Source organism: Curcuma longa, chromosome 1 (assembly GCF_044706935.1).
Source record: "Curcuma longa cultivar G26 ecotype Majalengka, Jawa Barat chromosome 1, ITB_CL_G26_1.1, whole genome shotgun sequence".
In the NCBI taxonomy this organism is placed as follows: Eukaryota; Viridiplantae; Streptophyta; class Magnoliopsida; order Zingiberales; family Zingiberaceae; genus Curcuma; species Curcuma longa.
This window is the reverse complement of record NC_133861.1, coordinates 22,665,517-22,737,605: the sequence shown is the minus strand read 5'-3', so window position 1 is coordinate 22,737,605 and position 72,089 is coordinate 22,665,517. Positions and strand designations below refer to the sequence as shown.

Here is a 72,089-nt window from a genome sequence, read left to right as displayed (position 1 = left end):
TAATATAACAAATATTTTAAATACTACTCATTTAAGTTAATAACTAATATAAATTTATAATATATAAAATTTACAAAAGAAATTTAATTTAATTAAATAATATTAATTTATAATATTTAAGAATATTTGAAATATAGATTAAATATTATAATATATTTATTTAAAATAAATAATTACTTGCACCATTTTGGTGCAAGTGAACAGTGCAGCACCATCCTGGTGCTGCACTGTTCACTTGCACCAAAATGGTGCCAAATTTGGGGTATCCATTGGAGTTATTTGGTGTTTTTTTTACCCCAAAATGGTGGAATAGGGCATCCATTGGAGATGCTCTAAGTTCATGCTAGTTGAATTTCACAAATAAGTCTTTTGTTATGCTTTTTGGATCCACTTAATTTGTTCTTATATCTTTTTTTCAATGTGGACGATGGTATCCTTTTCATTTGCTTGGACTCCTCCTCCTTTCTCAAATACCTTTCAAGTTGAGGTTACGCTGAATTGCTAGCTGGCGAAACTCCAATGTCATACGAAAAGATGTGCGTTAGGGTTGGCCAACATTATCAGCATGACCACTCAGACGTTCAAATCAGAATTGAATCAAAGAAAGGAACTCACATAGATGTGTGAGAGAGATAGAGAGTAATGGAGAAAAGTTATCTCCATGCTTGGCTATTATATAGTCGACGAAAAGGATCTCCATGTGATTGTCCTTGGAGAGGCGGTTAGGGAATAGAAGAGTGATAGTCGTTGAGCCGCGACTCCGAGAATGCCCACATAAGTAATGTGTGTCCGACAACTCTCCTTTAGAGGGGCAGTTACAGGAAAATTGTTGAGAAGAATCTCCCTGTGAGATGTCATATATCTATTAATTATCCATTTGTGGAGAAATTAAGGGATATCCGTTGAAGATATTCACCAACAAGTATCCCTTTTACAAAGCGGTAAGGGCACTGAAAGGCAACGACCATTGAGGAGAATCTCAACATGGATGATGCCTATCCGCCAAATCGTCAAGAGTTGAAGCCAAGTACTGATTTGGCCAAGCATCTAATTTTGAGATGCGTCTCCAGAGTCCGAATGAGTTGTCATTTAATGGACGTTGAGTACGTGAGGGACAAATTCCATGTGACTTTTTCAAATCCGAGTGGGATGTCACTAAATGCAGGTTAAATGTTCTGGGATGTTGGTCTTATTTAGTACTCAAAGATGCTAACCACCTTTAGTGCTAGGGATGCTGGCCCCATTTAGTACTTGGGGATGCTGCTCTAAACACAAATGTTTATGGCTCGGGGATATCGGTCCCGAGCAATCTTTTCGAGTCCAATTGAGATATTATGAAATAGGCGAAGGTTAAATGCTCGGGAAAAAATATTGACAATCCAAGAGTACTCGAAAATGGGCCCAACTGATTAAGTGCTGGACAATCTTTGCCGGAGAGATTAATATTTTACTGAATTATAATACAATTCATCTTATCTGTAGAGATGGCTTGAACTGATAATTTCAAGCTGCCAGCAGGGACTGGTGTTTTCCTGATCACTAATGCTAAGTCAATCACATGATCGACTCGCCGAGTGTCGAGTCGGCCGAGACGCCGAGTGTCAAGTTGACCGAGAGCAAAGTGCCGAGTCGGCCGAGTCGCCGAGAGGATGATGTCGAGGCTTGCGTTCAACGTAGTTTTCTTAAAACAGATTCGTCCCCTCCGGCAGTGCTTAGAGGTCACGACGGACGTCTGTTTCCCAAGATACAACGACAGAACCATGCTAACCACCAAGCACAGGCAGATCGCGGTGAACTGAGACCTGAATGCTAACACGAGTGAGAGAGATGGGGAGGTGGTGGTGGCTTCTTGTTTTATATATATATAATTTTATATCTCCTTAGAGGATGATGTCGAGGCTTGCGTTCAACGTAGTTTTCTACATTCAACGCGCACAGGTTGCGCTCGCACACAAGTTACCTTATGAATAGTGCAATCCGAGCTCTAGATTTGCACCCTAAGCATTTGTTCACAACATCAATTCTTGTGACACAATATAAATCAACCACTATGCCTTAAAACTTTCAATGTGAGACTAAATTCTCATTTACAAAGGAGCTTCCTCCTTCCACCATTTTTTTTTTCATTCAAATATACAACATTAAGAAGTGAAACCAACTGATCGTGTACCATCACATGTCCCCCTTTCAAGTCAGACTAAAGAACAAAGTCGAATGAAGTCCGATTAAATATATGACGTCGATCGATTGCTGTCGAGTATTATTTAGCGGAAAGGACCACCCATAGAGACCGACCGACCCTCCTCGAGTTACATCAAATCCTCATTCAGATTTTCCTCCTTTTTAAACTTTTTTTTAAGCAAGATGGGTCGAGGATGACTTTGTCTTGTATCACTCGAATTGACTTGTTCGATATTTGAAACAGATGTTAAGATCCGATCTTTATCTTCTAGGATCAAGATATCCTTCTTTTGTCATCAATCAACTCAACTGCTCTTAATTTTCAAGGGAGAGAATTCTCATGGATTGATTGTCTTCGTCTCATATAAGTTTGTTAATTACAGAAGATTCGTTTTTAGGATATAGTTGAATTGGTTACAATGAAACAGAATTATTGAAGTGGATAAGAATCTAATCTCGGTAAAGTCGAGGTAATGCTCTTTTCTATTGTAATCAACTGCAACTTTTTGATTTACCATGTAGGACCACTGAGATCACAGATTCCATTTTTTTACTGAAGTTAATTACATAAGATTAACACTGAAAAAAAAATACCATAATTTTTCATACAATCATAAAATTATCACAAGCCCCGTTTGTGTTTATAATTCCCGATCGTGCCAGATATAGAAAGCAAGTTTCGATATCCATCAACTGAAAGTTTAGATATAAATTCTGTTGGATCTTGCAGTTAGTAAGGATCCTTGACACTGAATCCTTCCTAGATTTTGCATTTCTGGATTTCACCAAGAAATCTAAAGGAAAAACCGAGTCTGGTGCCTGAAAAATATTCCAACCAACTACCAAACTTCTTGAAAACTAAGAAGCCAACCGCTTGTTCAGGCACAACACGACATGAATTATTCCCTCGCTAAGCACAAGCTCGATCGCGTGAGTCAGGTCGGGTCTAATTTTTTTTTTTTTTTTAATATTTAAAATTTTGAAATATATTTTTTATATAAATAAAAAAATTAAAAACATTTATCGTCGATAACTAATAGAATAGTTAATTTTTGTAAGCTTAATTTGAGGTCTATAATTATTGTTAGGCTCTCACCTTTTATTGGGCTAGCTCAAGCAGAGTATGACCTAGTCTAGCCCATTTGAGTCCAAATATGGCATCTTTGTACAGCTTTTGGAAGGTTGAGCAAACTTTTATTTATTTTTTTAGATTTTTTTTCCTCAAATTAGAATGACTTTTGTTAATATCTAATCTAATACAACCTAAAATCAATTCAATTGATTGCTCGATCTCCACCGAAAACTAATGTTGTAATATTCACATGACATCCGTTCATTCTCCTTTCTATTGGTATGCCTTATGCACAATAATAGACGCATGTAAAGCTATATATATTATGTTCATCCGTTGAATGAATCCTTGCTCCCTAAGTCGATTAAAATCTTACTCATTCAAAATTGTGACCAACAATACTGTTCTGGCCAATCGGACGGTCAACCCATCAATTAACGAACGATCTGAGGTGTGAGCTCTTCGGAGGTGGTCTTCGGAGACAACATAAGTAACTTGAAACTCTCCAACGGAGGATCAATTTGGTGCTAGAGGATCCCGACGAGTCACTCTGACCCTCAAGTTAGGATTGTTCTTGAAGAAGAAAACAAGAAACAAAAAAAGTAAATAAGAAAAAAGTCCCTATTTGGCGTATATTTTTTAGGGTTTATATAGTCATCCAAAAAACATCTCTACGTCGATCAGGGCGACATCATTATGGGAGTGTACAAGAAGACTAGATTTGACAACCGTTGATTGGTTTCATTTTTTTTTGACGTTATATGCTGATAAGAGGGTATTTGGGGATCAGATCTGACAACCTTGTAACCATTTTTTTATTCTTAGACTGTCCCGTATTTCAAAAATATTTGCAACTTCTATTTACAAGCCTACAAAGGACAAGAACTCATACTTAGAATATGGGACGGGCTTAGAGGTGCGTGAAATCGGGACATGAGTCAGAGCTAGGATGGGTCGGCCTTGAGATCGAGATGACATCTGATGTCGAGATGACATTTAAAACTGAGATAAAGTTTGAGACTGAAATGATGTTTGAAATCGAAATGACATCTAAGGCTGAGATGACGTTTGAAGTTGAAATGACGTTTGAGACGGAGATGATGTCGGAGACCGAGATGGAGTCTGAGATCGAGATGATGTTTGAAACCGAGATGACGTCTGAGCACATTAAAATTTCACTAAGGTGGAGTTATCTTTCTCTTGACCTGTTTTAACTTGTGCTGTCAGATTAGCATGACCCGTAATCTTCGTACGACTCTTGACCTTCAAGATGTGACTTATAAGGGAGATTGCCGCATCATACATACGCATCAAATACTATTTCCACGACTCAATTGACTAAATTTGTCACCCATGACCCTCTTGGGTGTCTATCAACAGAGTCTCCTGTGGGAGTCTCTGGTCTAATTGAATATGAAAAGCTTATAGTCCTGCTCATGTCGATCGATCCTAGCAACATCAAAAAGAATGGTGCATTGTGGGTGGCAATGACACTTTGGGCATGGGTTGACTAAGTGGCGGTGCTCATAACCTGGTTGGTGTTGACCAGGAAGTAATGGAGGGACAAGAGAGAAGAACCACATGGTTCAAATGAATGATGGCCACTCTTGTTCATGGAAAAACCCTTCCATAATAGAGCTGTTTTCAAGATTGTTTTGACATAAAAGGTAAACGTTGACTTTTCTCTACGTAAAAGTCTCCACTTTGACTTTTCTCTAGTATTGTAAAACAAAGAAGTCTCCACTTTGACTTTATACTTTTCTTCTACCTCTTCTCCCATTCCTTTCTCTAGTATCTTCCTCCTCTTCTCTTCCTTTTTCTCCCTTCTTCTCATACAAATATAAATTCTAAACTTACAAAACAAAGATCTATACTTTGCTATCCCTTATCTACATAAGAGTAATGCCTATAATTGGCTATTCATTATTCATAGGCAACCATTGCCAAAAAGGAAGGTGGAGACACAAACTTGGGGCTTCCCTGCAGCGCTACCAGCTTTCTTGACGGGAACCGGTCGTGAGGTAGCCGGCGATCCGATACCCGGTTACCAGCGCTGTCAGCGCCAGGAAGCCGAAGGCCGCGAACCCCATGGCCACCGCTATGTCCGCCTGCACGCAGAACCCGCCCTCGCACGCTCCCCCGCCCCTCAGCCGTCTCGCATCCGCCGCCGCCGCTGCCCCCGCCGCCATTGCCATGTATGCGAAGGCCTGATCCATATGCACGCGCAAGAGCTAGATTATTTATGTACTGATTTGTTACGAAGTAAAAGCGGTGATCTTGCTGAGACTACGAGGCTGGCCTGGTCGTGAGCGAAGTCAAAGAGGAGCTGCATGGGCTCCGGGAAGAGGGTGGCGCCGCCCGTCAGGATCTGGTAAACGGAGGCGCACGTCTCAAAGAGAGAGTAGGCGGCCACGATCGCGTTCGCGGCGAGCACGAAGCTGCGTCAGTGTTCCCCAACATCAACAGAAAAGAGACACAGTCGCATTCGGAAACGGAGAGGGAAGGAGAAATAAGTACCGGAAAGAGTGGAAGCGGAGCCAGGAAGGGGAGGAGATGGTGGCGGTGACGATGACGGCGGCCAGGGCGAAGCCGAAGGTGACGAGGCGGAGCAGCAGAGTGAACACGTGGAGGCGTCGGCGATGATGAAGTGCCGGTGAAGGAGGGGTGGAAGGGTGGGCGGCGGCGGTGGAGGCGCCTCCACCTGCGCCGTTGTGGAGCGGGGAAGCCATGGCAAGTCGAAAACTGGTGTCAACTGGGATCGGAGGAAATGGTGGAATTAATTAACGGCGGGATCGAGCGAGGTGGAGGGAGCGGCGTTGGCTGGGAACTGGAATCACAAGAAAGAAGGAGAAAGCGTGGCACGCAATGTGATCGATTGATGCTTACAGCCACTCGCCGTCGCCCTGCTCCTTTATCACGTTCCGATTGAGCCTATCAGTTTCTCTCCCGATGTTTGCATTAAATTTTGTCAACGACATCCAACAAACAGCGGGGTCACCGGCGCAAACTCCATGACACCAGTTGAAATGTCGAATGGCCAGCGCGAGGACAGCCGCTTTCCAGGGCCAGTTTACACGGAGAATTCGCCGCCAGAGCAGGACAAAAAATAAGAGCTCCCTTTCTTTTATCCTGATCGAAAGAAAATAGATGAACGCTTTACTTTACAGCGCGAGGTTCGGCAGCAGACTATTATTGTATTGCATGCGCCGATCGTCCATGAGTCCCCGCTGCCGAAGCGCGTTCGCGGCGATGACGGCAGACACGTGGCGGGTGATATGGCGGCAACGGATGCATGGTCGGCGACCGCGAACCTGCGGGGGTGATGCCGACGAGTCGACGACTAACGTACTGGGGTGTGGCGAGCAAAGAAGGAAGAACAGATTGTGTCGCATCCAGCGGAGGAGCCAGAGAAGTTGAACGCTTTCCATTTGATATCGTTCTCGGAGGGCTTCAACCTTTCTCCTCTGTTCGAAGGGGCGAGCAAAGGAGGGATGATGATCACGACGAAGGAGCCGGCGAGCAGCGTGGTGTCGAAGCTGGCGAGCGTAGCGGCAAGCACGTGGCACGGCAGGGTGTGGATGGAGGGAGAGAACAAGGGGAGGACGGGGAGGCTGGAGATCGGCACACAATTCTTTGCGCTGGCGGAATCTGTGCTTGTGGTTGTGCGCCGACGAGCTCCTGCCGGCGCTCGAAGACATCATGTGGTCGGCCAATATATTGACAGTTACTTCTTCTTTCTTCAATTTTACAGTTGATTTATGATAATAAATTTGTAATTTATTCTGATGATTCTTGTGAAAGGATCTTCTATCATCAAGATCAATACCAATTTCTAATTAATGACATTCCTAAATTATTTTTCTCTTAAACAGAATAAAATAGCTAATCCCCTTTAATTAGAGTTTGATACAAACCTACAAGAAAACACTATTCATGATGAAAAATCAAGGATTCAGATATCTTGTTAATATCCCGTTTATGCTTATCGACATAAACATTAAGCGTAGATAAAATCTCTACATCTAGTAAATTGTACACTGCGGTTACTTACATTGCATTTTAGATTAGTCGCGGTGGAGAACACGAGTTGGCTGTGCCATTTGACATGGTGGTGTCCCGTGTTGAGAATCCTTTTTTTTCATTCTAGCACCTAACATGATGAGACTGTATCATTTGATAAAAATATTAATTTATTTAATTTAACTGAATTAGAAGTTTTAAAATCGAAAATCGAATTAAATTATCTGAAATAATTAATTGATATGTTGTTAAAAAAGATTAAATTTGTGAATTAATCGAACTTTTGCTCACTCCTAATCATAGCAATCAAAATCGTGTGCTTACAACTTTCTATAGGTTTGGTAGAGAACAGAGTTGGTTGTGCCATTTGACCGGGTCATGTCCCATGTTGAGGTTTTTTTTTTTATTCCAGGCTTTCCAGCACCTAACAGATCAAGTTGTGTCACTTGATAAAAATAAGCTCTCGAGGCAAAGTTAAGTTAGTTTCTGCAGAGTAAATATTATTACAATGAACAAGGATCGAATCTCGACGAAGTTGAAAAAATACTTTCTCCATAATAGCCAATTATAGTTTTTCAATTTACTTCTTCATAGATGATTGTGGAATCGACTGTGTGAAACCGTTGGACGATAAATTTTAATTTTTTTACTACAATTGAACTTGAAAACCAAAGAATAACAGTAATTGTCTGACTTTCATTGTTGGACTTGCCATGCGGTTTGATGTTTAAATTCCTTCTTTGATTTGTTTCTTGTGAATAAAATGATGGGACCTGCCCCTCAGACTCAACTGGATACTGAACCCGACGCAGGGATGGGAATGCCCGATAATGGCTCAAAGCTCATGACGATGTCATTAATCTACTTTTTCATATCCATGGCTGGGACACCATTAATAGACAGAGAGCATGTTGTGTAAATACTTTTGGTTAAAACCCACTTCAATAAATGAAAGAACTTCCACCAATTACTTTTTCTTTAGTAAAAGAAAAAAAAAGAAGGTAGAGAAAAAATTAAAGACGTCACACATTTAATACTATGTTTGGATAGGGTAAGAGAAAGTTTATTAAAGAAAAAGGAAGAAAGGGAAAGAGAAGAAAAGAAAGGGAAAGGAAAATATTTATATTTTCTTTATTTGGAAGGAAATGAAAGTTCATTAATGTAACATGTGTTACTTTGTTTGAGAGAAAAGGAAAATAATTGAAAGTTAAATATATAAAATTATAAAAAATATCCTTACTTCTTAAAATAAATTTACATGTGAAAAATATATATATAATCATTAAATCGATGTAAGATTTTTTTTTGTCAAAATCATCTTATGAGATCAACTAAAATTAATATTTATGATTTAAATAAAAAAATTAAAAAAATAATGAATAGATATACAATAAGCATGCGAAATATAGAATCGATATACTTTAGTACGACAAAGGATAAATTAATATTTATATATATATTTTTATAAAAATTTACTAATGTAAGAAAAAAGTGAAAAGATCATACTCGGTTAGATAAATTTAAAAATTTTAGATTAAATAAATTATTTGAGAATTAATATTTTAAAACAGGGATAAATTAGAACAAACAATATTTAGAGTTGTTTTCCCTTTTCTTACACCCTAAATTGGAGTGTAAGAAAATCTTCCTTTTTCATGGGAAGAAAGGTTAAAATTTACCCTTCCCTCCTCTTCCCTCACTCCTTTCCAAGGTTTAAAATTACCTTCCCCGTATTTACCTTTCCTTCCCATTCCCTCACCTTCTTTCAAACAAAGCGTAAGTATCCTATAAGCCGTCAATTCTAACAGTTATAGATGTTGAAGCGTTGCTCAGCTGAATCTTGGACCGGGAAGTAAGTTTGCATCATTTCATTGAATGTGGGTAACATCCAACAAGTGCACTTTCGCCACGTTATTCTAGTAGAGCTTAAAAAGATGTTGTGGGACTTGCATTCTCTTGTGCTAAGAGGATCTGCCATGGGTCATCTTCGGAGGGACCCCATGGGTTCTATGAACCCACTCCAAAAAGACTTGGACGCAATAAGAGTGGAATGAGTTGAAGAACATCCTGTTTCATGTAGGTGGGTTGGGAAGTGGAGTCTTGATCATCTACAGATCAGCAACACGATTAGTAAGTGACATGGGTTTTCTAAATGAGGCGAATGATATTATAACATGCTGCTTCAATCCCTTATCGGAGGATGCATGAGTGGAATTATTCAAGAGAACGACAATCCCATCGAAGCAGGACGATGAGTTCATGATTTCATTCCATTTGCCAATAAGCAACCCTTTCATCAACTTCCATTTGCCAAAAGATTGTTGGATCGTTAAACCACGATGTTCACGCAACATTTCCGGGTCCCTTACCTACTGTACGAGAAGAATTTTATATGCTTATGAATTTGCATCTTGTCAACGTATGAGTACACTAATATCGTCATCTACTTCAGCAAAAAGTGAAATCCGTCACTCCAACGGCTCCACACGGTCGGTCCCACGACCATATATGAGGAGGTAAATCGAGAAATTACAGTTGACCACGATGGATGAGGATATTATCTCAGCTTCGTCAAGATTCAATCCTTTCTCACTTCAATATTTATGTTCCGTCATCTACTTGCTAATATTGAGAATGGTTATCATGTCCTCTTACATGTGTTGACCGCTGAATACCTCTTACCAACTGAATCAGTAGGTTGGATTGAGAGCCATTATATTCCTAATTCCAAGGATGGTCTCTACTTGCGTTGAAGGTCACCGAAGATTCAACTGCGTTTTCAAGGTGCTTCGCTATTTATGTTTGGAAATTAATCCTAAACAGATACCATTTCGACTGCCGATCATGCCAATTGAGATGAGCAATAAGTTGATAAGTTTGATTCTATAAAAAGATGAGAAAATGACACAAAAAGATATTGAGGAAATAACACTTCAAGCATATTAAAAAAAATGCATGAAAGCAACAATTGCAATATTAAAGTTCCTCAATAAGAGGTTGGTAAGACTTGTACATTTGCATATATTAGTTGTAGAAACTAATAAGATCCAAAGTCTACCCAGTGAAGTTAGCAAGTAGGTTAACTTGACATACCTCCACCTTTCAAAGCTTATTATGGAATTACTTCCGAAGACCTACCTAATTTGCGAATTTTAAGTTTGCTTCGCTACGAAAAACTTCACAAGATACTTGAACGAATATATAAGCTTGAGAAGTTGGAGATTTTGAAGCTAGTTTACTGCACAAAGCTTCAGCAGTTACCCAAATTTATAACAAAACTCCAAAACTTACTATAGCTTGACGTGGAAGGTTGTTGTTGGTGTTGGTAACTTGGAATTTTGTTCCGTTCAATTCTTGCCAGACAAAAATTTTTCGGAGACGGATTCTTTTCAAGCAACCCTCATATTTGATCAACCATGTGCTTGATCAATGCATAAGATCATTGGGCTCTTATGTTGGTATTCAGGATCTATACAAAAGAAAATAATAACAACTATGCAGCGGAATAAAATAGTTGTACTTTTCTTCTTTGTAGGTTGTATAGATGATTGTACATACCCGAAGACCTCTTAATCTTCTGTTGTATTCCTCTCCTCTTCTTGGACGTTGTGTGGGCAACGATCTTCCAAGATGAAACTCCACCCAATCTTCCTTTTCCTTTCTTCTATCCGATGGCAAGAATTCAAGGAAGAAGCTATCTCCTTCTTCCTCTTCTTCTTTCTCTTCTTCTCTTCCTATCCTCTCCTTTCTTCTTTAGGCACCGGCCCTAGCAAAGGATAGAACCCTTTCAAGGTGCGCCACCTAAAGCTAGGAGAAGGAAGAGACTGAAGGGAGAGCCGGCCAAAGAGGAAAACCAAAGAAACTCCTCTTCTTCTCCTTCTTCCTCTTCCTCTTCCTCTTCTCCTTCTTCTTCCTCTCCACTTGGGCACTGACCCTAGCAAGGAAGGAAGGGAGAAGATGGATGCTTGCTATGGGCGCCGACCCTAGCAAAGAAGGAAGGGAGAAGATGAATGCTTGCTATGGGAGTCGGCCCTAGCAAGAAAGGAAAGGAGAAGATGGATGGGGAAGGAGCCGGCCCTCATAGGTTTAGAAGCCAATAGAAAATTGTATTCTTTCCCTCTCCCAATCCTTCCCTTTTATAGCTTTGCCATCCAAGAAAATTTAGAAAGAATCTAACAAAATTTTCTTAATCAGATTTTGTTAGAAAAATCTAATAAAATCTTTTGATAAGATTTTGTTAGTTTCTTAATAAATTTCCTTAACTAAATTTTGTTATTATCTTAACAAAATCTTTTAATTAAATTTTATTAATTTCTTAATAAAATCTCTTAATTAAATTTTGTTATTTCATAACAAAATTTCTATAACAAAATTTTGTTAAGGAAGAAATAGAATTTTTAACAGAATTTTATAACGAAAATTCTTAACAGAATTTCTTAACATAAATCCTTAATAGAATTTTTCACAGAGAAATTCTATTCAGAAATTCTTAACAGACTTTCCTAACCGAAATTTTTACAGAATTCTCTCAGGTGAATACGAGGTTTTATCCAGAGACTACAACAGGGACCTAGAGGAGGAATTGGTTTTGACCTTCTGATGGGCTTGGGCTTCCTGTGTTCTCCCTTAACACTCAACTCAAGTCCATCAATAATAACACATACCACTAAAGAGTTATTATTGAACTACCGCACCAATTCCATATTATAATATGGACTCCTTCTTATCATGAGTGCATTAATCTCCCTGTGTTTAAGATATCGTATGTCTGTCAATTAATTGAATTACTAATAATTCAATTAATTAACTTCTGAATACAAGAGTAGTACCACTCAACTTTATTATCATGCAAAACTAAGTCCACCTGCAAGGTTTACATGATAATCCTTATGAGCTCCTCAAGGAGACATCATCAGCCTAAATATTGGGACACAGTTTCCTTCTATAATCAATAACATACCATATACATAATATTATCTCCCAACTCATCGGGCCTTTTGATTTAACGAATAAATCTCACCCTTTGATGAATTAAAGAAATACATACTAAGTATATGTGCTTGTTATTATATAGGGATTAAGAGCATGCACATCCATAATAACAGAGGTCTAGTTCGATTATATAGTTAGTATAAATCGAATGACCTCAGACGGTCCTGCTCAATACACACAAAGTATACTAGTATAATTTTATAGTTAAGATAAACTAATACCAATTACATTACAACCACTCCAATGGTTTGCCCCTATCCATTTTGGTTGTGAGCTACTGTTTATAATTTATAATGAACTGATAATATGATCTTCTGTGTGTGACACCATACACCATGTTATCTACAATATAAATTAAGTGGACAACTGTATTAACAGATAAAATGCAGACATTTGACCAATGTGATTCTTATTTCAATATTATTGTAAAATAGATATTTACAAAAAGCTAGGCTTTTAGTATACATCTCAACAGTTGGCTCAGCAAGGTACTAAAGGATTTGAGTAGTTTTAAATCACTAAGAATCCTCGACGTCGTAGGATGTTTATCCTTGTCTCTAATTCCCCGTGCGATCAAGCAATTAATTGACCTTTGTGGTTTGTTAGGAATATTTGCTAGTGTCGATGGAGGTTTTGGGCTTGCACAATTGTAAGTTTTAACAAATCTTCAACAAATAACATTACGAAACCCAGAACGAGTAGAGGAGACTCAAACAGAAGTGTTGATGGGTTAACAAAGGCTTCTGAGTTTGTCATTGCATTGGAGTGGTGATAAAGCAAATGAGAGTTCTGAATCAGCTACACCACTATAGGTATTAGTGTTAAGAAATAAGATGGTTCCAGTGCGTTGCGCGTGTTTACACGTTTCACAAACGTGCACAGCTAACACTACAAGAATTTAGGTATTTAGCGACGAAATATTTTCGTCGCTAACCTAATAATTTCGTCGCTAACATATCTTAGCGACGATAATATATCGTCGCTATTTTTGTCGCTATAAGCTTGTCGCAAATTAAGGTTAGCGACGAATTTTTAAAAATTCATTGCTAACATTAGCGACAAAATAATAATCGTCGCTAATCCCGAAAAATTCGTCGCTAACGTTAGCGACGAATTGACTAAATCCGTCGCTAACGTTAGCGACGATTTTTTGCAAATTCGTCGCTAATATTGGAGACGATTTTTATTACGTCGTTAAACCACGAACATTCGTCGCTAAAAATAGCGACGAAATTTTGTTAATTCGTCGCTAACCTGAAAATACGACCAAAATTTACACGCGGAAGTTAGCGACGGGCTGATTCAAAATCGTCGCTAATCTTTTGTTTAGCGACGAATTGACTAAATTCGTCGCTAACCATCGCACCCTCCTAACCCCCCCCCCTCCCTTTCCCAGGCTCCAGCGTTCCACACAGAAAAAATACACATCACCCTGCGTTCCACACAGAAAAAATTCACATCACGCTCCACACAGAAACATTTATTCACAGAATTCACATTTATTCCAGAAACACATTAAGATCTCCAAATCTCCAAAAGATTTACATTTAGTTCACAATACAAAGTTCATAGTTCAAAAACAATATAGTTCACAATACAAAGTTCATAATTCAGTGCTATCCTGTATACTGCAGCTGCAACCACCCACAACCGGTGCATCCTGTATACTACAGCTGCAACCACCAACACGTGAAGCAGCTAATGTAATTCATATAACTGAAGAAAATGCAATACAAGACGGAAAGAAACCAGCTCAATAAACCAAAGCTTTCCTTTACCTGACATTCTCTACAGTTCCAGTTAATTGCTTTAGGATTTTAGAGATCTGCCTCCCACGTCTATCAAGTTCCTAACATAAGAATAAACACAAGATATCCATTATATCATATATTTCAGGTAACATTTCTACCTTTAAACTTGCCATAGATATAGGATTTGGAATAATGTTGTGACTAGATTCACTACTTACATCACGACAAATATTTTGTTTTATTCAGTTCTTGTTCAGTGCTTGCATAAAGTGTCATATAAACTAGAGAAATTTATGGGAGATAAGCATCTAACCCTCATACATAGAGAAATTTTACTTCATAAACTATTTATTATGTTCTTAATCTAGTAGTTCCTTTGCTTGTGCTTGTGAAACTATGATTCAATGTACTATCATGGATGGAAATGAACACATCTTAGAATGGGAGGTAGTTCAGACACTGTTCTGTAAATAAGAACAATGAGAGCAAGGAACAAAATCTGAAGGAATTGTAAATCGATATGAAGTCCAACTGCAAGTCAGCGAAAGAAATATCAAGTTGCCACAAATTTATGTTCGTTGGATAACTAAAATTAGAATGGGAGGTAGTTCAGACACTGTTCTGTAATCTAAATAGGAACGGGGGAAATAGAACAAGAATGAAAATAATCGAGCATGAAAACAAATGTGCAAACCTTACGACCAGATTCAAACTCCGGCTCAGTTGTGCGGTACTCGTGCATAATCCAGTAAGTCCGTACGCCCTTTGGAGCTCGTCCTTTATGGAAAACCAGCGTCTTTTTCATGCCGATAAGCAAACCCTTCCCCCCAGAAGACCGTATCTTTCGGTCCCTTCCAGTGGCCTTCCAGTTGCCGTGCTTGGTCGCGCGATTGGACCTGTGGCCGCTCGTATACTTCCGATCCTTTGGCGCAAAGAAGAACCATTCGGGATCCTCCGACTTGATCAGGGATTTCGCTACGCCACCCAACAACATCGAACAAAATAACCAAGTAAAAAAAAAATCACACTTTTATCAAATAAATACATTACCAGAGACCAAAACTACAGGAGTACCAGGAAGCTCCCACGGCTCGCACTTGCAGACATCAATCTCTGCGATGACTTCCACTACGGACTTGATCTGGCCGGTGATCTTGTTCTTGAGGTAGTGGTTGACGAGCTCCTCGTCCGTGGGGTGGAACCGAAACCCCAGGGGCACAGACTGCAGCGCAATCGCGGCCATTGCTGGATCTCCTCTCCTGCTACTACCAGCTAAAGTGTACCGATCTTCCAAACCAAATAAAGAACTTTTACAACTCAAATCTAATGAACAAGAAGAGGAAACCGAGGGATCGAAAGAACACTAAACAAATTGCACCTTCAACCTCTGCGATTGCTCTAGGGTTTGAGCCTTGGGAAGACGAAGCGGGACAAGGAAGAGAAGGCGGACGACGGAGCTTTATCTTCAGGCTCTAGGGTTTGAGCCTTGGGAAGACTTTGCTTGTGCTTTAGTCGGAGGCGGCGGACGGCGGAGGCGTCGGAGCTAAGTCGGAGAAAGGAGTGCGTGCAGAGGAAGGAAAGTGTCGCGGGATGGGATAGGAAAGTGTCGCGGGATGGGATTAGGGCTTTAGGCGAAGGTTAGCGGCGAACGTAGTTTTTCGTCGCTAATATTAAAGATTAGCGACGAAAACACCATTTTCGTCGCAAAAAAGACTAACGACATTTTTATCCATTTGCGACGAATTTACAACTTTCGTCGCTAATATTTAGCAACGAAATAACATTTTCATCGCAAAAAAAAGGCTAACGACATTTTTTATCCCTTTGCCGATAAATGTTAGCGACGAAAATTCATTTTCGCCGCAAACAAATCATTTAGCGACGAATTTACAACTTTCGTCGCTAATATTTAGCAACGAAATAACATTTTCGTCGCAAAATATTTGTTTTAGCGACGAAAATTTTTTTTCGTCGCAAATAGTTACATTAGCAACGAAAATAAAATTCGTCGCTAATATTTCGTCGCTATTTTTATAGTTTCTTGTAGTGTAAAGAAAATATAATAATTAAATCTAATTATTATAACACTCGTAACACATGCATGCAGGATACAACAGGTACAAGACATAACTGAAATTTAAAATTTTTAAAGAATAATAATTTATTCTAGACATACCTGACAAATGACGTTGAGCAGGATTGATATTGGCATTAATCGAGAGGCTCTGTCAAAGTTTCGTCTCTACTGGTGATCCATGCTAAGCTCTTGTCTGGACGGCTTCTCAAGCAACGAATCACGTCATTGTCTTCGGTACTAGCCAATGATCAATTTGAGAGAAAAAATCCTAATAACAGAAACACACAACAACACTTGTCACGATAAATTTTCAGGGCTTTCTAAGTATCACCAACAATCATATTCACGATGTAGTTTTTGATGGTCAACTTTTGACCGTCGATATATGATAAACGGTTGGAAACCCTTTCCGACATTGATGGAACATTCTCTGGAAGCTTCACAAGCTTCGAGTAATAACAAATCCTGGTAACAACACCCCAACCCTAAATCTGGAAGCAACTCCAATAGCAACAAACGACCTCTCCAATGGTCGGAAATAATTTCCTGCCACGAAGAGTGCTCTGGCAGCAACCCCGACACTCCGGCAATGGCATCCGACTATTGGAAAAGATTTCCAACTGGATTATTAACGTCAGCAAACCGAGAGGGAGACGTGAAAGGAGCAGCTTGCCGGTGAAGATCCAGCCGGGGCACCAAACTTCGGGAATGCTTCGCTAGCCTCTCCCGGGAGAAGCCGCTCAATTGAGAAAACGTGATCGGTGCAGGAATATGCCACGCGATTGGGAGGGAGGAGCGACACTCGGCTTCTTCGTTCTCACGGTTGGCCACGCGATTGGGAGGGAGGAGCGACACTCAGCTTCTTCATTCTCATGGTCGGCCATGCGATTAGGGAAGACGAAGCGCGCGATTGGGAGGGAGAAGCGACACTCGGCTTCTTCGTTCTCACATTCGTCCATGCGATTAAAAAATAAGAAGTTCGATCGAGAGGGAGGAGTGACAACGCAAGCTCCTCTGTTCTGCGGTCAAAAGGCTGCTCATGAAGGAGGAAGCGAGGGTTGATCTGTCGCGATTCATGATGGCGGCTAGGGTTTTTCCAGCTAGCTCTCAAGTCCGGAAGTGCCTTGGCTTTCCTTTCCTTCGGTCAGCGACAACAGCTCACAGGTCCGGCGGCACCTCCTTGAAATCACAATTTTAGTTTTAGATGCAATCGTGAGTGGGTAGAGCTAGAGACGGGGGATTGTTCTTTGTTCTCCTCTCCCACACAGCCACCGAAGGAAACAACGGCGTTCTAGAAGAGTCATGACACTTGGGAAGGAAGAAGATTGACACTCAGGAATTGCCACCACCATTGGGGAGGAGAAAGGTCGCGCGCCTTTGTGGCCCCAAAGATCCGCGCCTTGCTGGAGAGAACCGAGAGAAAAACAAACCAAACCGAACCGGGTTTAGGGTTTATTGTAGCGACCAGTCTAGTTACTATAGTAAACTAGACTGGGTACTATATCAAATCGGGTTTAATGGGGTTTAAGGTTTGAATGATTGTAATTGATCCTAACCATTAAGGTATTATGCCAATCGTTCATTCTCTTGCGATATCATAACTTATACAACATCTTATTGGATTTTGGGTCTAATCTAAAACCCAACCAGAACCCATATACCGATTAACTTGAGTTCAGTTCAAATCAAACTAAGTTGGTTCAATTTGGTTCAAAACTAAATCGTTTGGTTCAATAACCAAACTACCTCTGATTTGAACCAAACTGATTTTGTTCATTTCGTCTTCATAAAACGAAGCCCATCATTACTTTCGTTCTACCAAAATAGTTTAGATTAGAAACCAAATCAATGAAAAGATAAACATTGTTGAAAATAATATTTTAAAAGTTAACTTTTTATTTGTGTGTTTTAAAAATAAAAAATTTTCAGATTTAGTAGTTTAAAATTCAAAATTAGATTTCATATAAAGAAATCATAAAAATTCGAAAATAGGTTATAAAAATTTGAAATTTTTTGTGTCAGTCGATAATTGAAGTTTGAGATTGTACAAAAATTTTCAACTGTAAATTCATTCTGCAAGTCTAAAAATAAATGAAAAATGAACAGAACAGAAATTTTAAAGAATAAAATTTAAAAATTCTAAATTACTTAAAAAATTCTGATAAAATTTTTTAATAATCGTATCTGAGTCCTAAAAAATTAGATAAAGAAGAATAACTTCATTTTCTATTTTTTTTTAAATTAAAATTTATATTTCAAATGAAAATTCATAAAAATTAAAAAACATTATAAAAAATTTGAAAAATTTCCAGCGATTAGATAGCCAAATTATGCATCAACAAAGAATGAAAATATTTTTTTTTCAGTAAAATATGAATGAACATAATTCTCAATAATACTAAGCAGAAATATGTCAGCCAATTAAATGCATAAAAAAAATGATTAGTTCAAGATAGATTTAGGAACCCAAAAGAGGTTCCTATCTATAGGGTTAACTAAAAATTTTGACGGAATATAATTCTTAGGCACTTTTCTAAATTGACCCTTGTGGTTTTTAAAGTACCAATTCAAGTTTTCAGGAAAACTATTTTTCTTGTATCGCAGACAAGTAATATCACGTTCTAGTTTTTCTATTAAATTTCTCAAATCAGTGTTTTCAACTTTTAGTTTACAATTTTCTTTTTCTAGTCTACCATTAGATTTGAGCAAGGCTTTAACACCAGCGTACAACTGATCATGGGGAAGAAAACAAACCTCACTTACCGGATCGCTTTCGAAAAGCGAGGTTCCCCCTTCGTCGTCGCTTTCTTCTGACGTCGCTCCCCCTTCATCAGTGCTCCCTTCTTGATGACTTGCCATCAGCGCAAGTCCTGCGTACTCTTGAACTTCCGATTCGTCCGACGAGGTTTCGTCCCAGGTGGCCTTCAATGCTTTCTTCTTCTTTGACTGGTTCTTGAACTTGGGACACTGGTCTTTTAGATGTCCCTCCTCTTTGCAGTTGTAGCATCGAACAGTTCTTTTCTTTGGAGACCGTCTCTTCTTCTGCGTCCTCGAAAACTTATTAGCTTTAAAAAAACTTTTAAATGAGCTTACCATTTGCGTTGTCTCGTCGTCCGTCGAGGATTCTAATTCCTTCTCCGTTGTCCTTGTGTTTAGGGCTAGATTGTCTGTCTTTCTAGATCCTGTCCATCGAGATTCGTGTAATTCGAAAGTAGAAAATAATTCATCTAACGTACTTACCTCTAAATCTTTGGAAATATAGAATGCGTCGACGATCGAGCTCCACACCGAGGTTCTTGGGAAGGCGTTGAGGGCGTATCGAATTGAGTCACGATTACTTACCGATTCGCCAAGTTGAGAGAGTCCGGAGATTAGTTCCTTGATTTTGGCATGAAGTTCTGCTACTGTTTCTCCTTCCATCATTCGTAGATTTATCAATTTATTTCGTAAGAGATCTTTCCTTGCTGACTTGGCTTCTGAGGTACCCTCGTGAAGTTCTAAGAACTTCTCCCAAAGCTCTTTTGCAGAGGAGTAGTTGCCGATCCGACTCACTTCTTGAGGAGGTAGAACCGTCAATAAGTGAAATTCAGCCTTACCATTAGCTACTGACTCGGATTGTTCCTTTTTGTTCCACAGGCTTTCTTCTTTGTCTTCTCCGTTTGCATCTTTTGGAGCTACAAAACCGTATTTAATTGATAATAGAATTTCAAAATCTGTACGGAAAAATACCTCCATTTTCTTTTTCCAAACGGTGAAGTCCCCTTCGAATTTAGGTGGATAAATATGTGCACCGGCCATCGTCTTATTGCTTTCTCGGGCGGTTAGTCCTTCAAAAGTTAACTTGGCTCTGATACCACTTGTAGGATCGAGTTGACCGGCTAGAAGGGGGGGTTGAATAGACGGTTAGAAAATTGAAGCGGAATGCACTCGTCTCTTAAAAAAAACTTGGTTGCAACAGATCGTTGCTTCCAAGACAATGAAGCTCAACTAATGAATACTCCTTATGGCGGAGAAGCCTTACAACTGGGAACTCAAAGACTTAGAGAGAAAGAGAGATTACAATTCAAATCAATGTTGATACTCTAAAACTCTAAGTCTATTTATAGGTTAAGAGAACAAATCTTAATCGTAGATCGTAGATAGGTTTTGCTCTTAACCATTGATCTGTAGATGGGATCTTCATCGTTGATCTTTGATAAGCTTGATTTGTAGCCGTTGATTAAATAAGGATAAACTTTATCTTTAATAAAAGATAAAGAGAATTATCCTTAGTAATAATTAAGTATTTATCTTTGTATAATAAAAGATAAAAACTTAATTATCTTTTCTCCTTTTTTTTTTCAAAAGTCACGTCCAAGTCTAAGTCTTTTCTCTGGTCAAAGTCAACGGTCAAAGTCAACGGTCAAAGTCAACAGGTTGACTTTTGTTGACTTTTTTGTAGAATCATCGGTTGGGTGATTTCTGGCCAACCGGAGTTAGGCTCACCCGAACCCGACTCCGGCCTTTCGCCCTTCGAGCGTGCTTCCTCCCGGCTTCTCGTCCTTCGGACATCGCACATGTCCTTCTCGCTCCACCGGCGTACTCTTCCATAGCTTCTGCGTCCCTCGGATTGCACCGAGCCCGTCGGCTCACTTCCCCGCACAATCCTTCTCGTCCGCTACGTCTTACGCTCGACTTCCTCCGTACCTAAGCTCCTGCGCTCTTAGCAGAGGGATTAGCAAAACACAGGACCTAACTTAACCTGGTCGATCACATCAAAACTAACCAGGGCACCAACACTTCAAATGAGTTTTCCATTTTAAGTATCGTGTTGATGGTTTTCTTGAAAGGTATAAAGCTCATCTTATGGTCAAAGGATTCAATCAACAATTTGGTATTGATTTTAATGATACATTCAGTCTGATCATTAAAATTACAACTATTAGATCATTGCTATCTATTGCTATCAGTTCCAATTAGTCAATTTGATAATTAGATATTTCTAACGCTTTTCTTTATGGTCATCTTGAGAAAACTGTATTTATGGAACAACCGTCTGATTCATTCATTAGCAATTTCCAACACATGTTTGTTAGCTTAAGAAATATGCATATAGCCTTTGACAAGTCCCTCGTGCATGATTTTATCGTCTATCAACTTGGTTATATGCTCAAGGATTCTCTAGCTCAAAGATTGATTCTTCTTTATTTTATAAGTGCAATGCTAGATTTATGATATTTCTTCTTATTTATGTGGATGATATCTACTGACTAGCAGTGATAAAGAGGGCATCACTTCTATACTTCATCTTTTTAACCAAGAATTTTCGATTTTAGATCTTGGTAATGCTCTTGATTTTCTTAGTATTGAACTTTTCTCAAATTCTAAAAGTTATCTTCTCTCATAAAGCAAATACATCACTGAGATTATACAATGATTGTTGTAGGTAACTTTTCTACATCGTCATCTTCTCCACCTAAGACTGATCCTTAAATGTACAAAAGTATTGTTGGAGCACTATAATATGTCATTATACCTGATATCACCTTTGCTCTCAATTGAACTTGTCATATTTATGCATACTCCCTTTGAATAACATTGGAAAAGTGATAAAAAGATTCTTTGTTATCTCAAAGATATTATTCTCCACGGTCTTTTTTTTATTTCGTCATTCCTCAAAAGAGTTAAATACCCACAGTGATGCAAATTGCGTTGGCTCTCTTGAAGATAGACGTTCTACTAGTAGATATGCAATATTCCTTGATCGTAACCTCATTTCATGGTATTCTAAAAAGCAACCTACTATATCTCGCTCAAGCATTAAAATTGAATATAAAGCTCTAGCCAATGCAATATCTGAAATCATGACTTCAATCTATTCTTTCTGAACTACATCTTTTTCCCAGTATTACTCCAAAAATATGATGTGATAATATTGGAGTGAGATACCTTATCTCAAATTCAATTTTTCATGCTCGTATCAAGTACGCAGAAATTGATTTTCATTTTATCCATGAACATATGGCAACTCGTCAACTTTCATTTTCTTACATCTCTACATAAGATCAAATTGTTGATATATTAACCAAGCCATTATCCCGACAATGCTTTACCAAATTGGGATTCAAACTCAACGTCTAGTTACTCCCATTGAATTTGTTGAGGGTAATAATGACAAAGAGAATAATAATAAATAATAATCTTGAATTGATTTCAATTAATCGCGAGATTTACTATATCTGACATCATCGACGTGAATCATAGCAAGGGATAATATGTTCAAGTTGTCGTATTTGTTGCTAAGATTATAATTATTATTATTGTTTATTATATTTAATCTTTACATTTATTGTTTGGATAACTTGTATAAATGTATATTATATTTAATCTCAACATAATATTCAGCTCGGATAAATTCATTTTCTAATCTATTGTATATCCAAGTTTTATTCATATACATTGTAACATTTTACAACAATTAGTTTAAACTAATTCTTAAGTACTTAGACTTAACACTATTAATAATATTTAAATTTAAATTAAACATTCAGTTTGAGTTTGAACTTTAATATTGCAGTCAACCAAGGTAAAAAGTAGGAGGTCGTGACCGATCAAGCTACCGAGTAGCCAAGTTATATAAAATTTAATTAAATCATTATAACTTACACAATGTATTTTTATTTTTGACAAAGTTAATATTATCCTATTTGTGTTAAATTTATAAGTCCAACAAATAATAGTTAATATTAACTTTTTTAAATTTATAAATCCAATAAATTTGTAAGTCTAACAAATAAAAGTTAATATTGATTAATAAGTAATATGATATTTTAAAAAATAAGAGTGAGAAAAGAAAAAAATTATCCTTCAAGCACTCTACTAAACTATGCACCAACTCTAAATTAATAATATTTACTATAATGTTGGTTTCATTAAAGTATTTCATGATGAAAGGGTTGATCAGGTTGTATGGACAAGCAGAGCCCATGGCCAATGAGTTATTCTATTCATAGGTTCTATTTTAGTATCGTACACTAACAATCATATATCAATCATATAATTTAAATTCAACAACAAACTCTATAACATTATTACAATCATATAGCGTCAATAAGTATATAAATTCACAAACAACAAAGTGATATATAATATAAATGACAAAAACAAATAGCACCTATAATTTTTTTGTAAAAATAGAGGAAAAAAAAGTTCTAGCTTCTCGGAGTCTCTCGAACGATGTCTCTCGGACAACTATGGAGAGAGGAGTTGCATATTAAAACAAACACAAGTATACTATGACTTAGAAACCCTAAACCTTAAGATCCTACCCAATGTGCACAGACGATACGAAGAAAAAAGGTCGGACAAGCTCGCCCAGGCTAGGTCTGACCTCGGTGAGCTCGGCTAGGCTTGAAAGACGTTAGTGAACTTGACCAGATTGAGTCTGACGCCGACGAGCTCGGCCAGGCCCAACACTAACGAGCTTGGTCAGGTCGAGCTTGATGTCGACGAGCTCGGCCTGAGTGGGTCTGATGCCTTCAAAACCCTAGAACGTGCACAGTCGGCACGAAGACTATTTAGGTCGGCTGAGTTCGAGTAGGCCTGAACAGATGTTGACGAGCTTGACCAGGTTGAGCCTGACACTGATGAGCTCGGTTAGGTAGGGCCCGACATCGACGAGCTCGGCCGGTCTGAACCCGACGAGCTTGGCCAAGCTGGGCCCGATGCCGGCAAGCTCACCTAGGCTTTGCCCGACACCGTCAAGCTCACCCAGGTCGGGTCCGACGTCGACGAGCATGCCCGGGTCGAGCCCGATACTAGCAAACCCTAAATGGACGGGGGAGGTGATCGAGGAGGAGCTTATTGGCCGAGAATCGTGGAACGGGAACATCGAATACTCGGGAAGGCAAGGGACTCGAGAACATTAGGTTGGGCTCAGCTTGGGCGAGCTCACTGGGAGAGGAGATTCGAGATCGGGAGAGGGAGAAATAGATTGTCCAGGGGGAAAAGATTCGAACGGAAACCCGACGGATATAAACATCCGTAGCTAAATCTGAATTTTCTTGTAGTTAATTATCTCACTCGCCATTCCCATCTTGATTTCCTTTGCATGTTGAACTCTCGCACGATCTTCTGCAGCACTGGTCTGTTCCAACTTTGAACATCTCTCATGGCCCTCACCTGTTGCCTGTGTTGATTTTAGTGTCTGCGATCAACAACAATGAAGCGATGGCAGGGCCAACTTTAGGCATAGGTCATATGCCTAGGGCCCCAATTTTATTAGGGCCCAATGTTTTAATATATCAATTATTTTATATATATATATATATATATATATATATATATATATATATATATATATATATATATATATATATATATATATATATATATATATATATACATTTTGAGAGAATAAAAAATATTAAAATATCTTTATTGAATTTTGTAGAGATTTGACATGGTCATTGGATTTTGTAAAAATTTTGATCATGATTCTAATATATTTAATATTTTTCAATTCTCAAAACTCTAATTTATTAGTTTCTTTATATTCCTCTTCTTCCTTTTTTATTAACCTAATAACTTATTTTGCCTAACTTTAAACAATTTACTCATTTGATAGCTTGTTTTCTCTCCTCAAGACATTTTCGAAGTCATCACAAGGGGTGCAAGGAGAGGAACGATCAGAATTAAGATCCTTTGTTACAGATTTTTCGGTGATCTTAAGACCTAAAGGTATTACCTTCCTCATTTCCTTATCAAATCTTCTTTTTTTATGTTTTGTTAATTTTTTATTTTCTTATCAATGATTTTTATTGTAAACTTGTAATCTTGACCGTTCACATTAGAAAAAATTAATAATTTTAGATTTATTATGTCAATTATAATTTATTTTCATATTTCATCTTTATTTTGAATATTTCATTTTTATTCTCAAAATTTTAGATTTTTTTTATTCTTAATATTTTATCTTTAATTACTAAATTACTCTCATATTTTAATCACGATAAAATTTTATCAATATAATAATTCTAGTTTTAAATTTCGTAGTCATTTATCGAACTTTGAAATTTCGCAAGTAATTTATAATATTAATATCATCATATTAAAATTATAAAACATAAATTTAATTTTATTATTATTTAATTTTAAAATATTTTTATTTCTATAAAATAGTAGAAAATTTAATTAATAATTTTACATCTCAAAAAGTTAGAAAATTTAATTTTATATAAAAAATTTATTTTTAAAATTAATATTATAATTTATTTAAAAAAAATTTAAATCCACCATTCCTTCTCAAGTCTGAATTAAAAGGATAAAAGAAATTTTTTAAAATAATAATAATCATTTAAAAAAATTCGCTTAAGGCGCTTAGCCATTCCTGAGCGATCGAAGATAACTTTTCACGTTACCTGCATGCCACAGGAAGCAGCTCGAGCATTGGCGATAAACTAGAAGAGACATCGAAAAATTTGAAGAATTAATTACATGCGGTAGGTGATCATGAACATAATTAATAAACTAAAAAAGTAGTTATTGAAATTGATGGTTCATCTAGAAGCGATCGATTCGTCTGCAAAATTAAAGGCATCTCGTATTAAGGAACCTTAGAAGCCTCGGTGGCAACATCAATGGTGGTTACCAGATTCCTCGTGGGTTCCTGTTCAACGTAGTGACTTGTGCAAACTACGCGACAGAGATCTATCGATGGCTTGCTTTCAACATTATAGCCATGCGTTCCTTTCAGTGGCTACTCTGATTATGACGAACTGGGCGTTTGCAAAGCACCGACGGCTTAAGAAGGTAAAGCTTCTTATTAACATACGAGAAAGTTTGAGTGCTGCTGTAGCTGTTTGTCTGATAAGTTCTTCGTCGACTTTATTCAGGAACAACATTATTCAGTATATATGTTTTTAACTTTCCATGTTAGTACGCACTTAATCTATTAATGTGCCAAGCCAGCGCTAATTAACTTCATATTTAATGAAGCCAAATGGACGGCGTGACGACGTACGCTTGTCGCGCTGAGCCAAAGGCAGCCATAACCCATGCGGATGATCCGACGGTCCACGATGGCCCATAAATTCCGAAAATGGAAAAATAAAAAGGAAATCCAGAAGGAAAAATATGCCGTTTGAGGTTCAAACTTTACGGGAGCCAACGGCGACGACACCAACGCCGAGATCTAACGGCTCCGTAGCCATTGACTCATTCGCCCTTCGGTTATTGTAATTATTATTATTTATTTAACTCTTCCTTCTCTCTCTCTCTCTCTCTTTCTCTCGTCACGCAATCGTTCTGCCCTTTTGGTTCAACGGGCGAAGTCTTCGTTCGAAATCCTTCGCGGCTCCGGAAAGACCCCGCGTGCTTCCTCCGTTCGTCCTCCGAATCAATCGCCTCGAGTGCCCCTCTGGGTTCCTCTGCCTCCCCCTTCCGCTTCTGTTCTTCGGGGAGTGCCTCAATTCCTATATCCTTCCCGATCTCTTCGCCTTTTGTTTTTTTGATTCAGAGAGATCCGTGTGGATTTCCATGCCAACCGCCATGGTTCGATCCCTTCCCTCGAGTCTGAAGACCCTTCTCGGTCTTGTTCTTTTCGAATTTTTATGAATTCCTGATGGATTTGGATTAAGGAATCTACTTGCTGCTTCTGGTTGGTTCTTCGGTTGCCAGGGCCGCCGTCTTTGTGTTGATTGATTTTGTTAGGGTTTTAGTGGAATTTGTTGGTTTTGGTTGCCTCGATGAAAGTGGAACAGAGTTGTGTGGAGAACAGGCAATTGGCAGGAGCCTCGAGCTCGTCCCTCTCTGATGGAAGTTACGGTCTGTCGAGGGTTTCGACAGCTATTTCTAGCCCACTGAAGTCTTCTTCGTCACGGAGGTACTGCTTTTTTGCTTATTCGGGATTTGGGTCCTTAGCGTAATGCAATTCAAGACGTGCTATCTATTTTATGCATTGGAAACCTTGTACTGATTTTCTACGCCTATTGGTTGCTGGTTGAGCTACGAGAACGGAAGGTCTGTTTTTTATTAAAACAATGGAAACCCAACTAAAGAGAATTGTAGGGTCCGTTTTTATGGAAGTCTTGTCTTGCACATTTTAGAATCTAGACAAGTGACTTTATGTCAAATGATCATTATCGAAATTGTTTTTCACTTATTTTAAAAATAAAATTCGAATATTTATTTTAACCGGACCTGCAGAGTTGAATACGAAATTACAGTTTTGATCCACTTATCTTATAAAATTAGTCCATGTAATATGAAATTTTTATTGATGTGAATTTCTTAAGATATTGATCCTTACCTAAGTCATGTTTCTTGACATTAATACCATCCAGATTACCTCATGCTAGGTTTTCTCTACATTGTCATCCTATGTATGACAATTCGTTGATTCATAATTCATTTCATGCTCTGACTTGGGGTTCATAGAGATTTATGGAGGTTATAATACGCCTAATGGAAATGTCAACTATTCTAGATAATTGCATCTTCTATTAGGTTCATTGTCTATTATAGTTTCATTGTGCGCAGTCTATGAATGGAAAACTGATTGTAGAAGAACCACAAATATTCTTTGAATTTCAATCTAAGATTGATGGAGGTTATAGTACTAAAGGAAAAGTCAACAATTCTAGATAGTTGCATCTTCTATTAGGTTCATTGTCCATTCTAGTTTCATTGTGCACAGTCTATGCATGGAACACTGATTGTAGAAGAACCACAAATATTCTTTGAATTTCAATCCAAGATATAAATTTTTGTGTCAAGAGCTGCAGCAAATCAAGATTTCATAGATGATAACCACTCGTCCAGTTTCAAGTAGATTGTGTTTTTATCATATTCATTGCACTTGATCATATTGAAAATTTTTATTTACTGATTTCTTCATCTTATATTCTTGAATTCCTTCATTTAGGAGGACTAGTGGTCCTATAAGGCGAGCAAAGGGTGGCTGGACATTACAAGAGGCAAGCGTCTCATTCACTATTGCTGAGTTTAGGTCCAATACACGTGTGTTTGAAAACTGTCAATATAGTTTTTAATTAGACTAATTTAAGACTCTTTGTAATAACAATGCTTGGACTTAGAGGAGGCCCTAAAACTCCTTACATATCATAAGCAAATTGTTTCCCAAACTGTGAGGAATGCACAGAATTTTGATGCTTGATTTTGCATCTCCATGTTGCTAGAGTACATATTTTAATTTGAAGCATATGTTTTCTAGTTGCAACTAATTTAAGAGACATGTGAAACAATGCATTCTCATAATTTCTTCTTTCTAGTTTCGGTAATATTTATTTTTGTTTATAGGATGAGACACTGAGGAAAGCTGTTGAAGCTTACAGAGGAAGATGTTGGAAGAAAATAGGTATACTGGTCACTTGCTAATTGTTTATGTTGAGTCACACACTAATATAGTCATCACTTTGAAAATTTCATTGCATTGTGTATCCATGACTGCACCTAATGATTTAACGTATTACAACTTAAAACTTTACCATGTTCATGAGTGAAAGTTCAATAATTATTAAAAAAATGAAAAACAATACATTTTATGAAGGACAACGAAAGAAGCTCAATGTAAGGGCGCACACTTGTTGGTTATATGTAAGGATGCAAAATTTTTAGGTGGGATCATAATTGTATTGTTTGAAATTTGTTCATCTTATAGACTGGGATTGAGGAACCAATTTAGGCCTTTATTGGCAGCTCATCTGAACCAAGATAGGTTTCAACTAGTAATGGTATCTTGCAGATTTGGTTATAAAGGGTCCAGTACAGTCTTGAGTAGGCTTAATTTAGAAAAAGAAAGTTCCATATAGGCGTATCAACTGTCACATTATGAATTGATAAATGCGTACTAACCCATCCATATATAGGCAGGCTTTGGATAGACAGTTTATCTCAGTCCTGTGCCATGAGGAAGCCTACCATTTGTTTTTGGAAGCCTCATTTTCTTCTTTATAGTTATGAGCTAATCGCACTTGGCACCACTTCATCTATATCTTTTGTGTGGATGACTTGAAAGCTGATGACTTCCAATTGTTTTGACATTGATCATGGTCTTCTCCCTGATTTTTTTGATAGCAACAAAGAGTTGCTCGATTTGCTTATTTTTGAATAACAGAGGGTGTTGAAAGTTCTTCTAGACATGGTAAGAGGGACTACAAGCTTTTGTGGTTTTGTTTGTTATGCAGAGAAATTTTTAATCCATAAAACCTCCTGCCATGCCCACAGGATCAATGGTGATTCTTTACCAATCCCTCATCTGCAGTTGATCCTTTACATCTCGAATACTTCAGATTAGCCTTGGCACATAAAGTCCAAGTCAGCATTGTGTTGATTGTGTGAAAAGCATATAACAAGGGGAGATTAAGATGAGGTTGGTAAGATATTTTAGAGGTGAGTGGCAGTAGGGACCAAACTGTTAAACCATTGACTTTGATCAGAAGTCCCTCAAACATTCAGACAAAGGGGAGAATAGATTGGCTATCTTCATGATATTATAATGTATGTGACTTGTGATGTCAGCATTTGTAGGTAGATTTAACCACATTCACAAGTTTGATAATGCCCTCTAGGTTATTCTTTTTAGTAAATTTGATGCCCTTAGCAGTGTCTTTGTGTGAATTCCATCAGAGTATCTCTCCATGTATAGCAACATTGGTGGTGGGTATAGAGCCATGTACTGGATTCAGAACATGGGGGTGCATTATTCATGTTGGCAAACCCATAGGGTGTTGATGATGATTTGAATGCATGAATTGTTGAACTAAAAACAGTAAACGGTTACAGCGATTCTTTGTCGATCTTGATCTTGTTACTTGTCGTCAGAAGGATGTTACGGATCGAACAATCCTTCGCTATTTCACGGACCAAATTCCTGTCGGCACTGGATGTTCTTCTCCGGAGAGATTTCTGTAAGACGCACAGCCTCCGGAAATCTATTCTATCGCTTCTCCTCTCTATGTGTTTTCCTTCTTGGACGCTCACCCTTCTCGGATGAATCAAGGCACCCCTTTTAAAGGGGAAAATAATGCCACATCTGCACAACGTGCAGACGTGAGCAGTTATCACGTCTGCACGTTGTGCAGACGTGATTCTTTCATCTCCCACTCGTCCAAGTAAAAACACAAAGAATATATATATATATATATATATATATATATATATAGCCACAAAGACTAATTAGTCACAAAGACTAAATAGAACATCCAATTCATACATTAGAAAAAATGGTTCGTGCGACAGTAAGTATTCTGAGCGATTAATGCTAAGAAAATTGTTACACTTTATATAGCCGCTCTTCCAAATAAATTCGAGACATAAATATCTTGCATTTACCCTAGATTAAATCATTTACATCAATATAAACATCTCTAATTTCTCATGGTGACTGTTATGTCAAGAGCATGTTCACAATATCTTCATTCAATATAATTATTCACAATTACATTTTATGTACTGAACAAAAATGTTATTGGTCGACCAGTGAATAAATGTCAAAGATGTAAATATATTTTAATCTTCCTTTTTAACTAAAATATATTTATTTTAATCAGTCACTTTCCTAGTCATGTTCCACAGACCGAATCATCCATAGTCAATAAGATACATGCTAAAGTAACAAAACCCTGATTAAAACTTCAAGAAGACAGCTAAATAGTCATTTGGGGTAAAATCAAGATTAACTCATAATCTCAAAGGTCTCACATAGTAGAGAAGCAGGGATCTATTCTCTTACGACCTTTATTGTCGTTATTACACATGTGGTATGAATCACATATTACGATGTTATTCTCTTTACTAATAAAGAGCGCATGCTATTCTCAAACATCGTACAGATTTCGATTTAGACATTCCCAATATCTAATCCTGAACGCAACTCATAAACTCTAATATGGTTTTTTGCAAGTTTAGTAAATGGTGGGTTCATTTACTTCGATCATTATTAATTCACAAATGATCTCATCTTGATACAACTATCAAGGCGACTCCAACTTATAGGTATGCCTCCATTCATAACTTCGTTAGCTATCCCATAAGTAATAGTCTTACCTCTATTTAGACTTAACAAATAGAGATGATTGTCTATGTGAGAGGATCAATCTTAACTTGCCAACATGCTCATCGAGACTTTATCCAAAATGTCACAAAAACACATACACTGAATAAATCATGATATTTCTTAAACAATCATCTTACAATATTTGATTGTCTTACAACATGTTACATTCTCCGAAGTCCCAAAGACTTCACATGTTCTTGAAATGACTCTCTATTCAATGGCTTAGTAAAAGGATCTGCAAGCATTTGTTAAAAAATCATAACCTATTAACACAGAGTTAATTCGAAGTTCTATACACCGGCTGTAAAAATTAATACAATAACCCAATCCAAAAAGACAATTAACAGAACTAAATTCTGTCTAATATCATGTGCATAAAGGACATCATGTAGAAGTAAGGTATGTCCACCACGTAGGTTGAGTTTGCAAGAGCCAACTCCTTTGACCTCAATTCTTGCATTGTTTCCTACATGTATCCATTTGTTACCAGCTGGTACCTGACGATACTCCACGAATGTAATTCGCTCCCGTGCTACATGGTTTGTTGCTCCCGAATCTATAATCCACAAAGGATAAGAATCCGTTAACAACACTGTACTAGCAACATTATGCTCGTGAATAGAAAATAAACATGGATATACCTTCTTTGGCTCAGTACATTCCTGAGCGAAGTGACCCTTCTTGCCACAGTTATAGCAAGTCAATTTGCTTTTTGGTTTCTTTCCATGTTTATTTTCTTTGAATTGTTTCTTGTTTGGGCCCAGCCCAGCACCAGCTTCTTTTTCTTTTCCCTTCTTGAACCATTTTTTCTTGTTTTTATATCCAAACGTTCTAACAGAACCTTCAGCTACAAAAGCTTGTCCAGAAATCCTTGTGGATTCAATTCTCTCCGCCTCCAATTCAACATGGAGTGAGACATCAGAAAAAGTCTTAATACTTTTACTGTGTGTAAGATTCTGTTTCATCGTCTTCTAAGAATCAGGAAGGGAACGGATTACTGCCTGAACCTGTTGTTCATCAGTCAACTCATGACCAGCAGTCTTTAACTCCCGAATCATATTGGTCATTTCCCTCAGATGTTGGGCCATGGATATATTCGGGTGTTTCTTGTAACTGTCAAATTTAATTGTCAGTTGTCGAAAGCTTACTCAGGCTTACTCCACTATATTTTTCTCTAAGGGCAACCCAGATAGCATGAGCAGAGGGTAATGACTCATACTCAAAAACCAGGTCATCTACCATTGAACTTATCAATATACCCTTAGCAGTAGAGTCTTTTTTCTTCCATGTTTTATAGACTTCAATATCACGTCTATGCTGTGCTGTCGGACCATCAACAGGTTCTTCCATAACCTGATTGACAGTTTCCAGAACTTCTTGTTCCTCAAGTACATATCGTATCTTGAGATGTCATATTTTGTAATTTTCTCCATTTAATTTTTCACCTTTGTTGAGTTCAGCTATGATGTTTTTAGTAGCCATGATCTATCACAAATAAACACATTATTAGTTATTCAGTGTAAATCATATGTATGTAATTTTTAATTGACTCAATGCAAATCTGAGTTGGTATACAAAATCAAGTGACAACTATGTTTCCACTCATCATTTGTATTGCCCAATCTAATCAACATTGATCAATTATATTATATACATCCCATCAAATGAATTAATCATTAAATGAACTAATCATAAAATGACCACATCATTAATCATTAAATGAACACATCATTAAATGAACTAAATGAACTCATCATTAAATTTAAGATTGTTAACACATAACACTCTTTTAAACAAGTTTGTTAACACATAACATACTATACCAACTCATAACATAAAACAACAATTAGATAGGTGACTACTGCTCCCACTAGGACAGACACTAACATACTATACTAACTCATAACATAAAACAACTCTAAGAAATTAGATAGGTGACTACTGCTCCCACTAGGCCAGACACTAGCGCAGTAGCAATCAACATAAACCCTATCTTTCTTGACTCAGCTAGGGCATTATCAGGCAGACCGACTTCTTGACTCTTTGAATCCACATTTGGATTCTCTTCTGGATCAACCTCAATTTCTTCAGGATCCTCTTGGGGAGGTGTTCCATAACTATCCACATAGTCTAGATGATGAAGTAGCTCATTTTTCAATTCCTCATACATGATGCGCCCTTCATAGAGCCCCCATATTTGGTGTGCTACTTCATTGAGGTGTTTCGGTAGCGATTCAACCAGAGCCCAAATTCGATAATTATCTAGAACAGAAAAATCTTGTTGTTCGAGTCTCCTGAATAAACTATCAAGCCTTTCCATGTGTCCTCTGACTCCATAAACAGGATCATAAACTATCTCTTCGATAGCCTCCCTCAGTTTATTTCGCAACACATCACGACGAGTCATAGTGCATATTATCCGTGCCATCTGAAATTGAAATTAATATGTCAGTACAAAACCGACTAACCAGTACAAAACTGGTTCATTTCAATTCAAAAGAAGCATATAACTAACACACTAGGAACACATAAAAGAAAATAAATTTTCTTGATTTTAGGAGCTCTAGTCGACTATCCGATCAACTACTGTATCCATATTCTAAATGGTCCGAGTGTGATCGACTCCTCTCGAGCACTCCAAGCACTACTGCACTTCATTTGCCCGAGTACGATCTAAACAGACCACACAATTCGAAGTCGAATCCGAGTAGGTACATCTCAGACGACTCGGTTAGCACCCCCACTGGGCAAACCTGAGTCAACATGAATTCATACTTAAAACAACCTAGACTCAATTGTCATATAGGGTTTATGGAATTGGTATTATTTGAAAATCAAGCGACTCAGGTTTGCCCAATGGGAGTAATAACCGAGTCGTTTGAGAAGTACCTACTTGGATTCGACTTCAAATTGGGTGGTCTGTCTAGATCGTACTTGGGCAAACGAAGTGCAGTAGCGCTTGGAGTGCTCGAGAGGAGTCGATCACACTCAGACCATTTAGAACATGGATATAGTAGTTGATCGGATAAGAGTTGATCCCATTTTCTTTTATGTGTTCCTAAAGTGTTAGTTATTTGCTTCTTTTAAATTGAAATGAACCAGTTTTGTACTGGTTAGTCGGTTTTGTACTGACAGTATTGATTTCAATTTCAGATGGCACGGATAATATACACTATGACTCGTCGTGATGTATTGCGAAATAAACTGAGGGAGGCTATCGAAGAGATAGTTTATGATCCTGTTTATGGAGTCAAAGGACACATAGAAAAGCTTGATAATTTAATCAGGAGACTTGAAGAACAAGATTTTCCTGTTCTGGATAATTATCGAATTTGGGCTCTAATTGAATCGCTACCGAAACACCTCAATGAAGTAGCACACCAAATATGGGGGCTCTATGAAGGGCGCATCAAGTATGAGGAATTGAAAAATGAACTACTTCATCATCTAGAAGAGGATTCTGAAGAGGATCCTGAAGAAATTGAGGTTTATCCAGAAGAGAATCCAAATGTGGATTCAATGAGTCAAGAAGTCGGTCTGCCTGATAATGCCCTAGTTGAGTCAAGAAAGATAGGGGTTATAATGATTGCTACTGCAATAGTGTCTGGCCTAGTGGGAGCAGTAGTCACCTATCTAATGTCTTAGAGTTGTTTTATGTTATAAAGTATGTTATATGTTAACTTGTTAAAAGAATGTTATATGTTGACAATCTTAAATTTAATGATGTGTTCATGATGTGGTCATTTTATGATTAGTTCATTTAATGATTAAATGGGATGTATATAATATAATTGATCAATGTTGATCAAATTGGATAATACAAATGATGAGTGAAAACATAGTTATCACTTGATTTTGTATACCAATTCAGATTTACATTGAGTCAATTGAAAAAAATTATATACATATTATTTACACTGAATAACTAATAATGTGTTTATTTATGATAGATCATGGCTACTAAAAACATTATAGCTGAACTCAACAAAGGAGAAAAATTAAATGGAGAAAACTACAAGATATGGCATCTCAAGATAAGATATGTTCTTGAAGAACAAGAAGTTCTAGAGACTATCAATCAGGTTATGGAAGAACCTGTTGATGGTCCAACAGCACAACATAGACGTGATAATGAGGTCTATAAGACTTGGAAGAAGAAGGACACTATTGCTAAGGGTATATTGATAAGTTCGATGATAGATGACCTGGTTTTTGAGTATGAGTCATTACCTTCTGCTCATGCTGTCTGGGTTGCCCTTAGAGAAAAATATAGTGGTGTCAGCCTAAGTAAGCTTCGACAGCTGACAATTAAGTTTGACAGTTACAAGAAACACCCGAATACTTCCATGGCTCAACATCTGAGAGAAATGGCCAACATGATTCGGGAGTTAAAGACTGCTGGTCATGAGTTGACTGAAGAACAACAGGTTCAAGCAGTAATTCGTTCCCTTCCTGATTCTTGGGAGACGATGAAACAGAATCTTACCCATAGTGAAAATATTAAGACTTTTTCTGATGTCTCACGCCATGTTGAATTGGAGGCGGAGAGAATTGAATCCGCGAGGATTTCTGGGCAAGCTTTTGTAGCTGAAGGTTCTGTTAGAACGTCTGGATTTAAAAACAAGAAAAAATGGTTCAAGAAGGGAAAAGGAAAAGAAGCTGGTGCTGCTGTTGCTGGTATGGGCCCAAACAAGAAACAATTCAAAGGAAATAAACATGGAAAGAAACCGAAAAGCAAATTGATTTGCTATAATTGTGGCAAGAAAGGTCACTTCGCTCGGGAATGTACTGAGCCAAAGAAGGTATATCCATGTTTATTTTCTATTCATGAGCATAATGTTGCTAGTACAGTGTTGTTAACTGATTCTTATCCTTTGTGGATTATAGATTCGGGAGCAACAAACCATGTAGCACGTGAACGAGCTACATTCGTGGAGTACCGTCGAGTACCAGCTGGCAACAAATGGATATATGTAGGAAACAATGCAAGGATTGAGGTCAAAGGAGTTGGCTCATGCAAACTCAACCTACGTGGTGGACATACCTTGCTTCTACATGATGTCCTTTATGCTCCTGATATTAGACGGAATTTAGTTTCTGTTAATTGTCTTCTTGGATTGGGTTATAGTATTAATTTTTACAGCCGGTGTATGGAACTTCGTTTTAACTCTATGTTAATAGGTTATGGTTTTTTATCAAATGGTTTTATGGTTCTTGATGTAGAACCGAATTCTGATTATGGTATCGATGGTTGTTTTTCAAATATTGCTCTTACTAGTGATGCTGATATTAATGATGAAATTTGGCATGCTAGACTAGGACATATTGGACAAGAACGAATGAATAGATTAGCTAAAGAGGGTCTATTAGGCACTCATGCTAAGATAAACTTGTCTGTATGTGAGCATTGTCTTGCTGGAAAATCAACTAGAAAACCATTTGGTAAGGCTATTAGAGCAGAATCACCATTGCAATTAATTCATTCGGATATTTGTGGTCCAATGAATGTGAAGGCTAGAAATGGAACTTCTTATTTCATTACATTTATTGATGACTTCACACGTTTTGGTCATGTGTATTTGATTTCTCATAAATATGAAGCATTGGATTGCTTCAAACGTTATATGAACGAAGTTGAGAATCAATTGGATCGTAAGGTTAAAACCTTACGCACTGACCGTGGAGGTGAGTATTTGTCTGATCAGTTCAAGGCAATATGTAATGATAAAGGGATTATTAGACAGTTAACAATCCCAGGAACTCCACAGCAAAATGGGGTTGCTGAAAGAAGAAATCGAACTCTTCTAGATATGGTTAGGTCTATGATGGCTCAAGCTAATTTGCCAATTTCCTATTGGGGAGATGCTTTATTAGTTGCAACCTATATACTTAACCGAGTGCCTTCAAAATCTGTTCCATCTACTCCATATGAACGTTGGACAGGCAGAAAACCAGATTTGAGTAATCTGAGACCTTGGGGGTCAGCTGCCTATGTTCATGATAAGACTCACAAATATGGAAAATTAGGACCCAGAGGTAGAAAGTGTATCTTTATAAGGTATTCTGAAACCTCTAAGGGTTATGTATTCATTGGTGAGCAACAAGATGGAGTCATCTCTGAAATAGAATCAAGGGATGCAACTTTTCTCGAAACTGAGTTCCCAACAAGAGGTGACGTTGATAAAACAATTCCTTTATTTGAGGAAAGATACTGTTACTTTATCAACAAATCAGGAATCACAAGAGATGCCTGAATCTAGTCAATCGAGTGGGAGTGATTTGCCAAGTCATGAGTTGACTTTCTCATCAGTTCAATTTACGAAAAAGTGTTCGTAAGATTAAACCTAGGAAATGGTTTGACGATGAGGCATTAATGATTCTCCCAATTGATGATGAAGAACCTCGAACTGTTGAGGAAGCATTGAAATGCTCAGTTAGAGAAAATTGAAAAATTGCAATGGATGAGGAAATGGAGTCAATGAAAAAAAATCAAGTTTGGGAATTAGTCGATCTTCCTCCAGGCCGAAGGGCTATTGGGAATAAATGGATTCTCAAAATTAAGAGGAAAGCAGATGGATCGATTAATAGATACAAAGCTCGTCTTGTTGCAAAAGGATATACCCAACAAGAGGGTATTGATTTTGAAGAGACATTTTCTCCCGTTGTGAAGTTTGTGTCAATACGAGTCATTTTAGCTATTGTAGCAAAATTTGACTTGGAATTACATCAGATGGATGTAAAAACAGCTTTCCTTAATGGTGAGCTTGACGAGGAAATCTATATGGCACAGCCAGAAGGTTATATTGCTACAGGTCAAGAGAACAAAGTGTGTAGACTTAAAAAGTCTATATATGGTCTGAAGCAAGCGTCAAGACAATGGAACATAAGATTTAATGAAGTCATTTTATCTTATGGTTTTGAAATGATCAATGAAGATCATTGTGTTTTCTTGAGAAAGAAAGAAGGAAAGTTTGTCATTTTATCATTATATGTTGATGATATGCTAATAGCTGGAAATGACATAAAGTTTGTGATAGAAGTCAAAATGTGGCTTTCTTCACAATTTGACATAATGGACATGGGAGAAGCTGAGTACATCTTAGGAGTGAAGATCATAAGAGATCGATCAAAAAGATTATTGGGTTTGTCTCAAGAATCTTATATCACTAAGATGCTACATCATTTCAATATGTCTAATTGTAACATTGAACAGACACCTGTGGCAAAAGGTACTGTTCTGAGCAAAAGTATGTGTCCCAAGACTCCAGATGAAATAGCCGAAATGAAGAAAAAAACCATATGCCAGTGCCATTGGTAGTTTGATGTATACTATGTTGTGTACACGCCCTGATATCAGCTATGCAGTTGGCTTAGTAAGTCGTTTCCAGTCAAACCCAGGATCGAGACACTGGAAAGCGGTGAAGAGAATATTCAGATATCTCAAAGGGACAACAGATTATTGTCTATGCTTCCAAGGATCTAATATGAGCTTAAAAGGCTATACAGATGCAGATTGGGCAGGAGACCTTGATGACAGAAAATCCACATCAGGTTATGCATTCTTGCTAAATGGTGGCGCTATCTCATGGAATAGCAAGAAACAGGCTTGTGTAGCGTTGTCGACAATGGAAGCTGAGTATGTGGCTTGTTCAGCGGCTGTGCAAGAAGCCGTCTGGTTGAGAAGGTTCCTGAAGCATCTGAAGATTGCTGAGGACAGTGGGAGTCCTGTTACAGTGTATTGTGACAATCAAGCTGCAATAGCTTTTTCTAAGGATCCCAAATATCACAGCAAAGGCAAGCACATAGCTATAAAGTATAACTTTATAAGGGATATAATTGCTAAGAAAAAGATAATTCTTGAGTATATCCCTACACGTGCTATGCTTGCAGATCCTTTTACTAAGCCATTGACTAGAGAGTCATTTCAAGAACATGTGAAGTCTTTGGGACTTCGAAGAATGTAACATGTTGTAAGACAATCAAATATTATAAGATGATTGTTTAAGAAATGTCATGATTTATTCAGTGTATATGTTTTTGTAACATTTTTGGATAAAGTCTCGATGAGCATGTTGGCAAGTTAAGATTGGTCCTCTCACATGGACAATCATCTCTATTTGTTAAGTATAAATAGAGGTAAGACTATTACTTATGGGATAGCTAACGAAGCTATGAATGGAGACATACCTATAAGTTGGAGTCGCCTTGATAGTTGTATCAAGATGAGGTCATTTGTAAATTAATAATGATCGAAGTAAATGAACCCACCATTTACTAAACTTGCAAAAAGCCAGATTAGAATTTATGAGTTGAATTCAGGATTAGGCATTGGGAATGTCTAGATCGAAATCTGTACGATGTTTGAGAAAAACATGCGCTCTTTATTGGTAAAGAGGATAACATCGTAACATGTGATTCATACCGCAAAGGTTCAACCCACATGATTAGATCTGGATCATGGCTCTTCCGACAGTTAGTCCGATGAAGAGCAACCTCGCTCTGATACCATTGATGATTTGAATGCATAAATTGTTGAACCAAAAACAATAAACGCTTACAGCGATTCTTTGTCGATCTTGATCTTGTTACTTGTCGTCAGAAGGACGTTACGGATCGAACAATCCTTCGCTATTTCACGGACCAAATTCCTGTCGGCAATGGATGTTCTTCTCCGGAGAGATTTCCGTAAGATGCACAGCCTCCGGAAATCTATTCTATCGCTTCTCCTCTCTATGTGTTTTCCTTCTTGGATGCTCACCCTTCTCGGATGAATCAAGGTACCCCTTTTAAAGGGGAAAATAATGCCACATCTGCACAACGTGTAGACGTGATTCTTTCAGTTGAACATTGTGCAAATGACCATAGGTGAATTTTATATCATCGTGCTTGCGTGTTATCTGTTTTCTTAAGGGGCATGGTTTAGTAAGCCTGGTCACTAATTAGTTCGGAGTAAGGAAGGCTAGATCCACTTGCATAGGAATGTAGAGCATACAATTTGTTCAAAACATGAGATAAAGCATCATGGGTAGCCATGTGGTGGGATGGGTGCTATGGTGAAGTAGGCCAATGATAAAGTTCAAAAACTCATATAAGACCAAAGAGTTGGTGGGTGGCAGCAACCATTAACTTTTTCTAGGGAAATAGCAATAGTGAGTTTTTATCGGTGAAGGCTCAGGTGTGTAGTGGAGTTTTGTCTAGGGGGTAAGATGTAAGATTCTAAATATATTTCTTGTTTTGGTGAGTATGGCATGCATAGCATAGTATTTCTTAGAGTTGGATATTTTGCATTGGGTTTGTGCATGATTGTTCATGATTGTTGGATTGTTTGGTGGTCATGGTCAATTGCCATTAGAAAATTAGAAATTAGTAATTTTTTTAACGAACCACATATGCATGTAAATTTTTTACTTAGCATACTAAAGCTCATTCCTTCCACACCCAAAGCCCAACCCACCTCATAAGTTCAAGCTCCTCCCAACTCTAATTCCTGGATCCGTCCCTGTGGTGGGATCTAAAGATGAAAACTAGCTACTATCCTTTGGTTTAGTTGGTTAAAAGGATTTAGAAATTAATATGATATGTATCTTTGGCCCTTTTATTAAGTTGACAATATTCTTTGCTGACATATGCAGGCTATTATAATAGAAATCATAATTAAAGTTTTTTTTTTCAAAAGCTTCGACGATCAAGTTTTGGTATCTATTAGAATAAGCTACAGCAATTCAAGCATTCATGTGCAAAACAATAGTTTATGTTTATGATATATGAGTTTATGCTTCAAACTTTGCCTTTCCAGCTGAATTTTTTCCTGCTAGAACTGAGGTCCAATGTCTTCATCGGTGGCAAAAGGTTCTCAATCCCGAACTCATTAAAGGTCCATGGACCCTAGAGGTTTGATTTTACCTTTTTTCTTTTAATTTGCTAAAGCTTTAGAAATTTAATGTTTTGAGAGACTTATTTTTCCTTTCTTGTGATTTCAGGAAGATGAGAAAATCACCAGTCTTGTCATGAAATATGGACCTACAAAATGGTCCATGATTGCAAAGTCTCTTCCTGGTCGTATTGGTAAACAGTGTCGAGAGAGGTAGTTGAATATCATCAGCTTTAGAAAATGCATTCATAGGACTTTGTTCTAGTAATAACATGGTCAATTCCCTCCCACACTAAATTCTTGGCCTTATCATTGAGTCAAACATTTCACGCATAGAGAGGATAACAAATATCTCTTACCTGTGGTATTTGTTGGAGACCTAAGGCCAATCATCCTGTCTCTGACCTTCTTAGTGTTCCTAACTAAACTAGAGATTCCTCAAATTAACCTGTGAATTCTTGCCTAATTTGCATTGCAACAAATAATAGTTACCATTTATTATGACTTGAAACCATGTGATCTATAAGACCAACCTAAACACTGTGACATGCACCTGGTCTTGGATGAATTGTAACTTAGCAAGTATCCTCAACGAGTTAATTACTTGTAAATATCTACTACCCCCATAGGAAATGAGATAAAGCTGGAAAAAAACAAAAAACAATTAATGCACATTTTTGTGAAGTCTTTTACTAATATCAGTTGTGGCTTGTTCATTTATTGCTACAAGATTAGAAATTACTGCTGCTATAATGAGTACAATATCATTTAAGTTTTTCCTATGGTTTCACACTCCTATCTTGTAAGTGTCTTTTATAGTTGGTTTGAATACATTTTCAGAAACCGACTTTACAAAGTTGTAGTGGCATATTCCTTCTACACATGGCATCAAAGGTCTAAGAGATTATAGGCTGATCAAATTGAACATATAATTTACTCAAGGCTTTGGCTTTCTTCTTTCCGCTATAGGTTATATAATACGGGTTCTAGAATGACTGAAGACTAACATATGTTATTTCACTTTGGTGTGTATTTTTCACAAACTATTCTTGCTGTTCATAAATGGTTAAAATTTAATTATCACTTCATTATATGACTTTGCTTCCACTTGTCTGATGTCTGTGTGTTCTTTACGATATTTTAAAGAAAAACAGCATTTTGACAATTTATTACTGCATTTTTTTAAAATAAAATGCAGTAACATGTTTACTAAAGGAAATTATAGTTTGACAATTTCTTCTGAAAAACCCTTTATTTCTTTTAGGTGGCATAATCATCTAAATCCTGTGATAAAGAAAGATGCTTGGACTGAAGAGGAGGAGCTTGTTCTCATGAATGCCCATCATGAATATGGAAATAAATGGGCAGAAATTGCCAAGGTCTTACCTGGAAGGTATTTGACCCTTGCATAATGCTTATGGTTATATTAACAAGTTAGTTTCATTTAACTGCATTTCCATTGATATCTATATAATTTAGGCTTTTGTAGTTCACTTCCCCATAACATGCAACGTTAATAGAATCTCAAAGTAGTGCCCAACTTACGGGTTGTGGTTCTTCTTAATGAGATACCATCAAAGGAGGGTCAATGTTTTCTTAGGTATTGTTTAGTGTCACGAGAATAAGGTGTAGTAGACTAGTTGTAACTGAGCAGGCCATTATCATTGCCGTAGCAAGTTTGAACTATTTGAGATCAACCACATGGATTTCTCTCTCCACTGAAGTATATGCAAGACTATGTCATTATCAATGAAAGTCAACTAAATCACTTTTATTTCATTACCTAAAGTTTTCTCGGATATTCTTCTATCCCCTGAACCATCAACTCAGGTTGTTTCAACTCATCTAAAATCTGTGAGTCACCTTTGAAGATGTTCATACCGTTTTAAACTTTTTGGAGCTGCACCTAATTGCTACCAGATAGTAAGTGATTAGAGGTTCCTATAATTATGTGTGCATGACCAAGCCCCACCCCACCCTGTCTCTGCTCAGTCAGTTTATTCTGTAATGCATTGTGTTGTGTGTAGTCAAGTTGTTCTTGATTGAGCCTTGTTATGCCCGTCAATTTTATATAGAGGTTATCTTATTTGGATGTTGTTATCTGTACAGTTGGAGTTTTAGGGAGGTATAAGTTCAGATATGTTGGAGGCGTGGAATCTGATCGATGTACTATGCAATAAGATGAACTACATAGGGTCCATGGGCGATCCTTGATGAGCTTACCTAGGGTGCTAGAGCAGTGTAACCCTACTAGGATTGTGTGGGTGCAATGTCCTCAATTTGAGGTTATTTCTATAACTTTGGAGCAAGTCAGTGACTTCTAGACTTGCCAACCTGACCAAGCATTCTTGACTTGGTGCTATCATTAGCCTGTTAACCTGGCAATTTTTTGATTTCTATTGATGCAGTTTTAGAAAGCAATTCAGACAAGTAATTGCCTTTTTTCCCAATTTGAGGGACTGACCTGGATGAACGATTCTCAACTTTGGAATTTAGGACTTGCAAACTGGCCTTATGTTGACAAATTGCATGTCTCATATCTGTGTACAGTATAACAAGTTGCATGTCTTATATGTGACATAGCATTACTGTCCATCAAGTTTGTGAGTGTCAATAATACAAGTTTTTTTTCAACCTTGCAATCTATTCCATGTGGTTTGGCATTCTCATATGCTAGCTTGTCTATTGTGTAAAGCACCTCTTAGTTAGAAAAAAGTGCACGCATCCATTATTTGCACTTAAAAGGTGTGATAGACTTTGCAGAGCTCGACCCTATCTCATCATCTGTTGGTAGCACATGCACTTCGAAATAGATAAAAAGAGCTTGCTAAAGGTAGAGCAATGGTCTTTGTTCCTGTTTGTTGTGGTCTAGCAAGTCAATAGGAAGCAACTACTGAGGGGGGATATTGGAGGCTTTGAAGGTGAAGAAAGCGGCTGAGATATCTGCAGAACTCAACCAGATATTAGAATGGGCGTCGAGGTTAGACTTGACGTCACCACTCCGACGCTCAAGTTTGCACCGGAGCTAGAGACAACATAAAGTAATGGAATAGTAGAAGACGACCTTTTAAAGGATTGCAACAATACCCTTACATTACCCATGCGTTTGCCCACGTCTTTCGGAAGAAACGATTACGTTGCCCACGTCTTCCGGGAGAAACAACTACATTGCCCACGTCGTCGAGAAGAAACAACTATGTTACCCATGTTTTTCCAAAAAAAAAATGATATTATAAACCATGTAGGATGGGTCCCCACCATGTGTGACCAAACTGAAGGAGTCGGGTGGACCGAGCTGAAGGAGTCAAATGACCGAGCTAGAGGAGTCGGATGGATCAAGTTGAAGCAGTCTGGTGGACCGAGTTGAAGAAGTTTAGTGGGCCAAGTCGGAGGAGTCTGGTGGATCGAGTCGGAAGAGTCGGATAGACCGAGTTGAAGGAGTGTGGTGGACCGTGTCGGAGGAATCAGATGGACCAAGTCGGAGGAGTCGGATGATCACTTTGACCTCTACCTCGGCTTGACTTTTGACCTGTTGACTTGACAAATGACTTGGCCCTACCATGTGTAGGGCTTCATATTCGCCACATCACAAGTCTCCCCCTGAGTCTAGTTGAAAGAGGATTGAGCTTGATTGACTGGACTGGTAAAACGGCAGTCTGACCGCCAACCTATACGCAGGGCTGATGTGGCGTCCAAACTTCACCGCCTTATTCTTCGTACGCATCAGTAATACACGAGTCATGAGTCATTTATGCGGGTGATATGCCTGCTGACGTATCAAGGCTATGATAGGTGTGTCATATTTGATTATTAATGTCGCCCTAGTCCAAGGTTGACACATGTCAAGGCCATGTCGGGAGATCAACTCGAGGCAACTATTGAGATCTCGTGGATTTGGGTGTGTGATCTAATAGCTCAGCGCAACAACCTGCCTTTTTGTTTCCTCGATTTAACGGGTGACATTTCGAGTGCTGACTATATTAGGACTGGCGATGGCGGAATGTCGCCGCATTCGTACTTCCGTTCGTCTTCGAGCTCCGTCCGTGGCGATCTCTACAACCTCGCGAACTCTCCTTTTCCCGTAAGTTTCTCCTTGCAATTGTGTTCTATCCACTTCGCTCCATTTCCATGGTCGCATTATTTTTTGCCCTTTTTTTTCCCTGCTTTCAATTCCATGGTTGCCGAAAGCTCTTCTACTTTTTGGTACGAGTTCATAGAGTCAGACTTTAATGGGGGCTTAGACTGAATATGCATGTAATTTGAGATTCCTGTCGACCACCACCTAGTAATCTTGAATGCCCTCGATCGACCTCATCTTCCCCCTGTGAGAAGATGAGGGAGTGTGTCGAGTCTTTCGTAGGAGCTCATCTCCTAAGGATATGGTCAGGTTGATCTGATCCAGAGGTTGTACTTCATGGCCTGTAAATTCGATGTAGCCATAGGCTGCAACTCGGTCTCATCTATCTGCATCTGGTCGAAAGCCTTCTTGAAAATGATGTTGACAGAACTACCTGTATCCACGAAGACGCGTGCCACATTATAGTTTGCAAAAGGTGGTGTGAATGACGAGGGCACCATTGTGAGGGGTTTCCACCCCTCTCAAGTCTTGAGGTTTGAAGCCTATTTGAGAGCCCTCTTCCTCCCCTTGGCTGGTGTTGACATCGTAATTTTCTAGACTCCGGCCATGAGCTTTCCTCGCCCAATTGGAATCTCCCCCAATTGATCCTCCTGTGATCATATGGATATCTCCTCTGGGAGCATTGTTTATGTTATCATCTTGTCGAGTCTCGTTGTCGGATCTAACAGGACCTCAGGATCCGCTCGATTGCGCCGATTGGATTGAACGCCAAAGAGAACGGTCTCTTCTGCGATCATGAGGTGGCGAATGCTACCGTGGGTCCCAAGAGGCTCGGTCGGCCAGTGGTCTTCGGAACTGAGAGGGAGGGCTGACTCTCGGAGCACTGCTCGGCAGCTCGGCGGAGTTCACAAGCATATTGGTAGCACTCATGAGTAGTGTGACTCTTCGACTGATGGTAAGCGCAAAAGCGGGGGAGCCATCGGCTGAGTCCTGAGGGTCGAGCAGCGACGGTGTTAATTGCTTGGATAGCTCTATTGCTTGTCTTCGGGAGCGTTTGATGGTGTTCGGATTCGGCTCCTCGCAAAGGCTGAGGCAGTGGCCTTCGCTCAAGTCGGATGACGATAGGGGCATTGCGGTTGGACACCGAGTGGTGACTCGTGTCCGTGTCTTTCTGGCAGACCGATTAAGCTTCTTCCACATGTACATATTTGACGGCTCGACTCAACAAAACATCAAAGTTTTTTAGTGGCTTCTTTATAAGCGATCTAAAGAAGTCCCTCTCCAACAACCCCTGTGAGAAAGCACTTACAAGCACCTCAGATGGGTCGAGAGTACATCTTGGGCTACTTGGTTAAAACGATGCACATATTTTTTTAAATTTTCCTGTGGTTTTTGCTTGATGGCAAAGAGATCCATGGACATCTTGCAGTATGTCCTACTGGTGGCAAAGTGCCACAAGAAAGAGGCCTGAAATCCGGAAAGGTCCGAATAGAAGCAGCAAGAAGTCGGCTGAACCACCGTTGGGTTAAGCCGGCCAATATGGTCAGGAAAATACGACACTTGATGTCGTCAGTCTATTGATGTAGCAAGGTCGCGTTCTCAAACCATCTGATGTGGTCTTCCGGGTCCGTAGCTCTTGTGTAGTCGGCAAGTTGAGGGGTTCAGAAATGGCGAAGCAGCTCCTCCTCCAGGATACGTCGAGTAAGGGTGTGTCCTCCGGTTCACTTGTCTCTCATAACTAGGGTCCCTTGCCCCTGGCCGGATCTCTAGGGGTGTTCCACCCACCGCAGACTCCATGAGCACATCGTATTCCTCTGCTCTTTGAATTAGTGTCGCGGTGCGAGCTCGTGATACCTCCACCGATGGTTGCTGCCTTCGAATAGAGATCTGAGGCACCTCAGCGGATATAGTCGATATCCTTGACGGCGATGCTAGAGCTCCAGGCTGATTCTATGAGGTCGTCTGGATAGTAGCAGCTACAATCCTATTAAATTCGTCGTGGGTCATAGTGATGATGGCTGGTCTTCCAGGGTCATCAATTATAACGTTTCAATTCAGGATCTTAGCTCAGTGTCTGGTTCAGAAATGGTGAAGCAGCTCCTCCTCCAGGATACATCGAGTAAGGGTGTGTCCTCCGGTTCACTTGTCTCTCATAACTAGGGTCCCTTGCCCCTGGCCGGATCTCTAGGGGGCGTTCTACCCACCGCAGACTCCATGAGCACATCGTATTCCTCTGCTCTTTGAATTAGCGTCGCGGTGCGAGCTCGCGATACCTCCACCGGTGGTTGCTGCCTTCGAATAGAGATTTGAGGCACCTCAGCGGACATAGTCGATATCCTTGACGGCGACGCTGGAGCTCCAGGCTGATTCTATGAGGTCGTCTGGATAGTAGCAGCTACAATCCTATTAAATTCGTCGTGGGTCATAGTGATGATGGCTGGTCTTCCAGGGTCATCAATTAGAACGTTTCAATTCAGGATCTTAGCTCAGTGTTCTAACAGACGACGTCAATTATGTTCCTGCTTGAGATCGTCTCCAAATAAGTCACCAAATACTTGGCTTCTATGCTGAAAGAGTCAACAAGGATCCCGCAACAGCTAGCAAAGACGGCCTTCCTGCAGGGCTCCAAAGAGAGAGGGGATTAGAATGGAAGTCATGGGTGCCCTGGCTCAGCGACTCCGACGCCCAAGTCAATCCACCGATCGGAGATAGAGAAGAAGAAGGAATACCGAGAATAGAGAAATGTTGATCCTGGATCCATGCGTACCTACGCCCGCAAGAAGAGGGGTCGTTAGAGGACACGTCCTGTCAACGATAAGGGGGTGTCACATTGAAAGTAAGGAGAACATCACATCATTGCGGTAGTTAGGAGTCCTATCACCCATGCTTGTACAGTCCAAGGCCATGTTGTATTAGTGGGGTAGGTAACCTATCGTTAGGCGGGAGTGTGAACTCGATGAGACTAAACTGATTAAGGAGTCGACCCCTATCTGGGAGACCATGGGGTCCATCGGGAGCCGAGCTGGTTGGGCACCGAGTACGTTATGGAGTCGATCGAGCGTCGAGTTCAGAACTCGCAGCTCGGACACTGAGCTAGGTGGCTCGCATAGTCAGACACGGAAGTAAACTAGTTGCAGAGTCGAAATCGGTAGGAGTCGAGTGTGGAACCGAGCTAGGTGTTGAGTCGAGCTAGCTGTGGGGTTGGACACCGAACTGAGCTAGTCAGCCATGGGGTTGGGCATTGTAACTGACGTGTTGCTTCTAATTGGATCAGAGCTTGACTTTCTTGACTAAGGTATGCCAACCCATAACAATATTTATTAATTTAACGAATTATTTTATTAAAATAATTATTTTAACAAATTATTTTATAAAAATATATATAAATTTATTTTAAATTAAAAAAAATAAAATTAGCGAATTATATAAATTAATTTCATGAATTATTTTATTAAAATAATTATTTTAACTAATTATTTTATTAAAAATATATAAATTTATTTTAAATTTAAAAAAAACTATAAATAAATTATATTTACTTTTTTATATATTATCAATTTATATCATCATTAATATTAATAATATTAATATTATTAATTTAATTTATTTTATTTTAAAAATAAATTGAATCAAAGGTAATATAGTAAATGTTAAATTGGCTATGTTTTATTCCCTCCAAATAAATAAGTTAAACCAAACAATATTATGTTATGTTTTATATCCCATAGTCATCTTGGTTATGTGATTATTAGGTAATTACATAACTAAGGTTATACATGATAACTTGAACCAAACGTACCCTTAAGATTTTTCCTCTTGCCAAGCATTCGGTCATCCTTGACTTGCTTGGACTTTTTCCTTTATCAGTCATCCAGTCAACTTTGACCTAATTAGACTTTTCCCTTTGTTAGTCATCCAGTTAACCTTAACTTGACTAGATTTCGCTCTTGATTAGGTCTATATTGACCAGACCCTATTAAACATATTGTCAAACAAATATCAAACCTTGGAAATCAATTGCACCAACACTTATGCTACCCATATGTTTGTCCACGTCTTCCGGGAGAAACGGCTACGTTACTTACATTCTCCGGACAAAACGGTATGATAAGTCACGTACTATGTAGATCTCCAACATGTGTGACTGAGCTGGAGGGGTCGGATGGACCGAGTTGAAAGTGTCTGGTGGATCGAGTCAAAGGAGTCGGATGGACCGAGTCAGAGAAGTCGGATGATCGTTTTGATCTCCACCTCCGCTTTTGACCTAACTTGACCTATAACTTAGCCATGTCACGTGTAGGTCTCCATATCCGCCACATCAGTCTCATTAATAAATCAAGTAGACTAGTCTGACAAGTCACTGAACTGGGCATATTTACATACCAGTATATAAAGTTTCAGACCCTTGTGTGATTATATCCTTTTTTAGTAAGACATTTTATATCATTGGTCTAAGGTCAATACATTTGATAACATTATGAGATTTATTGAAATGTGTTTGTCCTACTGAAGGGGTTCGAACTTCATAGCGTGATTTTGATCTTGTATTGATCAGGTTCAGGTTGGGTGGGGTTGGGTTGGGTGTCAACCATGCCTTTGAAATTTGCTTAAATCCAAAACTATAATGGAAGCTGAATGAGTCTATATGTATAAGTTCATCCTTCTATGAGGTCTTAGATGCAAAATTGTTGGCTGTTATTGCAAAATATTATCTTTTAAATCGATAAGAGGATGATTATTATCATCATCGTTCAATTCTTTAGATAATCATTTTTGATACTGTATTTTGTAGATGAAACTGGTAGTGTCTTTTGTGACTGCTATTACAGTTTCTAAGATGCCCGAGAGACCCTTTTCAATTTATGCTCTTCACTTGTTAGAATTTTAATACTTATAATTTTTTTATCATTTTCTTTGTGGCTAGGACTGATAACTCAATAAAGAATCACTGGCATAGTTCGTTAAAGAAAAAGTTAGATTTCTTTTTGGCTACTGGCAAGCTTCCACCTGTTCCTATGGATGGTTCAAAGGATATGAGAAGCCTTGACAGCAGACAATCACTTCACTGTTCAAGTGATGGGTCAGACATAAATGCCAGAGCGTTTTCTGAATCAGCCAGTTCCATGGACATTGATCTCCCTGCTAGACAAGGGTTGGAGGACCAAAAACACAGGTTAGAATCATCAACAGTTGAGTCTAAGATGGAAGCTATAAACAACTTTATTGTGAGAAGAATTCATGATCCCATTGTTGAGTTCAGCACTCATACAGAATCATCAACAATTGAGCCTAAGAAGGAAGCTGTTAACAACTTAATTGTGAGAATAATTCATGATCCAGCTGTAGAGTCCAGCGCTCATACTCTCACACCTGATGTCTGCACTAAATCTGATCCTGGGACAGAGTTGGCAGAATGTAGTAACGCTATTGACAAGGATCAAAATGTTGAATCAAAGTTAGAAGCTTTAGTTAATCCAAATGTAAGAGGAATTCACAGTCCCTCTGTACATTGCAATAAAGATATACCAACCTTTGATGTCTCAACTAGATCTCCAGAAAATGAAGTTACAGATTGTAGAAACACTGATGAGGATACTCAACTGAATTGTGTATCTGAGCCGATGCACCAGGAAACTCCTCTTGGTTCTCTCTATTATAAACCACCTCAGGTAGAAGATATTTGTCTTTCTGAAAATTATACAGTCATAACCACATCTACAAATATGTGGCAATCATGTGGGTCATGTGTTGTGATATCACCTGAAGGTTATCTCACTCCTTCCTCAGTAACGGCAAAAGGTCCTGTTCAAGATGTTCATTCCATCTTAAAAAATGCAGCTAGAAGTTTCCCAAACACTCCGTCCATATTCTGCAGAGGAAAAAAGATGGCAGCAACAACTCTTGATTCTGATGCTAGTACTTCAGGGGTAAAGTCTGTGAAACTTATGGACAATTATGCTTCTACTGGAGAAGGAAAAAATATACATAATTTGGAGACAATTGACAATTTGAAGTTCAGATCAAGTCCTTGTGACAAAGGAGACTTATCATACAACAGGAAGAACTTTGATGTTTCTCCCCCATACAGGTTTAGATCCAAAAGAACTGCAACTATCAAATCTGTGGAGAAGCAGCTTGATTTTTCAGAAAATGATTCTGATGGGAAAACAAGTCCCCTTAAATTGGGCGTGGACACTTAAACTATTCCTAATTCAATTACCATATTTACAAGCAAACAGGATGGTAGACTCTGAGCCTTTGTAAATCTATAATATCAAATTGGTTATGACCTGCTCTACAACTTGTGAGTATCTTGGGAACTTTAGTTTACTTCAATTGCTCCAAAGTTTTTGAGACTATATATATATACAGCTTTCACGCATGATAGTTTTTTTATTACCATTTATTTATTGACTTCGTGTTATGCACAACTCAAAGCAAGTCACTTGAATATTCAGAAGTTAGCTTGATTCACAGATTGTAACTACTATTTACACATTGTTCATGCGGCTTTACGATACCAAGATTATTAGCTCCCTGCCTGCCTTCTCATTCAAGTGATTATGCTACTATTCAGTTTCTTTTCTCTTATTAGGTTCGAGGTTTTCATGGATCTGAATGGCTCGAGTCTTAAAGATATGATCCGTCTCTCCCTGTAAATTCAAATTGAACCTGAATAAACATTCTATTGTTTGCTGGTCTCTCTTAATATGCATTGATTGGAAGAACCAGTGATATTCTACAAGGATTTGTTCATCTGAATGTGCATATTTACAGAAAATTTTATCTCTGCTGAATATCAACGGAGTATTTCCATCACCGAATAATTTTTCAATTTGTGCACTTGCACTCATCGCACAGAGACTTGTATAATGCAGCAGATTCAAGCGCCTATTTTAGTGATATTATCTATTAATAATTACTCAATGCTAAAATGTCAGTGTCCATAAGTGAGCTGGAGCAATCTAGAGCCCGACAAAAAATGATACCTATCTTTCCTCCTGCCCACATAGGAAACAGTATTGATTAACTGGGCAAGGCCCTTCAACAACATGATCATTGACAACAGTTCAATGTAATCTCAAATGCAATAGGAGGACCATTGCCCCAAACATTTATGTTCAGAACATGATCATTAGGACACTGATGCCTTCCAGTGCAATCTTTAAGCAAACTGAAGGCCCATTGCAAGAGGAAGGCAACTAGACAAGGCACATCATTTCTTTTGTACTATTTGTGAGGATGAACAACTGCTATGGTCCTTCCATAACATGAGAATGTTCTCCACTACTGGATGCAGAAACACAACGATCCAACACTGTGCACACTTTGTGAAGGATAAATCAGATACATTAATCGGCGACTGCGGGCTACAAGACCTAAATTTGCTCTGCGGCCACTTCAGCCACCACTTCTACCATATCTACTATTCTATATATTCCTGTAATTCCAAATGCTTAGCAAAACAGGGACACAACACAAGAACGAACACCAATTTCAGGGGGGAAAACTAGTTGGCGTCAATCACACACTCTTTTGGAGCAGAAGAGAAGGGCAGGAAAGGCGAGCTCATACGCGGAAGTTCTTGCCCTCGAAGGTCTGGCCGAACTGCCAGTTGGAGGGGACGATGTTCCAGGAGGTGGAGGTGCGGCGGTCGCTGCCGGTGACGCGGAAGGAAATGGACTGGCCGACGAGGACGGCGTTGGACTGCCAGTTCTGGCCCCAGTTGCGGGACATGGGCATCCACCCCGTGCGGGAGCCCTTTACACTGGCGCGGACGATGTCGCCGGCGCCGGCCACGTTGGTGATGAGCACCAGGTTGAAGTACATGTGGCCGTTGATGGTGAAACGAATCCCACCAGACTTCCTGCAGGGAATCCTGCGAACAGAAGGTTCCCCGGCATAATCATCAAACACCATGATTGAGGAATAGAGCAAAAGGGTGGATATAGTCCATAGAGATTTGATTTTGCTCTGCTATTGATCAAAGATGGAGCTTTGAGTGCACAAAATTGTGATTTTTTTTTTAAACATTTTTTTAATCTTCTGTTCCTTGCTTCGTAACACAATCACATAGTCAGGGAAGGCGACTAAATGCAGGTATTTTAAGGTTACGAGCCAGTACCCGTCGAAGAAGATTAACGAAAGAGAAAGGATAAGGGAAATACCTTCTATACGAAACAGGAACGATCCCGGCGCGGTATTCGGCGATCTTGAGGAACATGGGCATGGCGAGATCAAAGTGTGGGCGGGGCGGGTTGCACCACCCTCCGTTGTCCGAGGGCAGCGCGTAATTTGGCGGGCAAAAGTTGGTGGCGGTGATGAAGATGGAGGGGCTCCCGGAGTGGCACCACCGCGGGTCGTCCGCGCACTTGATCTCGAAGCATGCCCCGCAGCTCTGCCCCTGGTCGAACAGCGCCGTGCTGAGCGCAGCGTTCTCCACCCCATAACCCTGGCTGTAGAGATTCCCGTAGCCGCACGCCCCTCCTACGCCACCGCCACCACCCAAACCAAGTCAATCTAAGCAATCCCCCACTAGAACCGTCAGAAGAACACGAGCTTAGAGCAATGTGGCTTACCCATAGTGCCGGAGGCGTCGCTGCCGCCGTAGAAGGTGGCGTGGGCGCCCTGCCACTGGCCGCCAGTGTAGACGCCAGGAATGCGGGCGGACGCCGGCGCCAGAAGGGCGAGGATAGCGAGGAAGCAGAGCAATGCCATCGCCGACTCGCTCTGTTTCTAGGGTTTGCAGATGGTGGTGGAGCAGAGGTGGGAAGCAGAACTATTTATGGGCACGAGGGGGACGGGAAACGTGAGCGCGAGCGACATAATGCCAAATAATGGCAGTTGGCGTAATTAACACCACTTTCTCCCTACGAATTAAAGAAAAAGGCACCGCGCCAGTACGCCGGATGGCGTAGAGTTGGAGGAAAGTGTTCGCGCCAATAACGAATCGGTCCCCGTCCGATGGTCGGCCAACGGACACGATTCGTTTCCCTGGTCCTCCACCGCTTGCCATCCCTTCGCCCGTATTCCTATTGGATAATTCAGTGGGGCCCGCAGAAATATACGACAGGTAACCCAGCGAGTAGGCAGCGCTGGGGTGGGGCTCCAAAATCACGGAACCAGTTCTGGAACGTTCCTACCCACACAGAAACTAGTTATCCTGGCTTCGCGATGCGTGCATGTGAAACGGACGGTCCTGATCACTTCGCGGTTTTATCTCCAGAAAGCAAAAGCGTAATTTCCTCTTTGATGAGAAATTTGTCGCTCGCATAGAGTATTAGAGTGGGGAACATGTTCCCGAGATAATGGTGCAACGGTAGGATATTCGGGTTATAATTCAGGGATCCGCGGTTCGATCTCCAGGTACGACGTATTTATAAGAATTTTCTTCCAAATGGGGAACGCAATCAAAGGATGCTAGGCATCTGGATTGGCCGCCGTATGCGCTTCCCAATTTACCCTAGTGATCGATGGGAAATTTCCGTGGGACCGGATCGACCACCCCAGAGATGTAGCTACCTGGATTATCATTTTTTTTTTTAGAGTGGGGAACATGCGGCCAACTTCGAAGTTAAGAGCAATTTATTTCATACCTTTGTCTCTGGAGGCTCCCTTATCTCGCCCTCACATTCTGACTTCGAACTCCGGAAAGCTTTTTCGTTCCAAACTGAAACAGGCTCATTCATTTCGGCTCCAAAAGAGGGGTAAAAGAAAACGGAAGAAGGTGGAGAGAGTAAAGTGGAGCTTAATGAACGGGCTCGACATGTGGGCGGTAATGGGGGGCACTAATGGCGTACGGCGTGTCCAAATGTATGGTACCAGCGTCCCCATGCACGTACGTATGCGTATATGCGTACGCTTTGGCTTCGAAGTCGGTGCGGGGCAACGCAGTGGGCACTTAATAAATTAGGAATTTATTGGGGGGGTTAATATTAATGTGGCGTTATCTTGCCATGTGGAGGTTGCACCGAACACGCCGTCTTGTATGACTCTTGTTGCTCCGTCGAGTCGCAACGTTCTTTGAGAACCGTCAATTTATTATTTATTAATTAAATGTTTTCATCTAAATTTATAGGGTGAAAATTTATTTATCGTCAGTAAAAAGGCATTTCATTTTCTGTATTCTCACCTCATTATCAGATTTATTGATCTCAAATACTCATCATGGTTTCTTACTCCTCTCATCTACCAATCTCGAGCATGCTTGTATAGCTTTATCATCTTCATCATGCTGTCAACCAAGCAATCATGTTCAGTGATGATTCTAAACTACCTGCCCCTCTCTCTCTCGCGAATTGCAATTCCAGTTCCAAAACAGTGTTCGAGTTCTAAATGAATAAAAAAAAAAATCGAATCAAGTTGGACTCTACATGTTTTGTTTGGACGCAGTGCAGCTACAACTCCATGAGAAGCCTGCCACACACTGCCTGACAAATGTTTGACGGTTTGCCTGCCTGGGGCTTAGGACTGAGGCCTGTAGGCTGCACACTCGTACTGAAGTCAAAGATAGCAAGCATTTGAGTCCGGAGGGGGCAGCCACTGGTCAGAGAGTCCAGGATGGAGCAGGCAATGGCTGGTCATTTATGAATTGTGTAGGGCACTTTAGGGAGTAGGGAAATTGACCATGTACTTGTGTGCTCCTAGCTAGGGTTAGGGTGAAGCTTTCGTGCATGGCAGCGATCTGCTTGTTGAGTTGTAGCATTTGGAGGTATCAGGAGGCAGAAGGAGTGGCCTTGGATTCTTTCTTTTGAATGCTTTTGTGTCACTCATTCTCTCGTGTTTAGTGCAGCTGCTGACCAAACTCAAGTACTGACACTGCTTCTTTTTGTTTTTTTATGTGTGTTTTCTTTTTTCAAGTGCGTTGCAGTTTGAACGATGGGAGTTGTGCAACTCTTAGCATAAACGACCATAATAATTAAATCTTATCCTGTCTGATAAAATCTGCTATATAATTTTTTTTATATATTTAAATAAATTTTATTTTATTTTATTATTATTAATTAAAAAAAATTATCTTCCTGTGTTATTTATCATTATTTCACATCATCTAATTAGAAATGTATGCACCACTAAAATTTGATGGTGGATACCTTTTTGATTCACGGAGTACACTCTGGATTACTATTTCAATTTTGAAATCATCTTATCTCATATCGTATTAGAGTCATAGTATATTTCACCTAATACTTATACTTTTACCTTCTCCTTAAATATATTTTATTTTTCATCTTTTGACTTTCATCATTTAATTCTAGAAGTCATGTATATTTTTCTTCTATTAATTTTATCGAAAATAATACACTACATGAAGGTCTTGGCATGAAACACAACATGACAAACGTAACAGTCCACGTATATCATGCCACGTGGCCTTTTCGATCGAACAAAATTAGGAGGAAGACAAGAAACTATTTTTTTCCTCCTCTACGCTCGTCGAAACTCTTTTATCCTCCTCTGCACCCGCCGCACCTTCTTCCTCCTCGAACGCGGCTGCCGCCACAGCTTCTTCCTCCTCTGCGCCCGCCGCACCTTCATCCTCCTCAAACATGACCGCTGCCGCAGCTTCTTCCTCCTCTGCACCCGTTGCACCTTCTTCCTCCTCATAGCAGAAAGCTCTCCCGCCGCAGCTTCTTCCTCCTCGCTCGCAACCGCCCCACGAACGCGAGCACGCTTTCTTCCTCCACAGCAGCGAGCTTCTTCCCTCGTCGGCTTGAGGCTTCTTCCCCCGTCTACTTGAAGCTTCTTCCCTCTTTCTCGGCTCCTCCAATCAACCGAGCAGGTAATCACACGTGTGCCCTAATTGCTACAGGTCCAAGCTACCGCAGTCTACTACTTGTGATGTCTATTGTTTCATTCAAGTATTTCCTCATATTTTCTCATATTCTAATACAAGTCTGGGATTCTGATACAAGTTTTCACTAATTAAAATTAAAATTTTCTTGTTTGAATTTAGGTCCTAAAATTGTCATGGAGCTAGTAATGATTCAATCATATGTGCTATTGAATGATAGTGATTTACAAGCATTAGGTGATTCGTCAAGCAATAAGGAAATTGATACTCCACAAGTTGGGATGCATTTTTCATTTGAGGAGGAAGCTCGTGATTTTTACAAAATATATGCCCAAGGTATTAGTTTTGGTATTTCAAAAATGTACTCCAAAAAAGGCGATGATGGCCAGCAGAAGTACATTTCATTTGAATGTTCTAAAAATGGTAAGAACATTCAAAGAGTTAAAAATTTCTTTTATCCTAGACCTTGTAGTAAAACGGATTGCAAAGCACACATAAATATTAAAGTCCAGGATGATGGATTATTTCTCATTACTATTATTCACCTTAAACACAATCATGCGTTAAGTCCAAGGAAGTCGAGACATTTTAGATGCAACAAAGTATTAGATTCCCAAACTAAGAGGAAAATTAGAACTAAATGATCAAGCGAGAATAACATTGAGTAAAAGTTTTCAATCATTTGTTGATGAAGCAGATGGCTATAAAAATTTATCGTTTGATGAGAGAAAGTGCAGAAATTATGTGGTTGAAGCACACAAATTAAGACTTGGGCATGGTGATGCAAAAGCCTTAAATAATTACTTTTATCGTATGCAAAATAGAAATTTAGATTTCTTTTATACGATTGATGTAGATGAAGATTGTCGTATAAGAAATATATTTTAGCTTATGCTAGATATAGGGCTTCATATAAGTATTTTTCTGATGTCATTATATTTGATACTACATATCTCTCCAATAGTTATGATATGTCGTTTGCTCCATTTGTTGGAGTAAATCATCATGGTGAATCCTTGTTACTTAAGTTGTGGCTTAATATCTAGGGAAGACTCTGAAACATTCATTTGACTATTTAAATCATGGTTGGCATGCATGAGAGGACGAGCTCCACGAGGTATTATTACGGATTAGTACAAAGCCATAGAAATTGCAATTCTTGAGGTATTTCCAGACTCGCATAATCGCTTATGTCTTTGGCATATAATGAAAAAAAATTCAGCCAAGTTTGGTAGTCATGTCAACTATAAGTTGATAAAGAAAAATTTGAAAAATATTATTTATAATTCTTTAACTTCTGAAGAATGTGATAACAATTGGAAAAAATTGATTGAAGATTTTAATTTAGAAAACAATGATTGGTTGAGTTCTTTATGGGGTTGTTGTCATAAGTGGATGTCTATGTATGTGAAAGATAAATTTTAGGCTGGGATGTCAACAAGTCAAAGAAGTGAGAGTATGAATGCCTTTTTTTATGGTTATGTTCATTCGAAAATAACTTTGAAGCAGTTTGTTGAACAGTATGACAACGCTTTGAAAAGCAAGATTGAAAAAGAAAATAATTCTGATTTTACATCTATCAATTCAATTATTCTGGTCATAAGTGGTCATCCAATTGAAAAGCAATTTTAAAGTGTTTATACTAATAAGATATTCAAGTTGTTTCAGGATGAAAATAGGAGTTTGATGTTTTGTAACACTTCCTTTGTGAAGCAAGAAGGGTCAACTATCTTATATGAAGTGGTGGAAATTGTATTGGGAAAAAGGGAGCAACTCCAAAAGATGTTTCATTGTTGGTACAATATAATGAGGTGAACTGTGAGATAAATGTATGTGTCGTCTCTTTGAGTTTCGAGGAATTTTATGTAGACATATGCTTTCTGTTCTTATCAAAACAAATGTCACTAGAGTTCAAGAAAATTATAGTTTGGAACGATGGTGCAAAGAGATTAAACGTCAGTATCAAGGCATCACCAATATTTATGATGATTCTTATTATCATGAAGAATAAAGATAAAGATATAATAATCTTCAACCCTTGATACAAGAAGTCCATCAGCTTGGGTCCAAAAATCTCGAGAGATTCTCTATTTTAATGGGGATATTGAAAGATGCAAAACAAAGACTCATGGATATTAATATTGTTGATTCGTTAGATGGTGATCATGATAGCAACATGATATATGGGGAATCAAGAATTGAGAGCAAGAAGTTTCACACTCCATTAAAAGTAAGATCTCGTGGACGTCCACCAACGAAAAGAAAGCAATCTAAAGTTGAGCAAATTGTGAACAAGGCGACGGCAAAGAGTAGAAACCAAGCTAAGGTTTAATTGATTATACTTTAGTTTTATGTTTTGGATATAATTGATTTTACTTTTTTGTTATTTGTTAATATTGAACATAAGTTCTTTATCGACAGGGTGTGAGAGGTGGCGGCAAAGAGCAAGAAGATTTATCAAATTTCGAGCTATGTTCAAGATGTTGCAAGTGAAAGGAACTTGAGACAGTTCCTTGTGGTATGAAAATTCCTGCTATTCTTCAATTCAAGATGCAAATTGTAGAATGAACTGAAACAAATGGATTCCATTTCAGGTTGCTGTAAGTTTGTGGGTTGCTGCTATCATAGGGACCTGGTGCAATTTCCTAACTGTTATTTATGTTGGTGAGAGATGAAAATTCGTTTATTTCTATTTCATGTGATACTTTGGCTCGAGTTTATCAAGAATTAAGAAATTATACAACTTGTTACTGAAGTTTTGTCAAATTTGATATATGCAGGATTTTGGCCTATACCAGGTTACAACTTTAGCTACTCGAGTTTAGGTTTATGCATGTGATCATCAGCTCTGAGTCGAGTCCTCCTACAAACTATGATAAAATAACACGAACAGGATTACGTGTGCTCATAAGAGGATGACTTGATTTCTCTTACACAAATATTGAACAAGTCTACAGTTTAATACAAAAAAAACTACTCCAAATTTGTGAAATACAATAAATTGAACTCAGTTATCTTCATCTGAAGAGAAAGCAATGCGTGTGACAACTCAAATTATCCAACACATCATCACCACAAGTATTTGTCTAATTCTTCTCTTTGTTTTATCCAATTCAAAGAGTAACTTGCAATTTTCGATCTTCAACTCTTTCATAGTATTCTCTGCACTTCTGGCATTAGCCTCCAACTCTTTCATTACATTCTCTACACTTCTAGCATCAGGCTCCAACTCTTTCATTACATTCTCTGCACTTCTAGTATCAACCTCCAACTTGGTTATTCTTCTTAGCAATTCTGGTATTACTTGTGTTGATCTACTACACATCTCATCATCAACCCATGCCCAGAAACCACACCCCTCTCCACTCTGTGATTCCAAGTTATTTATGAGATTAAATGCCCAAGTATGGCAAATCTCCTGCCTGGGTTATCATCAGTCCATGAGATGATGATTTTCGTCATTCGTCCACATCTGCATTTCGGTGTATTGGTGGTGTAGTACTTGGGCATTTTTAACCTGCAAGGACAAACATACCTCATAAATTAAGAGGTAACACTTTCAAAAATTATTGCATTCCATTGATCATTCTCTGAGCATAAAAAATAAATAAGTTATTTCATTTCAGACAAATCAACAAGCTTTTTTTAGAAAAGGTCAATAAGCTTTCTCCCAAAACAAGCAAGGATCAGGATGATAAAGAAAAATTGACTGCAATTCAAGTAATATTAGCAATGTTGGTGGAGGATGAAGCACCCTGCGATTTTTTGCATTCACTGCGGCTGAGGAAGAAGCTCGGGCGGTGCTCGTTCACTGTGGCAGCTTGTGTCGTTGTTAGGGTTCGGACAAAAAAACTGATGAAGAGGTTACCTGTAGCAGAATGTCTGGACCTGTCGCAATACCAATCCACGTGGTTACCTGCTCGATCGATTGGAGGAGCCGAGGAAGAGGGAAGAAGCTTCAAGTAGATGGGGGAAGAAGCCTCAAGCCGACGAGCATGGGCGGAGCTTACATGGGCCCAGTGTAGGCAACTGTCCACACTGGACCGGAACCAAAAAATATATTAATACTAATATTATTTTTTCCCTAATTGCTTTCTTCCTTTTTTTTCTTTTTCGCCTCTTCTCATCGATGAGGAACGATAACCCAGCAGGCCTACCTCGCCGTCGCCGAGTTCGTCTCCTGACTGTGTGAATTTTATAATCCTAGAGAGGATACAAATCGGCAAGATTAGTCACAAACGCAATCGTTCCTCTGTTTTCCACTTCAATTTATCGCCGACGAGCTCGAGCGGGGTGATCGGCTCCTGCTTCAGCTGCGAGAACTCCTGCGACTCATGGGCGGCGCCTCCTTCCAAGAGAAACAACGGCGGCATGAGGAGGAAAAAAGGGTTTTTCGTCTTCCTCCTAATTTTGTATGGCCGAAAAGGCCACGTGGCATGGCATACGTGGACTGTCACGTCTGTCATGCTGTGTTTCATGCCGAGACCTTCATGTAGTGTATCATTTTTGTAATTTTATGCTTGAGGCATATATCCTACACTACTAACCTATATTGGATAGTTAAGTTATCTTCAGGAATGACCTTGCAATCTTTACAAATCTTTCTATTTCTCTTCCTAACCATTAGAAAGTCAATTTGTGATTTATTGTTCTCACTTTTGAACGTGATCAAATGCTCTTCTCTTTTTTTAAAAAAAAAAACGTATTAGTTCGTATAAGGTCATATGCTATCACAAAATCCAATATAATTTTTCTTTCTTCATTTTCTGTTCCAAACTCATAACCCCATACACCTTCTCATATTCTTCATTTTTCACTTTAACATGTCCATTTAAACCGCCTCCTATTAAAATCATTTAATTTGGTGGAATATTTTATAATATTTCATCTAGGTCGTCCCAAAATATTGATTTGGTATTTTCATCTAATCTTGTTTGAGGTGCATATATGCTAATTATGTTCATAGTTTCTTTCTTCATTACTATCTTAAGAGCTATAATTCTATCCTCTTTCTAACTATTCTTACAACTTCATCTTTTAGTAAACTATCTACAATGATACTCACTCTATTCTTATTTTACTCTTTTTCTTATGTACCATAACTTAAAATTTGACTTCTCTATCATCTTTATCTTCTTGCCTATCTATTTTATCTCTTGTACACACAAAATATTAATTCTTCTCCTAATCATCATATCTACTACTCCATTACTTTATCAGTGAAGGTTTCTATATTCCATGTTCCAAATCTTAGACTATTAGTTTTCCTATAATAATTATTTTTATTCAACTTATGGTGAGAGAACTTTTTCATATTTAATATTATACCCAAGTTCTCATGAAGATGTAGCGGTCCTTACAGATACGTTACAGTCAGACTCTGCATTACGAACTCTTGCATATTTATTACTACATCCAAGTTATAAAGATGTAGTGGTCCTTGCCAAAACGTTATAGTCAGATCCTACAACATGTTCCTTCTTGGGAACAACCTAGCATTAGTACAAAATAATTTAATATATCCATTCATTGAACATTTGCCATAGTTTGATGTCAGTTGGCAATTTAACGCAACCCTCCTCCTTTACCCGAGATTGAGACCGACCATGATGGGTTTTTCGTCTTGGGCGAAGTTAGCTTTGATATGAACAATGTCAATTATTTTTTATCTTATTGGGATGGATACAGAATTTTAGATGGGGAGGGAAGACCACTTATTAAATGAAGAAAATAATTAATATATATTATATATAATTTTTAATAATAATAATATAATAATTTAAAAAATAAATAAAATACTTAAAATTAATATTAGTACATTATCAAAGAGGGAATATAAGTTTTATAGAAGATATATTCAATTAAGTATCAAATATAATTCTTTAACTAAAAGAAATTTGACGTTCTTTAAAATTTTCTAAGTGATAACTTATATGCTCACATTTCTATCTCAATATATACCGTCAACTTGTCTGAGAGAAAAACATCCTCTATTTTACTTTGAAATCTTATTTTCATGATATTCATCACAGAAAATGATTGTTCTACAATAGTAGTGGAAACTGAAAGAGTAAGCGCAAGTATGATCACTCTAAAAAATGAGGTTGTATGTAATAGACTTGTTAGGCTTCACCATCTATTGACAAAATGGTTGAAAGATTTTTGTAGTCACACCCTTTGACTACATCATACTTGTAATGCTTCAATTGAATTTTCAATTATTCGTTTTCATCTCTTGTAAAATCTTGGACTTAAAACTTTTCAATTAATTTACATATATCTATGTACAACTCTGAAAGACTCCATCGCATTTTGAGGATTTAAGACATTACTAAGAATGAGTAATTTCATAGCATCATCACTAAACGTCCATTAATTTCTAATAACTGTGAATCTATCAAAGCATAAAAGAGGTCTACTTGATAATGATGCTCAATGGTGAAATTGTCTTGACGAGCATGCATTAAACATTTTAAAGTTCAATATTTAGAGCACTGAAATCAAGAATGTCAATATTTTAAAGTTCACAAAAAGGCATCACTTTTACAAGCAAATCATCCCACTTGTTTCATTCATCTGTTAAAGTAAATTATTTGTAGATAATACAAGTTTCATTGCATTTATAGTATCCTGAGACTTACTTTGTAAAGCGTGACAAAGGATATCCGTGTTCCCCATAATCTCTTTCATAAGATGCAAGATGAATATAAAATCAAAAGAAATCATTTCATCATAAATAGATGTTGCATCTGTTCATTAAGCAGGAAGTCTATCCTTCATAACCTTGAGAAATATCGTACACATGCATTAAACATTTTAATTAGGCCTGCCAATGATCTCAAATGAAGAACTCCAACGTGTATCAACAGCTCACTATAAAGTACCTATATAATTAAGTATACGTCATGTCTCAAGTTCATTAATAGCAATCAAATGTGTAATGTCACCCGCATCCTTCTTCAATTCATCATCACGCTTACATGAAGAACCAACAATATTAACTATAAAAGTTAATCTATTAAAAAATTGATGAATAGGTGTCATATTTTTTGATGTTGCAATTAAAGCTAATTGTAACTAATGAGTAAATTAACAATGAACATAATAAGCACTTCTATAATCTTTTATAATTAAAGTTTATAATCTATTAAACTAACCGCATATATTACTAGCACAATCATAGCCTTGGCCTCTAATATTTTAAACATCCAAATTGTTGTAACCCAAAACATAATATATAGTATCCTTTAAAGTCAAAGCCACAGTATTAGATATATGAACAAGCCCAAAAAAATATTCTTGAATGAATCTGTTAATATTCACAAACCTCAATACTATAGACATTTGCTCTCTTTTTAACTCATCTCAGGTTTTATCAACAATTATGCAATACTTGGTAACTCTAATTTTTTCATGAATTGTATTTTTCACTCTCACTAAAAGCACATGAAGTATTTGTTTCTAAATATTGTGAATTGTATACTTGGCATTTGTTGGAGTTTTCAATTGCCTTTGAAAGTTCGTCATTGTACATGGTTAGCACATCCAAAAATTCAAGAAAATTACCACAATTAGATGAACTAGATTTCTCATCATGGTCTCTAAACAGAATCCCTTGAAGTGCAAGCAACAACACCACATGTATGTGAGACTTTAATCGAAGATGATTAGTTATGACTTGTTCAACATTAAAATTGTTGAATCTCCTTGATATATGTTGTGGTTGGTTCATCAAATCCTCACATGCCTTTTAGCATTATGATGGGGTGAAATACATTATCTTTCCCTATACGGCCTAGGAAACCACAAGCTTTTCCATTTCAAACTTTCTACCAATTATCAAATCCATCAATAGTAAGTGCAATTTGATTTGAGTATCCTAATAGCTTGTTAAAGATAAAACATGTAAAGTAATATGTTTTATCTTTAGCTGATGAATACTCCAACCAAGGAAATTATTCATATCAACCAGACTTAAATCTTTGAGAGTGCTTAATATTTTATTTAATGGATATTTTCAAAGGATAGGTTGATATGCCTTCATATTCAAATAAGCTTGACAAATAGCCTCTTGTTGGTTAAGATGATATTCTCAAATTTGTCGACGCAATCCTGGACCATGCTTTTAAAGAATTGAGATCAACGTCTTCAGTTTCTATATTTTTCAATCTTTTAGGAGGAATTTCAAATGGAAGATCATTATTATTTATTCTTGTCGATGGGGCTATAGGAGTTCATTTGCTCCTTTTTGAAAATAAACTTATCAATCCTGTATAAATTTAGTTCAAATAAGTGAATAATAACAACCATTTAGCCAATGAAAAAGTCTAATAACAACAAATAAGTGAATAATAATATTATTATTTCATCAAATATTAAGCCAGTAATTCCAAATAGAATAATAATAATAATAACATCAAAAAAACACCAAGTTTTTTTTTATCATTTCTATCAAACATTAAACCAACAATTCCAACTTTAACTATTTAGACACTTTAATTTCTAAAATCACAAAATTAGATTCGAATGCTTAAAATAATTCAATCATTTCTAATTTAAATCATCGCATATTTTCTATTTTAACTTCAAATAACACTAAACTAAGATTCAAGCAACTATTTTTTTTTTAATCCACGAAACTAGTTTCAAAACTTAAACTAATATTTTCAAACTTGGCATTTACAATTCTAATGCACCGAAACATTCAAATTAAATATCGAATTGTACGTCACTAGAAATTCAAAATTCTCCAATTAAACAAGCTAAAATTTTTGAAAAATACCCAAACAAATCTGAAAGTTCATTTGATGCCTCAAATTGATGCAAAGTTCGTACCAACATCCAAAGATATAACAAATATCACTTATTGATATCAAAATCAAACCAAAATCCTACAAATCATTCCAAAAATTTGTTCACCCTCAAATAACCTCTGAATTCTCAATTTAGAGCTGGAATTGAGTTATAAACTTCCTAAAAATCACCATCCTAGGTTGCACGATGGTCGATGACGATGAACAAGTTCATGCGCAGCTCCAATGCAAAATTTAAAATTTTTATACCAAACTATCAATAGAAATCTTAGGTCGCGAGCTTTCCTAATATGTAATCAATTTCAAAATCCGATGGTCGGTAGTGGCACAATCGACGGGAAAGTAGCAGCACGGATTTTGGAGTGAATCGAAAAAGATTTGATCGGGAGAAAGAATGTAAATAGGGAAGATTCAGTTAGCCATCCCTGTCATTTTAAACCCTAGTTATCAATTAATTATTTATACGTAGACTTTAAACCCTAGTTATTAAGAAGACAATTAATTATTTACACGTGGATTGGCAAATCTGAGAGCGGAAAGTTACTATGAGCTCCTCTTAATAGACCGCCGACGTTTGAGTTAATATTCAAGCTTGTCTGCGAGACAACTATGCATCAATTATTAGATGCTTAGTGGACTAGGGTGGATTTACACATGGGTTGGGGGGTGGCCCCCAGTCCATGTGTAAATTCATCCTTGAATCTAACTCATGTATAAGCTAATACTTTTTTTCGATCATACTGAACCAACCCTTTATTAATAATCATAGACATTAATTTTTCATTCACTCTAGAAATATTGATTTATGATAGTCTATTCATGAAATAACCATTCATATCCTTATTCAATTTATTGGTTAAGAAAATTAATTTTTCAACAATCGCTCATATGAATAGAAATTATGGATAAGTTTCAAGTCTCAAACAAGAGTTCTAACGAAAGATTATTGCTTCGATAGAGGTAGCTTGTGACTTTAAACTTTTAGTAGTGGAATATGATCACATTTACTTAGTTGTCCAATGAATTATGTCTACATTGTTCAACAATTATTGTAAACTAAGACTATCTTAGCTACACAATTACCCACCTAGGCTTTTATTGATTCTCTACTGTCTCCATTTTGTCCATGAACATGGCTTGAGAATTCATAAGTGCTTATAATTTTGAAGTGACCCTCGCTTTGCACTTATATAGTTTATCTCTTATTAAGAGTATACTATAATACCCCATCATATCCTTTGCAATACAATATAGGAATCTTTAAGAGAATGTGCTCACCCTATACCCATTTGTAGATCGCACGTGAAAGGCTTTCTAGAAAAATGAATTATTCTTTGTCCATGAATCTGTAAAGAGTCAAAATAATCCTAAATAGGATTTTATCATTGATTTGTAGCAATATAAACAAAACAAAATAATGAACAATGGTAAATCAAACCTAAATTGAGGGTCATCACCTTTGTTTGTTGTTACTAGAACAATACGAAGATCATGAAGACAAGAACCATTTCTGACAGGTTGATCTTCCGAAGAGCAAGGTGATGACAATCGTAATCTTCTTCCGGATAGGATACGAAGAAGTTTCATTACATAACATTTCGGGGACTCTAGTGTTGGTACAGGGAGCACCAGTTTGCCTTTAAGATCTCGATATTTGATAATATACCTAGGTCTGGTCAGTTTGACCAGGCTAAAAGTTTCAATTGACGCTCTAATGCCAATTTTTTTTCTTGGATGGTACAAGGCTGTGGAAGGGGTCACAAGTAGGCCATGTTTCATGTTGCATCATGCTATCCTTAGGCTTTTCGTCTCTAATTATGCTCCAAAGCCAAGATATTCACGTCCTATGAATAAAATACACAAAGAGTAGTCATCCAAACTAAAAAAATAAAAATATATAAAAAAGTAAGAAGATAACCTAAATAATGCTTGATCGGCGAAAATCATAAATACATGATTATTGTCAAATAATAAAAGATCACTACAACAAATTTGACTTTCCGCAGCGCGCAATTAAGCTATCCGCAGCGCACATTGCATGCTGCATAACTCCAAGCTGTTGAAAGTTATAATTCATCCGCAGCGCGCAGGGCGCGCGCTGCGGAAAGTTGCATCCGCAGCGCACGCCCGCGCGCTGCGGAAAGTTGCATCCGCAGCGCACGCCCGCGCGCTGCAGAAAGTTGCATCTGCAGCACGCGGGCCGCGCGCTGCGGAAAGGTGCAATATTTCACAGCACGCATCCCGCGCGCTGCGGAAAGGTGCATTCGCAGCATACACCCCGCGCGCTACGGATAATTATATTTTTAATAAATACACAAATATATATACAAATAAACCTATATACACAAATATATAATACAAATACAAATAAAAATATCACATACAAATATCATTAGCAACAAACAAAATCATTACTACAAACAAAATTCATCTTTACGCTGCAGACAAAATCAATCCAAACTATAAACATTTATAATCGAACATACAAATACCACATACAAAAATTCATCTTTACTATAAAACTATAAACATTAGCATTAACACTATAAACAAAATCATTAGCATCTATATTAGTCAAACAAAACTAGTGGAAATATGTACTGTACTACAAATGATGATCAGGAACAAAATAATATAACTTCATCTGCTTCGAGCATTCGAACAACTTGTCCCATCTTGGGTCTCTTATCAGAATCCGGGTCAACGTACATCTTAGTGCAACCAAAAGGGTGCGCTTAAGCACCCGTATGGCTGGTTTCACCTTGAGATTTAGATCCATGACTTCATTTGCTGGCCTGCTGTAATCTACAGGATCCCTACCAGTCAAGAAGAAGAATGGAAAACATATTTAGAAAAGTTATATTTAACATTAATTCAATTCTATATTCCATTAGTCATACCTCATTTGCTGGCCTGCTGTAATCTACAGGATCCCTACCAGTAACTGTCTCTAGTAACAACACTCCAAAGCTATAAACAAGTAGGTCATAAACAATTAACATCTTCAATAATAGCAACAGCTATGCAATCTAAAGATTGACTTATGCTATGCATATCTTTGAAATGGAAAACTAATGCAGCAAATGTAGAGAATGGTTTGAATTATCAGTATGATAACAATACCAGTCTAGACTCCAAACAGTATGTAGTATGTACCTGTATACCAGGCCATATATGTATATACAATCTGGAACAGGCAGTACAAAAAATATCTAGAACTATGATTTAAAGTAGACAGTAGTCCATTTGCAAAGTTTCCTAAAGAATGATTAGCTCAAGTGTTCTACGGAAGATTAATCATATACCAAAACTTTATAAGATTTTGAAGATCTTAAATTTTAGACCTTTATATCATTCTGCTTCAGGCAATGCCCAGAGAAAGTGGCTTCCCCAGATTGCTCAAATAACAGTATGTCAGCCTGAGACATTGCTTTAACCTCCTTAGCCACAGCAGCCATTGCCTTCCCTAATCTTTTACCTAATACGCTAAAAAAAAATACAAAACAGAAATCAGCTATCACAACCTGAAGGATTCCAAAAGACTTAGTGAAAGCCACAGCATACCTAAAATCAGGCTCAGCCCGTAATGAAGCATACTTCAAAGGATCATTGCAAGGAACCACTAATTTAGCATTGAGCTCCTCCATCACGTACTACAATATCCAGAGAACATTTGCATTTCACTTCAGTAAAGTGATCCCATATTGGAAGAACAAGGATAAATATTTGAACAATGAAAGGTGTAATAAAGCAAATCTTTGACAGAAAATAACACATAAAGATGATAAGTAACCTCAAAATAAATATAAAAAGAAAAGGGATTGGTATTTCTTTTGGCGTTCATTGTTCTCTTGGAAGCTTGGTTTGCTTTCAAAATTTAAAATTAGCAAAGTATCACTAAAATTGAGGTTCCTGAATTTCACTATTCTTATCTGGTCAGTTAGAACTGAGTCTGTTTAATGCGTTTAGGATTTTCTATGCTCTTGAACAATGACAATCATAAAGAGAAATTGGTCATTTTCTGAATTATTGTTTTCCTACTAAACTCCAACAGCAATAGATGGGTTAACCAGAGGGAATGTTAATATAATTCATATAAATTTACACCTCCAAAAAAAATCCAAATCTTTAAATTAAGAATGTAGCAAATGCAAATGGAAACTACACTAATGCAAGAAAACAAAATTTAGTTAAAACCAGACCTCCCTCAACTTTCCAGTAATATCTTCAAGGAAGTCCGAATCAGGATGAACAACAATCATTTCCCTGAAAATAAAAGAACAAAAACAATCGCTCAATAAACAGGAAGACATTATAGTAAAAAGTAAAAAATCAATTCCTCATACTTGAGTGGTGTTTTGAGAGGTTTACTGTGACGTTCCTGAATGTTGCGCACCAGGTCAATGACGGTCATCATCCTCGTGACACTTTGTTCAATGCGCTTGTCCCTCTAAAGATATCGGCAGAAGATATTTAAGCAAGTTAAAATGGAACTGGAAGAAATTATACAGTAACGGAAAAATTGCTGCTAAGAAACTGATAATTATACCTTCCCTAATGTTGAAGGAAAATTACAATAATGAACACTTTCCTCAGATCCATTAGAGACCTTCCGAAGGTTTTGATAAAGAACCTCCGTAAAGAAAGGTGTGAATGGAGCCATCACTTTGCAGGTAGTTAAAAGCACCTAAAAAATATCAAACTATATATGAGTGATCAAAGTATCCATCACATTATGCAGAATTTAATAATGTTTCTTGAGATTAAAATGAAGCTTGGCGTAGGTAACTGAAGCTCTGGCCCTTGGGGAGCCAGAGGAATGTATCTACTCCCTAGGGTTCTTCCATTTTACCTATTCTTCCTACCTCTTCTTCTTGCCGCTGCAAGGGGAGTGACGGATGGTCGGCAGGGCGGGCGGGAGAGGCTAGAGGAGAGCGAACGCGGCCGGGAGAGCGAACACGGGCAGCCGGGAGAGCGAACGCGGCCGGCCGGCAGACTGCGGGCGGGCGGCAGAGCGCGGGCGGGCGGCAGACCGCGGGTGGGTGAGCGCGGCGTCGGGAGCGCGAAGAACAAAGGGTGCGGCGGGCGGGAGAGCGAACGCGGGAGGCCGGCCGGCAGACCTCGGGCGGGCACAGTGCGGGCGGGCGAGCGCGGCGTCGGGAGCGCGAAGAACAGAAAGGTGCGGCGTGACAAAAACCTATAGGTGCGGCGTCGGGTGCGTGTTAAGTAGCGCGGCGGATGGGAAAAGAAATAAATTTTTTTTAACTATTTTTTCACAGCGTATCACATATTCGCGCTGTCAATGTGATATCGATATCACAGGAACTGTAAAATCAAGTACCAGTTAGAATCACAAATCAATCTACGTAGACAATCGAAAATCATAAGAATTGAGAAAGAAAGGAAACGAATCGAGAAAATATGAGGAGTCGTAGGAGAAACCTGATTTTGGAAAATGATTCTAGGATTTTGATTTCACCATGATGATTGTTGACACCCTAAATACTATTTACTTTCTTACCTCAATATTTATACACATGCAGGTGGTATATCCCAAGATACTGGTATAGACTTTTGGAATTATACCAAAGTGTCTATCCAAACGCGACACTTACTTTCAAGGTAGTCTTACTAAAGCGACCACTTTCTTAGGGAGACTTTGTCCCAATGTCCTACAGTCCTCTAGGTGTAATCTCCTACTTCATGATGCCAAATCAGGGTAGGCTCTGCGATAGTCAATGGTGCCCTCATGAGGTTTTGGACTCCTTTTGTGAACAACCTCTCAGGTCTCGATCTTTATGTGTTGGAGATTGGGGTTCACCTTTTGGTTCTTCCCCGCATCCTGTGGGAAATGAAGATGTATGGTTAGTGTAAAAGTCATGTATGGATAATAAAATTAAATCATGATAAACACATAATATGGTAAAGAAAGATAAAACAAATATCAACAATTCATCGACATACTCCCTCATACTAGAATCCAGAGTACTACTCCATGGAGATGGAGTTACAATCAAAAGACAAAGGAGAAGATATCCTACAACTTGAATCAAGAGAAGAGAAAATTTAGTTGTGTTATTGCCAATCGCGATATCTTCGAAAGAATCTCCAAGCTCTAGGGTGGAAGGAAACGTCGAGGTTCATTGGAATGGCTCTCTTAGGGTTCCCTGTCATGAGAAAACACCTCCTCCCTCGATAATGAGCCTCTTAGGGATTTTATAGCCCACAAAATTGACCAAATCTGTTAAACTTTCCAAATCTGATAATGGTGCGACACAGTCGTGCTTGGTAGCACTAAGGGGCATGCTGGAAGAGGGTCTAACACATCCATGCCTGATGGTAGGGGTGTGTCAAGTTCTAGAAAGATGACCACGGCCATGCCCGA

The 72,089-nt window shown here is 38.3% G+C and overlaps 4 protein-coding genes and 1 pseudogene across 4 annotated transcripts; 2 read left to right on the top strand and 3 right to left on the bottom strand.

Annotated features, from left to right (window-relative positions):
* Nucleotides 1-4,932: 4,932 nt before the first annotated feature.
* LOC141846247 (CASP-like protein 4C1) lies at nucleotides 4,933-6,564 on the bottom strand. The gene is made up of 3 exons (XM_074734258.1): nucleotides 5,771-6,564; nucleotides 5,553-5,691; nucleotides 4,933-5,460 (listed from the first exon to the last, which is right to left on the bottom strand). The coding sequence occupies exons 1-3, from the start codon at nucleotides 5,980-5,982 to the stop codon at nucleotides 5,242-5,244; spliced, it is 570 nt and encodes a 189-aa protein (XP_074590359.1). The 5' UTR covers nucleotides 5,983-6,564; the 3' UTR covers nucleotides 4,933-5,241.
* Nucleotides 6,565-10,006: 3,442 nt separating this feature from the next.
* LOC141826317 (uncharacterized) lies at nucleotides 10,007-14,025 on the top strand (annotated as a pseudogene).
* A 12,348-nt stretch (nucleotides 14,026-26,373) lies between these two features.
* LOC141830778 (transcription factor MYB3R-5-like) lies at nucleotides 26,374-51,398 on the top strand. The gene is made up of 7 exons (XM_074718206.1): nucleotides 26,374-26,954; nucleotides 27,996-28,047; nucleotides 28,391-28,448; nucleotides 40,945-41,039; nucleotides 41,129-41,232; nucleotides 42,284-42,412; nucleotides 50,022-51,398. The coding sequence occupies exons 1-7, from the start codon at nucleotides 26,818-26,820 to the stop codon at nucleotides 51,295-51,297; spliced, it is 1,851 nt and encodes a 616-aa protein (XP_074574307.1). The 5' UTR covers nucleotides 26,374-26,817; the 3' UTR covers nucleotides 51,298-51,398.
* Nucleotides 51,399-52,430: 1,032 nt separating this feature from the next.
* On the bottom strand, nucleotides 52,431-53,815 carry LOC141827557 (expansin-A4-like). Its single transcript, XM_074714833.1, has 3 exons — nucleotides 53,677-53,815; nucleotides 53,266-53,584; nucleotides 52,431-52,976 (listed from the first exon to the last, which is right to left on the bottom strand). The coding sequence occupies exons 1-3, from the start codon at nucleotides 53,813-53,815 to the stop codon at nucleotides 52,667-52,669; spliced, it is 768 nt and encodes a 255-aa protein (XP_074570934.1). The 3' UTR covers nucleotides 52,431-52,666.
* Nucleotides 53,816-68,254: 14,439 nt separating this feature from the next.
* Nucleotides 68,255-70,367, bottom strand: LOC141826310 (isoleucine--tRNA ligase, cytoplasmic-like). Its single transcript, XM_074713554.1, has 7 exons — nucleotides 70,254-70,367; nucleotides 70,051-70,154; nucleotides 69,907-69,970; nucleotides 69,269-69,357; nucleotides 69,049-69,190; nucleotides 68,605-68,674; nucleotides 68,255-68,520 (listed from the first exon to the last, which is right to left on the bottom strand). The coding sequence occupies exons 1-6, from the start codon at nucleotides 70,365-70,367 to the stop codon at nucleotides 68,639-68,641; spliced, it is 549 nt and encodes a 182-aa protein (XP_074569655.1). The 3' UTR covers nucleotides 68,255-68,520; nucleotides 68,605-68,638.
* Nucleotides 70,368-72,089: the final 1,722 nt, after the last annotated feature.

What these genes read in the sequence shown, in the direction of transcription:
- LOC141846247 (XM_074734258.1), bottom strand. Translation starts at nt 5,982, where the DNA reads ATGGCTTCCCCGCTCCACAACGGCGCAGGTGGAGGCGCCTCCACCGCC. An exon ending in CTCCGCTTCCACTCTTTCCG is followed by an intron (nt 5,692 to 5,770) that starts GTACTTATTTCT and finishes ACACTGACGCAG; the next exon opens with CTTCGTGCTCGCCGCGAACG. An exon ending in TTGACTTCGCTCACGACCAG is followed by an intron (nt 5,461 to 5,552) that starts GCCAGCCTCGTA and finishes CATATGGATCAG; the next exon opens with GCCTTCGCATACATGGCAAT.
- LOC141827557 (XM_074714833.1), bottom strand. Translation starts at nt 53,815, where the DNA reads ATGGCATTGCTCTGCTTCCTCGCTATCCTCGCCCTTCTGGCGCCGGCG. An exon ending in CGACGCCTCCGGCACTATGG is followed by an intron (nt 53,585 to 53,676) that starts GTAAGCCACATT and finishes GCGGTGGCGTAG; the next exon opens with GAGGGGCGTGCGGCTACGGG. An exon ending in GTTCCTGTTTCGTATAGAAG is followed by an intron (nt 52,977 to 53,265) that starts GTATTTCCCTTA and finishes TTCTGTTCGCAG; the next exon opens with GATTCCCTGCAGGAAGTCTG.
- LOC141826310 (XM_074713554.1), bottom strand. Translation starts at nt 70,367, where the DNA reads ATGGCTCCATTCACACCTTTCTTTACGGAGGTTCTTTATCAAAACCTT. An exon ending in TTCCTTCAACATTAGGGAAG is followed by an intron (nt 70,155 to 70,253) that starts GTATAATTATCA and finishes CGATATCTTTAG; the next exon opens with AGGGACAAGCGCATTGAACA. An exon ending in CCTCTCAAAACACCACTCAA is followed by an intron (nt 69,971 to 70,050) that starts GTATGAGGAATT and finishes TTTTATTTTCAG; the next exon opens with GGAAATGATTGTTGTTCATC.
- LOC141830778 (XM_074718206.1), top strand. Translation starts at nt 26,818, where the DNA reads ATGAAAGTGGAACAGAGTTGTGTGGAGAACAGGCAATTGGCAGGAGCC. An exon ending in GTGGCTGGACATTACAAGAG is followed by an intron (nt 28,048 to 28,390) that starts GCAAGCGTCTCA and finishes TTTTGTTTATAG; the next exon opens with GATGAGACACTGAGGAAAGC. An exon ending in GCCAAGGTCTTACCTGGAAG is followed by an intron (nt 42,413 to 50,021) that starts GTATTTGACCCT and finishes CTTTGTGGCTAG; the next exon opens with GACTGATAACTCAATAAAGA.